This window comes from Balearica regulorum, chromosome 1 (genome assembly GCF_011004875.1).
Source record: "Balearica regulorum gibbericeps isolate bBalReg1 chromosome 1, bBalReg1.pri, whole genome shotgun sequence".
NCBI lineage: Eukaryota > Metazoa > Chordata > Aves > Gruiformes > Gruidae > Balearica > Balearica regulorum.
Window position 1 is genome coordinate 117,269,300 of NC_046184.1, and position 72,089 is coordinate 117,341,388.

Here is a 72,089-nt window from a genome sequence, read left to right on the forward strand (position 1 = left end):
ACGTTACAAGTTGCAGCAGTGAGCAAAGGTGACAAACGGCTCCTAAAAGTGAAAATCTGTTTTGCTAATGCTAACCTGCCCAAAACTCTCAGCCCACTTCCCCACATAAAGGAAGGGCATTGTAGCAGATACGATACCTGTAATGGCTTGTTGCCATAGGAAATAGGTAATGACCATATTCAATTGGCTCGGTCCAGGAAGACTTGCTTGGCGCTACCAAGCCCAGGTATTGCAAGTGAACGTCGACTTTCTGACTTAAGCTCCTCACTGTGTGAGGCAAGCAGCTTTGCCACCTTTTCACTCGAATGCTTTCTTAGCTTCAGCATTAAAATGCCTCACATGAAAGGATGTTCACCTTTTCTTTCTCCACAGTGTAAGCCACAACTTCTAGAAGCCAAAGGCTTCAAACCTGATACAGAACCAGACTGCTATAGCTCTTGTCGGCTGAGGTTTAAAAAAAAAACACAAATGCACGAAACCCAAAACCTCCAAAAAACCCCATACACAGTCTGCAGAGCAAAGGTTGAACTGCACTGTCCTCACAGTGGGGAGGAGAGGGAACTTCTTCTACCACTGCAGTTTTTGCAGTTATTGCCAGGATTTAAAGAATAAAAATACATTGGGCAGGCTCTGAGACCTGTTGCTGGCTGCATGATTTCTATGGCTGGCACTTGGATTTCTTAGCACATCACCTGCCCAGGTAGAGCTTGTCTCAGAGCTAATCATCCTCCTCTGGGGTCCCAAGGAAGGGTGATATTAGATCCTGCAAAATATTGTGTATTGTTCTCCTATATTTTGTATTAAATTGATATACAAGCTCTGGTCATTGGCCTAAGCCATCCTAAGTACTTGAAGGCCTTCATTTAACTTTTCCACTTCTGCATTTATGTTTCATAGCACTGCAGATTTGGAGCAGCTTTATCCTATGCCAATGTGCAATTAAGTCTTCTGTGTTACTAGTCATTGAGTGAGCTTCTAGTTTTCCATTTTTTTGTGAGAAGCTGCTCTTAGTCAACGCATCAGCATGTTACCATGTAAGTCAATGAATTCATTCCCTGGTCTCACAGTAGTAAAGAAACACACATGTCACTCTGATTTGTGATTTTTGTTTTAACTAGCCATTCAGCACATTTTTTTTTTAATATCAAAGCAAATATTTGTAATGAGAATTTGGAACTGATCAGCCTACCCTTCTCTGTACCTCTAGTTTCTTCTGCAGCATGCAGGATGGTTTTTTTTGTATTACTGAGGTATCGCACTGGCCTCCCGTACCTGCTCACATCTTACAAGAACTGAAACCAAAGGCTGTTTCCTGACACGGCAGCAACTGAGCCTGAAGAAAAGAAACTATCAGATGTTTCTGTGTAACAGCTGCATGTCAAAAATAGTAGACTAGCCAACAGATTCACTGTGCTACAAGCATAGGAAGCATACCGCCTCTAAGAAACATGTTTCTCATTTATTGGAAGTGGGCAAGTGAGTCCTTTTTCCATAATCACTTACAAGTGGGAACTGAAACCTTTCGATATGGAGATCTGCATTTGACATTATAGCTGTCATCTTGTTAATCAGCCACTGTGGCAACAGATACAACCTGATCATTGGGTATTTCTTTCCTGGCTGAATGAGAATTTGCCATTGTATTTGTTACTGTGCCACAACAGGATTAAAGACACATGCATAGACGCATCCTCAGGTCTGCATAAATAAGGCTGTTCTTAACCACATCCAACTTTGGGAGAACCAGGTTATGTCTACTCCAGGCATATCAAGCTTTTGGATCTTGCCCAGAAAGGGACAAAATATGAACTGGGAATTAGGACAGAGCAGTCAGAGTCATCAGGAATTTCCCTGTCTGTGGTTTGAGGAGGGTGACTTTGCTATCATTAGCTGCACTTCCAACCCTCCACTTCTTAGAAGACTGTTTTACAGGTACCGTGACAAGCCCTTAAGACGAAGGCAACAGGCGGTGTGTAAAGCCATGTAATTACAAGGCTCTGAGCTGCTTGAAGGGATTGTGGTACCCCAAGAGCCCCAAGGCAGTGTCCCAGTACCAGGCTGTTCATACAGTTATTATCTGCTGCCGTTTCCTAACACAGCAAAGTTCAGATGTCTGCACGACTTGTTTGCAGCACGGTGCTGACTGTCTCATGCTTTCAGCTGCTCGAGGGAAATTTTCAGGGATGTTGTCTGACTGAATTTAGACACACACACATGCATGCACACAAAGAATGTCCAAGCAGCTCACTCAGTAAAATGGCACTCTTCCCCTTGGGGAAGGGTGTCTGAGTTTGCCTTACTTCCCCCCCTTCTCCCCCCCTAAACTAAAGAAGGGAATTTTTCTGTAAGAAATCACTCCTATGTCACAGAATTTGGACAGTTGTGTGGCACAGTGAATGCTTTTTTTCCTCCCCCAGATGGTGGGAAATTGTTATTTTACAGCCTCCCACTTGATCAGTACACGGGTTGTTCATTGCCAATGAAAACCCAGGTGCTGCTGAATTCTTGTTAGTGATTCAAGCAGCAGTCTTCCCTCTGAGTCAAGAGAAAACCAATACCCCCAGAATGGTTTTAATAGGGGCTCTGTTGCAAATTGCTCAGACAAGACATAAAATTGAGGTCCTGACCACGTCTAGTCGTTAAAGATCCCATAGTGTTGTTTGCAGAGGTAAGAGCATGAGTCCACAGCAACTTTCCATTGCCTTCTGCCTATATTTCCATCCTCCTTCACTCCCTAACGTTGATGCAATGGTGTGCTGTCTCAAATGATTTGGGACATATCTGCTTAGTGGTGGATAAAGCCTTTTAGGGGTATTTATTGTTCATCATTCATTACCTTCCTATTCCAGGAAGTCAGGACAGTCCTTCACACATGCATGTATACACAACTCAACATACAGAGAGATAAAGCAAGTCCTTTCTTAAATTGCATGGGCAGTGGGGAGGGAAGTCAAGTGCAGGATGTCTCAGCCCTAAGCACCCTCTCCAGCACGAGGCACAAGAGCCTCTTAATTTTCTGTGCCCCTGCGCGCCAGCTAGTCCCCTGCCTGTTCAACCAAGCATACACTGAATGTCTTGCTGAGCTTTCACCCAACATGCTGACCTTGAAAAGTGCCTGGGCGTGTCTCTCCAGGGGAAGCTGGACTGTCCTAGGAGAAGAGAGCACACCCAGCTGTCATCTCGACACGTGTCAGGATCCGTCTGCCACCACTCAGTACCTCCTTCCTTGCAGAGGAGACTTCTGGCCTTTCTCTGCTGGGATTTCCTGCAGCCACCCCCTCTAGCCAGATCCAAAACAGCTGCTCCAGCCCAAGGCTGTTTAATGACATGGTCCAGGCAGAGGAGATGCCACCCACAGATGTGGGCTCAGGACCCTCAGGTTATGGCCCCATGGGGTCGCGGTGGCACCAGCTACAGACCAAGCACCTTGCCCTGCTCCACTGTGCTGTGCAGGTAAACACTGAGGCAGAGGCAACACCGCCTGCCCTCTGTACAGCAGCGAGACTTGTTTCCTCTGTCACACTGTGCAAGTTTCCCCCGCCTTAGAGATACGGCTTGCTGAAGGGTGCCTTTCCCCCTCCCCTCGTGTGGCTTCCTGCAGGGACGGGGGGAAGGATTCGGCTGTAGGAGAGATCCCATGTTGTTTAAGCCAAGAGGCACGCACGTGTGGTAGTAAAGAGCAGTGTCTTGCTATGCTCAGTAGGTGAAGCTGAAGTAGGTCTTCTGTGATCAGCCAAGAGGGACATGAAATTACAACAGAGGTTGACCTAGGGTAAACCTCATCCCATTTCCCCACTCATAGTGCCTCTTGACCCTGTTCTGGCATGTCAGTATGGTGGTATCTGCTCTTAGCCCTCACACTATTCTTGGCCTGGATATGGAAACTGAACTCAAATGTAAAAGGGGCTTTTTTTGATTTCCTCTGCACCAAAAAAAAAAAAAAAAAAAAAAAAGATGCCTTTATATAGATGTTCTCTGCATCTGGCTACCTCACCGCAAGTTACAGGAAATTGGTTGGCTGCCACTTAACACAGCTGTTAACACTTTGGACTAGCAGTAGCCATTGTGCTGATACTGGTTTAAATGAAAAGGATGAGGTATGCAATGGTTAGAATAACAACTGTCTCATGTTCCACAAAGACCATAGACGGCATTGGGATACAAGCCCCGCGTGCCTTACCCCACCGCTGCAAACATTGCTGGGGATGTGTAATTCTGCTTCACAGTTCTTCTGAACATCAAAGAGATTCCAACACATTAATAAAATGTGTCATAACAACCTGATGATACAGGATCGCTATATAAACATGACTAATAACTATGACGGTGTCCGGGGACCAAACAAAATCAAGACTGCACTCTGTACAAGGCAGCAGAGTCACTCCCAGAGAGTTTTGAATGTAAACAGAAAAGATGGATGAAGGCTAGGCGGGAAGGGAGTTACAGTCCTGATTGACTTGCTGAGGGAAAAAAAAGTAGGGAGGGATGTAAAACCCACTTTTGATATGGATTGAAATCTCTGCAGAGTTCTTAGAAGCATGTAATGACATAAATTGTTCTTACGGGAAAGTTCAGCTTCTCAGAGGTAGACTAATCACAGCAGGATCCATGTATTCTTGGGTATGATTGCCGACAGATTTCTTTATAAGTGATTGTTGACTTGATTTTGTCAATACTGATGACATTTTGGAAGATCTGATTGTAGAAAATTACTTTCAGTCAAATGATTAGGAATTAATTCAGTTCTCTTAATTATGTTCTTGATTTAAAAAAAGAAAGGTTTGACAAAGTTAGGGAACTAGTGATTGAAGCCATCTGGACTGAGCAGCTCCTACTCCAACATGCAAAGTCTGAAATTTGCTTAAGTCATAGATGCAAGCAAAAGGGACGGGGGGACTGTGCAGCAAAGGGCAATACTCCTTATAGTGCAAATAAATGGGTCAAATACAGAAAATTAGGAATAATTAAAGAGCCTACATGGAATAAAAAATGGGACCCATCAGCAACGAAAGGTACATCTTAGAGGTCAGACGTATACACAAAGAACAAAAAGTACCAAAAATCAACCTGATTTAGATCTTGCAAAGGAAATAAAAACAGTAACCTAACGTTCTTCAGTTATATAAATAAAAAGAGAACAAAAAAAGAAGAAGTGGGGGACACTCTTCGATGAGGGCAGCTTAGAAATCATAACTGCAGTAAGCACTCTGCCTCAAAACTCAGTGAATATTTTCCCTCACATTTCAGTGACGATGCAAAATGCGGTGGCAAAAGCAGTATGACTAATGGGAGTGGAAGGAAGGTGAATTGTAAATGATCACACCTGAGGTGGAAGCACAGCTCAGAGAGCTCACTGCCTTCAAACTGGGTGAACCGGACACTCTTCATCTTCACCTCTGAAAAGATTTGCATATGAAATTGCAGATCTGCAGCACAGGCCTTTAATGACTTTTTTTGTGCTTGGCTTATTTTGGGGCAATATGATTGGGGAACAGCAAGTGTAGTTCCTGTATTTGAGAAAGGCAAAAAAGCAGTCCAGGTAACCACAGGTCTGTTAATCTGATCTCAGCGTCTGAACTGAAGATTTATGTCTTATTGGCAAGTCAAAGATAGGATTAAATGGAAAATGAAATGAAAAAGTCAATAAGAATTTACCAAAGTTACATCATTTCAAGCTCATATCTTTCTCCCATGACAATAACTGATTTTTCAGACTAGTAGATCTTATGTACCCGGACTTCAGGAAGGCACCCGCTAGCATGTTTTATTGTGAATATAGTTAAAATAGATAAAATAGGGAGCAGTGTAAAACTGTCAAGTCATGTAGGGATCAGACATAATTGGACAGACTGCAGCCAGACTGGGAAGCACAGGGTTAGAGTTGGGATACTAATGTGAATTCCTCCAGGATCTGCAGGACCTGATCTGATTGAGGACCCAGGCAGTCCACGCAGACTTTTGCCACCCACATCAACTGGAATATGGCGCAGCCTGCCCTGCCTACCCACCTTTGGCACTGGCATGGCGTGCAATGGTGGTCTGCCTCAGGCGTGTGTCAGGCAGGTTCTGGCGTCCCACGGAGAGGGAGTCGCAGTGGGATCCACGGGAACAGGAGTGCTGGATGTCAAGGGACGGTTGGAAGCAGAAATGACATGAGGCTGGTGCTGCTCTCTTCTGAAGCAGGAGAACAAGATCAATTTGGTGGAATCTCACATTTCTTGAACCTGTGGAGGGGAAAAGGTAGCTCAGCCTTCTGCAAGGGGAAGCAAACCTTTGTGGGGAAGCTTAGAGCAAGTATTATTTTGGTAATACCACACATGGCCAAGAGAGACTATACCAACTCAGACAGGATTTTATACCTAGAAATGCAATAACCCAAACTTCTACGTGTTCATCGCTAATTGGTTTGATGCTGGTAAAGGATCTGTTTGCATCCTTGCTTTTAAGTGTAGCTGTTCAACGTGTTGTATGGCGTGTTGGCCCTGCAAGCACCTCCTGTGAGCATGTGGCTGATCAATCTCAAAGCTAATCTGTGATACTAAATTTGTTTGTCACCATAGCAAAAATGCTGATGCTCAGTTTATTCCCCCCAAGATCACCACCCAGGCATCTCATGTGATTTCCTAGCCAGATAACTGCATACTGGAAGGATGGTTTTGGTTAGCAGGGGCTGGCTGAAGCTGGTAATTACTAAAGGGAGCAGACAGACAAGTAAATAATAGGGAGAGAATAATAAACCAGCTTCGGGGGAGAAGAGGGTAGGGTGAAAGGCACTGGAGCAAGGACTTGTGGAAATGCCACTGAGGGAAAGCTCATGTGTGAACACTGCATGCTACCTCTATGCTGCAACCTTACTGCGAGCAGCTGGATGGAGCAGTGAGTAGCATCACACAGGGTATGGTAGCTACCCCGGGACTGAGCACTGACAAAAATATCAGCCCAAGCTCATGACGACCTGCAATGCAGCCATTCCCTGAAAAAGTTTGTCTGCCCACTAGTTATTCAGAGTGAGCCTTGTTTGGTTTCTTGCAGCAAAGCCTGCAAGCTGTGGCTCCACTGTGGCCATGGATGCACATCTGCACGTGCTGGGGAGGACAAAAAGGGGAACAGCCATGGAGTCCCTTGGGGGGAAATGTGCCAGGAGTGAGCAACACAAATGACAGAAAAGGGATGTGACTGCTCTCCGAGAATACCTGGAGAGGTAAACACCACGGAAGAAAAGAACGTAATTTTAGCTAAGAATAATATTGATATAAGGAGACATGGAAATATATTGGCCACAGGTAGATTTAGCTTGGAAACCACAGAAGATTTCCAGCCCTCAGAGGCCTGAGGTTGTGGTGCAGCCTTTCAGGAGGAGTGGGCTTCACATGGAGGGTGATCAGGCGTTGAAAGATTTTATGTGAAGGAGACTGGAAAGGGTACTGTCTGCTTCAGGAACACCGCTCCAGCACCACGTCTCTGTTATTTTTCAGAGTGGCCCCTGAACCTTTGAACAACCCTCTGAATTTAATTGCAGGCTTCCAAACAGCAGGCCAAAGTTGAGCAAAGTATTATTTGAATATTCGGGGAGGAAGTCTGGGCAATTCCCACATACTGATGCACCATACCACCTTCACACTGGTTTGAATCCCTGGACCAGGGATCCAGGCTTGTGATGTGCCAGGAACACTTCCTAGTCTTATACAGTAGATAGTATTTTTGGGCTCCGTTCTGGACTCAGGTAGACTGAGAGCAATTTCCATTGCTGTTGCAATCAGTACTGCACTGTCTCTGAGGAGGTGAGAAGAGGCAGTGGCAGAGAACCCCATGGTATTTAAACAATAGCCACCTTGTACCTTCAGTCACTGAGTATTACCTTGAAATATTTAGAGAACCCTAATTGCATATAGAAATTCTGCCTCCTTAATCCAGTCTTAACTCAATAGACAAGGAAATTAGCATGAAAGCCTAATAATTGTGTCTAGGATCAAGAGAGACAGACAGGTATTGTTTTATATTCACATTCTAGCAGCATTAGTAAGCAAGCACAAGGGAAAAACAGTTCTCTGTTGCAGTGTGTAAGAATTTTGGCAGGAGGAATAAATAGTGAAATCTCTGCTTGTAATTAACTAAGCTGTATCTGCAGCTTGTAGTATTGTCCAGAAGAATTCCCATTGCTCCAATTGAAGGTGCTTCAAAGTCCATTGCAAAGAACACACCATTGAAAAGTTTTGCTAGTAAGGTCTTTAATTATGGCTTTGTTATACATTTAATTTATAGATGAAAGAACAGCTATTGTAAGTTTGGCTGTTAAAAAGTCATATACGTTGCAAGTTGTTAAATAGGCTTCTTGCTTTTTGTTAATTCCCAAATATGTCAAGAAAGTCATTTAGTATAATGTATGTGGACCTTTTTTTTTCTTTCTTTCTTTTTAAGTTAGATTTAATTGGATGGGTACTGCAGTGAAGCAGAAATGGTGGCATGCATTTAAAATTAAATAATACAGGGCAGGATTTTAGATTTAAATTCTAAGACATCTAAAAGAGGCACAATCAACTTAAAAACAATGAGCGTGCTTAGCTCTTTGGACCTCCTTCAGTTAGCAGTAGCCTCTGCAATTGCCCTAACTAAAAGAGAAGAGCAGATTTTTTTTTTCCAGCCAAAAATGTGCCCTAATGTTGTACCTAATCACTGTTACTGCTTCCCTGATAAAGCCAAAAGGAGCCTCATCACAAGGCTGGACGCTTGCAGAAGGCCATTCTTTCCATGCAGAGCCCCCATGATAAAAATGCCTCCCTCCAAAAAGATCCGTATGTCACATAGAGGTGAAAAATTCTTTTCTGGGTAGTAAACAGGATAAACTAATGAATTTCCACCCTGGTCTTTCTTTAGGGAGTGCTGCCCTCTTGTAAAACAGTCCTATCAAAAAAATCAGCCTCTGTGAGAACCTGGATTGCAAAGCATTTAGTAGGTCCCACTAATTTTCTCCTCAAACTGTTTAAGAACACAGCCGTGTGATCAGAAATCTATGCCTATATTATTTTTCCCCTTTGGCTGCATGTGTTGACACCTAAAATTCCCAACAGACCCTGTGACATGCCAGGCACTGCTCAGGCAAATGAGGGTGCAGCCCTGGTGCAAGCCAGCTCATCCCAACAGGGAGCCCTGAGCAGATCTCGGAGCATCTCACTGAGAAATGGATTTAACACCAGCATGCGCTTCTGAACCTCTGATGGAGCAATGCCATGAAATGCCTTCTGATGATGAGATATACCATCTGTACAGAGAGTAAGCCTGCCAGCAGCAAGCCCAAGGGTGGCCTGGACAATATTTCAAGCATGGAGAACCCCGAGTGCCCAAAGGGGCCGTACTAGTGGCCAGGCTCGGTCATTAACTCAAGTGCTTACACAGAATTAAGAATGATGCTCATCAGGAAAGAAAGGAGAAAAACCAAAATAAGTTACTTGCTTTGTTAACCAAAGCCAGAGCAGATTAAAGATTGCTGCTTCCAAAGAATACATGTGAACAAACTGCACCAAACATTATTCATAAACAGCTGGCAAATGCATGTCAATTAATTCATAACTTGCTTGCAGACTTTTTCTGAGCAGTAAATGAAGCCACATTCACAAAATAAATTATTCACTGCAAATGATTCACCAGCCTTATAAATTACCTAATCCTTGATCTCTTTTTCCAAACAGAGCGGATGAATTTCTCTGGATTGTTTTTAGTGTCTGTCCCAGAAACTTAATTCTTTTCCAGTTTTTTATCCCTCATTTGGTTTCTATTACATTTTTCTTGCCTGTTATCTAATCCTAATGAGAATGGTTTCCTTCCTGACTTATTCCTTTCCAGCAAAGTCCTTGTTAATTGTTGTCTTCTGTTTGCTAAAGTGACTTTCTGCATCCTGGGTACTACATACTCTTTGCTGGTTCACCTCAACCCTCTTCATTTGCATTCTCAGTCCTCAGGGTCTCAGCAGAAACTGTCTATGCGACCCAGCAGTATGCTTTCAGCCACTTGTCACTACGCACTCGCACACTCATCTATACCTTGTAGCTTGTTTTCCCCCTTCTCAAATGCCACAAAGCCACCCTTTTACCATTTCCCATTCACTTAGTGTGTAAACAATTGTCCTTTGGGACATATTTACTGTCATTGAACTGCTGTCCGTGGCTGCTGCCATGCATGAAGTGTTGGATGATGGATCAGAGCATTACTGTTAGGTGCCCACAGGTGAGCCTACCTGGCTTCACAGCATCCACAGGGATGAGCACAGAGCCAAGCACATGCCTTTTCCATGCCCAAGCTTGCTGATGTGGCCGTGCAGGGGAGAGGGGAAAGGACTGAGTGGGGAGGGGGAACGGAGACGGCAGGACCAGGAGGTGGGTTGTGTCTGCACCTCCTGTGCTGGCATGGCATGGGCCAGGGCAAGGTGAGGAACACCTCCCAGAAGAAATGCCATTAACTGTCCTGCTCCCTGAGCTCCAGGAGTGCAAGGGAAGGTGTGGGTCTGTCGGCCCCGGATCCTACTGTCCGCTCCTCCCACGGTGGAGAGCCACGCACACTCCCACAGCCAGCAAGGTGGCTGAGGGCTTAGTCCCACCTTTTGTTTGCAGGGACTGATCTTATCTTCAGCTTCCCAGGGACTTTGCCCTGTGGCTGTAAGGCTGGGTCTTGAAAACCCCTTTCTGTAGGCACCAGATCCAGGGTAAAGTCCAGAGCTATTTGGAGACTATTCCCTCCTTTCCCTCTTCAGCTTGGGAGGTTTGCCTTTTCCAACTCTGTTTACTAATGGACACTCTGAGGCAATGAGGTATCTTGAATGAATTACAGTCACTGGTAAGTGACATCAGGTGCTGCTCACTTGTCAAGCTACTGGCAAAGCTGTTGTGATAAAGGCTTTTCCAATGATACAGAAGCACTACATTAAAATCTGTGCATGCTCCAAAATGTTTTGAGGTATAAGTGGTAATGTTTTTTTAGCTGCGTCCTTTCACAGAAGACAGGATTTCACATGTTAGTCTCTTACTCCTCAGAAAAATGAGTGTAGAGTTCTGCCAGGTCAGAGTGGCTCGGTTTTGTGTTCACTGTTCACAAGAGTAAATGACAGAGCACTGAATAGAGCAACCACAGGCAAAATTTTCAAAATGGCCAAGCTATAGAGAGCAGGAAAAGTCCACAGCCCAACTTCTGAGGCAGCAACTGTATTTAAAAATATATACACAAGACCTGGTACTACTTCTGGTTTGTGGTTAAAATCTTCTATGCTCAGAGCATGCACAGCAGCTAAGTCGAGCTTAACTGTCAGGCCAAGGAGTGACAATCCTGCTTATTTCCCATGGCCACCCTTTCTACAGCCATTTGTTTCTTAGTGGCTGCCAAGACAGGAGGCTAGTGCTTGTGATGATATCTTAAAAAGCCCCCTTTACCTGTTTTGATTTTTTTAAGGAATAGTCTTCTTATATTCAGTTCATAGACTGAGTGCGAAAGATCTGACAAACTGGTATGTTGAAGTTGCATTGACTTCCTCTCAAATTATCAATTATCTATGGTCCTGGAACAGAAACATTCTGTTGTTGCCCTAATAGGGTTTATACAAATGTAAAAGACAAAATTGCAAGCAGTAGAAGTGAGTGACGGTTAGCTTAACCACATCTTCTCTAAATTGGTGACACAAGCCAGGGTCCTAAAAATAAACATTGTAATTGCGGTTTTGGTTTCAGAGTTGCACAGTCAATAGCTTTGGTGCATGGAAAGGAGAAAAGAAAAAATAAATCTCTTTTTTAAAAAAAAAGAGAAAAAACTCTCAAACTGTCACAGTTTAAGCTATTCCAGCCTAGATACAGCCGCAATGTTACCTGCTGCCATTGAAACACTTGTTGAAACACTTGTTGAAGACCAGAGAAAAATTGCTCCAGAAGGGCTGTGAGGACCAAATTGATTTGCTCGTCCCTCCTCAGCCAAGCACTGAACTTGAACCACCATGAGGCATGCTTCCGAAGGATTTTGTTCAGCCAGGGTTTGAGTGACTGGCTTGCCAACGCTTGTTCTGTGTGACATGCACTTGCCAGCCCATCACTAACGAGGCTCTGAGGTTCCTTCCATACAAGACCAGAGCAGAGGAGCCACCGGAAGTAAACTCTGGTGCAGTGTGCAGACACATATACTACACCTTTCTGATTACATGTATCTGTACTAGTTGCTGCTGATTAGTCTGTATGTATTAACAACTGGCTCATAATTGCATTATCTTCTGCACAGTGAACTGATATCATCCTCTGCTGAGGTATCCTGGGAAGTGATGTAGATACCCGAGTCCAGTACCGATGCTGGAGTCCCCAGCACTGCAAGATGTTTGGGGTACGATGACAGGCTGAGAGAGTTGGGGTTGTTCAGCCTGGAGAAGAGAAGCTCTATGGAGACCTTATAGCAGCCTTCCAGTACCTGAAGGGGGTCTACAGGAAAGCTGGAGAGGGACTGTTTACGAGGGCATGGAGTGACAGGACAAGGGGTAATGGCCGTAAGCTGAAGGAGGGTAGGTTTAGATTAGATATTAGGAAGAAATTCTTTACTGTGAGGGTGGTGAGACACTGGCACAGGTTGCCCAGAGAAGCTGTGGATGCTCCATCCCTGGAAGTGCTCAAGGCCAGGTTGGATGGGGCTTTGGGCAACGTGCTCTAGTGGAGGGTGTCCCTGCCCATTGCAGGGGGGTTGGAACTAGATGATGTTTAACATCCCTTCCAACCCAAACCGTTCTATGATTCTATGATACAGACCCACCCTGCAAAGGGATTTTCCATGCACACTGTTTTGTGTGCATCTCAGCTTTGCTTTGTTACAGGAGAGGAAGGAGGAAGACAGGCCTAGTTAACCACAGCCAACTCTTAATTAAGTTGAGCTATTCTGTTTTGATGGAGAATTTACATGTTTTCGAATGAGGGGGACACTTCCACTCTCCTCACTTTTCTGCATCTAGAGCAGACAGGGTGAGAAAACAGCAAGAAAGAACATAAACTTATGGTTGCCTCCGAACCAGGTGTCTTCAATTATGAAATGTCATTACATTCTTTCAACCTGCTCACTACATTCATTTCATTTCTGGTTTTTGCCAAGAAAGAGGAAAAGTTGGAAATTTTCCAGCCAGGCCAGCTCTAGATGGACTAACAAGTTTGAATGCTATTTTTTTATCAAATGTGTTATTAAACAGCAAGGCAGCACTGAAAAATTGGTGCTGCTTTACCCCAGTAATGGTATGAAGTAGGGAACTTGCAGTATTGAGGAAGACTAGGCAGCTGATTCGAACAAAACGATGGTATGTGGTGACCTTAGCTGTCCACATACACACTGGGCTAATATTAGGGGAAATTTTCTGCATAGAAAAACTGTTTCTATGGCACAACTAGCTTTGACTTCATAAGCAGTTCCAGTTAAATCAAAAACAACAGAAGCCACAATACAGTTCAATTCTACCTCAGCAAGGGAAGAATCATACCCCAAAACTACATTGGTAACAGTGAACTTCAGACAGGGGAAATTCTAAAAATGGAGGAAGCGGTTGAGAAAGACCCTAATGTCAAAAACAGGGAAATTAAAATCCTTAGACTCAGCAGGGGGACTGAGTGCATGCCCTGCACAACCCATAAGAAGAGCTACAGAAGGTATGTGGCTAAATTGGAAAGGAAGCAATGGACAAAAAATAAAACAACGCACATGGGATTAAATGGCAGAGTTCAAGAGGTTATTCAAACCGTGCTGGTATGCACCAGAAAATGGAAATCTGAATCTAGTGCAGCTGAAAGAAACAGCATAAACAAATACAGGTAAGTTCTAAAGATAGAAATGAGAGGAATGAAATGAGGAGCTGAAGAGAGCAAGCAAACAGACAAAGTCTTAAAAAATATGTACGACATAAAAATGTCTTTCCATGTGTTAAAAAGCTGAAGCCCAAGAACAAAACGATGGGTCTGACTGTTCCCTGGGAAGTCAACTCAATTCAGGTTAATAAAGACACTAAAGGGAAGATTTCTCTACCATATTTTCTTGACTCTGTCTTCACCAGTGAATTCAGTGGTGAGATATCTGCCCCAGGGCTACTCTTTCCAGGTGCTGAAGATGATGCTCTGTCAGTTTGTCCACAAAGGAAATAATGGGACCGAGAGAATAGATATATTACAGAATGAGTGACACAGTAGGCGAGGTACTTCTCTATCTCCTGCTATGAAGTTAGTATCTATCTCCAAGAGCTAATCAACAAACACTGAAAATCAAAACCAAAGTATGACAAATCATTTCCATTCCTCCATTAGACAGAGGTACCACTGGAGCTATCATGATCATGAGGTATCATGAAACTTAACAGGTCTCATCTTGAAAAGCATTGAGCTCTTACACTGAATTAAAGATAATTAATCTTAAAGAGAATGTGTATATTGGGAGGGGAACTTTATTAACTTCATATCCATCAGAGCATGCACCGATGACTAATTGGCATGAGTGGAAAGGAAGTTCCTATATATGCAGATAATGTTATAAATAATCACTACACAGATTTGGTGAAGTACCTACAACTTAGTGCTGTTTGATACAGGATAGCACTGGAGGAACACTGCTACTCTAATGCAGCTTTGTAAAATGCCTGTTGTCCTACTCTCCTGAGAGAAAACTTGAGATCTGCATCCAGATTGTTGGTATCTAAGCAATAGTTCTGCTTCTCTCTCGCCATCAAGCATGAATTTTGTGCAGGTATGCAGAACAAATAAAGTATCCTGGGGTCTGACTGAGACACATCTAAGTATTTTCTGAAAAAACCTCTATCTGTACCTGCTGGAGGTCACAGATGAGGTTTTAGAGCTGCCTGGTGCAAATTGCTCTGTTATATACTACAAATAGATTAGCTGAATTCTCCAGTAATCTCTTTATGTGCTTAATGAAAATAAAACTTGACTAGACAAGACATGGTAAAACTTGCTGGTAAAAAGTGCTAAGAAAGAAGAGATTTTGAATTCCTCCATACCCACGTTTACCCATTACAGACATACTGCTTGCTGACCCCTAACATGTGATAAGACCTCTCCTGCCGTTCTCGTTTAATTAGTGCTACGCGGCGGAGCTCTTTGCAGTACATCAGTAAGCTTTCCTATCTGCCACGGGCATTACTTTACCTTTCGCGGTGGGTGCGCTGCATGGCCTCACTCCCCGCTCGCTGTTTCGCAGCACTGAGCAGGCAGGCGTCCAGCGAGAGACCGTGCAGTGAGTGGTCCTCGTGCGGTAACGGGCCCTGAAAATACCTAGAGAAAGACAGGATTCAAAATTTCATCCGAGAGAAGCCTTTGAGAGTTGGATGCCCAAATGCCACTGACCTGAACTTCAACTCCCTGAGGCTCCTTTTAAAATTTCAGTCTAAATTTCAGCCAGCCAATACCTGCTAAACACCATGGGATTTCTTTCGACACGCAGGACTAAGTAATAACAGACCGCAGGGGTAAAAGAAATACGTGGCCATGGTGGTCTTCATTTTTCCAGACCCTGTGATGAGGGGTGCATGAAGTTTGCAGTTGTTTGGGCTGCAGGATCCTCGGTTCGTTCTCTGAGTGCCACGCACTGCATCAGGCCCATTATCATAAGAAGAATTCAAAATGCTTTTGTAGTTTCCCCTGGGTTTTGTCTCTGAAATTTTCCCAGTTGATCCACTTTAAATTAGACAGCAGTTTCTGTGCCACTGCTCTTGTTAAGGAAGTAATATTTTTCTGTATATACAATGAAATATTTTAAATACTTCCAGGGTGTCTCTGAGAGCTGTTGAGCTGTTTCTAGCACTTATTTTTAATTCTGCATGAAAGGGAATTCCCAGCTGAGTTACAGTTTTACCACCTAAATTAGACCTTCAAGCAGATTCCTCAGCCGCAGGCGGAGGCTTCACCTCCCAGCAGCCTGACACGAACCAGTACGCTCAGAACCGGGCACTCGTTTTTCACCGAGCAGTGTTTACCTAATTAAGAGCTCCTCAGTAGTCCCTGGTTAGTTAATTGTGTCATTAGCAGCAGTTTTGACATGAGGAACAACTTCTGTCTGGAGGATCAGGCTGGCTCCTGCTCGCAAAGCCCGGCGGAGCATCTCCCCGGAGAGCCGGAGGCCGCCTGCCGCAGTTTGTACAGCGCACGTCTGAGTAATTGGTCCCCCGAGGGGCTGCCTCTTCAGCTGCCAGTGGGGATTGTTTTGCCTTGTGAATAAAAAGCCGAGCTGCCACGGCTCCTCTGCCGCATGTTAAGTCGTGGCTCCCGTGCACGGTGGCTCGTGTGAGGGATTAGATGGCGCAGGGAGAGCGAGCGCTACAGCTGTCCTCTTTGCCGTTTGGCAGCTCGCAGCAGCGTGAAGTTGCCAGGCCCCAATCGAAGGAGCAGCTCTGCCACCCTGCAGAATGGCAGGACGCTCGCAGGTGCCGAGGGGCTGACCTGCCGCGAGGTGACAAGGGGTGGTTCAGCTGGACCAGAGTGCGAGTGGTCTGGGATCCCTGCACCGATGGCAGGGATGCTGCTGCTGCTGCTGTTGCATGTCCCGAGTCGGCGGGGAAGAGAGTTGCTCTGCTGTGGCGGTCAGTGTCGTGGTGTGTCTCTCCTGGGGATCTGGCTGGCACAAAGGATCCTCTCCTCGGAGGCACAAAGCCACCCACTCTGCCATCACTTTCCACTTACACACACACTTCATTCAGGCGGCTGTGTGTACACACAACCCTGTGCTTACAGCCTACAGTGCCTAGGAGGCTCTGAAGGAGGGAAAAAACAGTGCAAGCACACTTCATAAGACAAAGATCAAGAACAGCCTCACCCTAAAATTAACAGAGAAAAAGTTTCAAAATCATATGCATAGAGTAAAAAAAAAAAAAAAAAGGAGAGCACAGTAGATTTTTGGAACAAATGTTCTTATTTTGTCTACCTTCTTTCCCCTGCCAGGATCATTACCATTGCCAAAATAGAGATGTTCCATTCTGCCTGCATATTTTATCCCATTTAATACAGCAGAAAGTTTCAGCCTGGACCAGCATCCCCTTCCCCTAGAGAGCAGGTCTAAACCACTGCCCCATTCCCTGTCTGTAGCGCTCTGCCTCCCTCTCTGAGCCACTAAAGCTTGAATCAGTACTTTTTGTGGTTTGAGATTTGGCACGAGAGAAAAGATAAGAGCATTACATCCTACCTCAGGGAGGCATGTAAGAGTTAAGGAAGATACAGATGTGAGTATTTTCAAATTAGGACTGGCATGAATACAAGGTCTTCAAAGCCTCACCAGGGTAGAAGCGCACACTGAGCAATGCGGAGGAAAAGATCGTGCCTGGGGTCCAGGCAAGTGTAGCACCAGCCCTTGCTGAAAGCGTAAGACCAGCAATGTCTAGTCATACAAAAGTTAGTTTCTGTGCATACAGTGGCGTGATTTATAGGCATATTAAACCACAATGTGTTTTAATGATTATTTGGGAACATGAAGGAAGGGAAAAATGAAGAAGGAAGGGGTTTGGCTTTTTAAAATCAATATATCTATTAGAAGATAAATGCATGTTTGAAAGGGAATGTTCATTTACCATCATTAACAGACCAATAGGTTGATAATCCCTCCCATCATACAAATTGTGGTGTAACAATGTCTTCATGGCATTACATAGAAAATAATATTTTTCATGACTACTAAAGTCTAAAAAAAAAGTCAAACCACTACATTTACTTGTAACAAATATCCTATATATTAATATAAAAATTACTCTCATCTCTTGATACATAAGCCAGAAGGCAGAAAAAAGTTAGCAAGTATTTTCCAAAAATCAAGGGCTGCACATAAACAGACTAACATAAGGATTAATAACCTTTTCCTTCAAAATGGTAAAAACAAGTGGAATAGTTGGCTTTCTGAGTGCAAAGCAATTCTAAGCAAAACAGGCATTTGACAAAGCAGGCAAAGCTGTCCAGTTTGAAGATGTACCACGATTTCTATGGCTGGAAAGCTGGGAAAACCTTCAGAGCAGTTCTAGCATTAAGTAATTTACAACAAAAGAGAAATGAGTGGAAAGACCCATAAGGTTCAGTTAAGTGCAGGATTTAAATGCATTTCATGAAAATCTTGCATAGTTTCCATGGAAGACAGTCTAGCAGGAACAAAGCATTTTTTTATATAAATTGATGAGAAATTGTACAGATTTAAGAAAGCAAACAGCTTTTACTGTGATAATGTTGGAGTCTATAGGAAAACAATTGGAAAGCCCTGCACAAATTTAAATATGAAATATTAAATTCACAAAACATTCACAACACAGATTGTTTTAATTTTTACTCTTAGTTTAATGTTAACTTCCTATTTTCCACAAATATAAACAGAGATCTGAAAATCTTGAAAACAAGAGAAGAAACAGAATGCTGAAAGCAGACAAATTAGGCAGGGGACAAATTGGTGTTCGGTCTTAGAACATCAGTAAAAAACCCTGTAAGAATGCCTCTTGGAGTGACTGCACTTCGTTAAATATTTGAGGGGCTACAGCAATGGCTCAGCAATGTTTCCCAACTCAAACATAATGGATTGCTGCTTCTCCCAGTACGAGGAAAAAAGTCCCCACAGGAAGATAAACTTGAGTCCCCTGGGCAGGATATGTTGAAAATCCTTGTTCTGTTGAAACAGTGTGTTTAGTAATCTTAAAATCCCAAGGAAGAGTTTAATATAAATGCGGGAGCTGTGGGGAACGAGGTCGGCTGCCTGCACGCTCCGGCACCGAATGTGTAAGGAAGACTTCCCGTTGACTCAAAGGGGCTTTGCTTTGGGCAGGGACGTGCAGCGGAGGGGCCGATCTAGGCAATCGCTCTGCCACAGAGACCCTCCTTGCACAATACTGGAGCCTGGGAAAAGGACGACCACTGACATTTCACTGCCCTTGTTTGCAAGTTTCTTGTTTGCAGGGGGGAAACCAGTGCTGGATATTTGCTTCTCAGGCAGCGGTGAGTAAACTCCTTCATCTCTACCATGACTGACTCTGTGCCAGCATGGCCAGAGCCAGGCAGCCGAGCCCAGGGTTTGGATTATCTCAGCACAGGGAGGACAGGCTTGTTGAATAACTTCCTGGCTTCTTCCCTGCAAACTGGAGACAGGACTCAAATCCAGAGCTCCCCTTGCCTAATCATGCAATCTCCTCTCTGCTGGCCAGGCTTTAGGAGAAAGCCTCTCTATTAGAAAGACACTACGTGCTTTTGGAGTGGAAGGAGAAGGGAGAGAGCAGTTGGAGCAGGGAGAAAGGGGAGAGAAATAGTAAAAATAAAAAAGAAACCAGGGACCAACAGTACCCACTTGGCCACGGAGAGCCCATGCTCTAGCTCCTGGTCTGACTCGAGATGAATCAAGCTATCACTCCACAACCCAAAGGAGGGGGTGCACCACATTCCCAGGAAGTCAACCCTGTGTAACAACCTTGCATCTGAGTGTCTCCTCTGGCTCTGGGAGGTCTTCTCCCAGGTAAAGCTGGCACATTCCTCCCACAAGACGAGGTTTCTACAAACATCCTATCCCCCAAAGTCTAAGAGCTTCCAGTCAGCAGGATATTCCCATTTGTTCCCCAGCTAGGAACCTGCTGTGCTGGAGCATGTTCACTGGTAGCAAGGAGAGCTGCCTTGCACAGGCAGGCATCCTTGTGTGCGCCTCGTGCCTTGCTGGGGTCCTCTTTCTTGCTGTCAGTGGAGTGAAAAGGCCATACCACTGTGTACTGGAGATAAAAGCTGGTAGCATAAGGAAGAAAACTCTAGGCCCAAGGCACTCCTTCGTACATCAGGGATGGCACCTCACTTCTGGCTGACCTGTTCCAGCACCTGGGGAAGGTGTTTCAGATGTTCCCCTCACTGCAGCACTTGTGAGGTTTTTACACAGCTACACTGCAAATGTCTGGTTACTTACTGCCAGCACAGAAGCTTTTGTACGTTACACCAAAGTCAAACTGTACTTACAGCAGTAATGGGTCACTTCAAAGACATAAGTTGATGTGTGACATCCAAAGTGTTCTCCAGCTCAGTCCAATTACTTTTAGAGAAGGCTGCCTAAGATCCACACACATGTGGATCTTTTCTTCCATCAGACATCAGTATGTAAGAGGGAAAAAGGCTCATCTCAGTTACAGTCTGTGCTTTAGACACCTCTTACATCTTCACCCAAGTGCTCCATTAGGCATTAAAGACATCTTAATCTCTTCTTGCCATTTTATCGTATTTTCTTATTTTTAGAACTATTTCACTATTTCTTTTCTGACATATTAAAAACTCCCACAAAAAGCCTAAAGGAAGCTGACTAATTATTCCTGGGAAACAGTGAAAGTGATTACAGAGACCATAACGTTTTTCCTCTCGTCTCTTTCATTTGTAATCACCTTACGTCATTACTAACAAAACCGGCAATGTATAAAAATTAGTCATGCCCTTTCTTTAATGAATGGGATTCACCACTAATAACCAATTCAAAAATCCCAAATAACGAGGCAGGCTCAACAAGAGATTTTTCTTGTTTGGCACCTGGTCCCCAGCCAGCATGAATCAGCGGAGCCGGCCTGATACAGCTGGAGCCCAAATGTCCCCAAGCAGTGGGAGCATCTGCACGGCACCCGCCGGCGTTCACAGGATGCTGGTGTCGTGGCAGTGGAGCCATGCAGGGTTATGGCAGGGAAGACTCGTGCTCGGGCACTGTAGACCTTCTGAGTGGCGGGAAAAGGCAGCTGGTGTCCCAAAATCTGCCATGGGGAGCAGGGCAGTTCGTGTGTTTCATGTTTCTCTTCCAGAGGGGAGACACTTCCTCTTTCCCCTCCGGCCAGGACTGCAGCATCACTTCAGGCACCACGGAGCAGCAACTGTGAGGGAGCAGCAGTTGTACAACTGTGGCTGTCCTGGCCAGCCTGCGTGGGGAGGAGGAGAAGAAACCACCTTTTCAGGAACTGGGCAGACTCTGAAGTGATCATATGAGTCACCTCACCTCCACTGAACTTCACTTACTGGCATGGGTGATCAGCTTCCTGCGTCTGACGGATAATTTTACACTTTAAGCCGGAGCTCAAAACTTTCAAGACCAACTTGTGTTGACTTGAACATCTCAAGATCCCAGTGCCTCCGCTATTATTTCAAGCAGTCAGCAGCTGTTCCTGCTTGCACTTCTCATCAATGGAAAAAAACCCAACCCTCCTCTTACAAATCCCACTGCAAGCTGAGACCACGCAGCCATGGGTGCCAGCGAGCAGGCCTTTTGTGGTGGGTTGACCCTGGCTGGAGGCCAAATGCCCCCCAAAGCCGCTCTGTGACTGCCCTCCCCAGCTGGGCAGGGGAGAGAAAATATAACGAAAGGCTCCTGGGTTGAGATAAGGACAGGGAGAGATCACCCACCAATTACCGTCACGGGCAAAACAGACTCAACTTGGGGAAGTTAATTTAGTTTATTACCAATCAAATCAGAGTAGGATAATGAGAAATAAAACCAAATTGTAAAAACACCTTCCTCCCACCACTCCCTTCTTCCCAGGCTCAATTTTAATCCTGATTTCTCTACCTCAGCGGCTCAGGGGGACGGGGAATAGGGGTTGTGGTCAGTTCATCACTCGTTGTCTCTGCCGCTCCTTCCTCCTCAGGGGGAGGACTCCTCACTCTCCAGCGTGGGTCCCTTCCACGGGGTGCAGACCTTCAGGACCAGACTGCTCCAGCATGGGTCCCCCACGGGGTCAGAGCCTCCTTTGGGTGCCTCCACCTGCTCCAGCATGGGGTCCTCCACAGGCTGCAGGTGGAATCTCTGCTCCACCATCATCCTCCATGGGCTGCAGGGGGACAGCCTGCCTCACCATGGTCTTCTCCACGGGCTGCAGGGGGATCTCTGTCCTGGTGCCTGAAGCACCTCCTGCCCCTCCTTCTGCACTGACCTGGGTGTCTGCAGAGTTGTTCCTCTCACATCTTCTCACTCCTTTTTCTGGTTACAATAGCTCCTGGTGTTTATTTTTCCCTTCTTAAATATGTTATCACCGTCACTGATTGGCTTGGCCTTGGCCAGCGGTGGGTCCGTCTTGGAGCCGGCTGGCATTGGCTCTGTCAGACACAGGGGGAAGCTTCTAGCAGCTTCTCACAGAAGCCACCCCTGTAGCCCCCTGGTACCAAAACCTTGCCACGCAAACCCAATACACATTTCAACGCAGACACATACTAACCCAGCTGGCAGCCCCCCAGCCCAGCCTGTCGAAGCTGCGAGTCTCTGCAGGACAGGCTGAGTTTCAGTTTCAAGGATGGGAATTTGCTGCAGTGCCACTGCCAGTGAGCGAAGAGGCAAAAGCAAAGCACCAGGGGTCAGCTCCAGGTTCCCTACAGAGCCTTAATAAAATGTGTGGTGAGCAGCACACTGAAAACCCACCCTGGCTGCAGTTCTTAGTCATTCACCTTCTCCGTTTTTCCTCCCTCTCTCTCTCAGAAACTCAGATGCACTGAAGTTGCCCACACATTATGGAAAAATGTTGGGTTTTTTTAAGCAAAGGAGGGTTAGGGGGAACAGGTGCAAGGTGGAGGAGGAGAAGATAAACATGTCACTCTGACTCTGTTTTTCCCTTCTTTTTCTTTTTACTAAAATACTATAATTTAGCATTGAATGCTCAACATTGCAGCATTACTCTTGCCTCTTTGTTGTTTTGCAATTATTGCCTATGTTAGTAATGACCACAACATCCAAACAGACCCACGATGAGCTAAAAAGAAAAAAGAGAGAAAGTAAGAAAAACAGTGAGGGTACAGAGTTTTATCATCATCAGACCTCAACACTGATATATAGAAATAGAGCAAATCTTTCTTTTTTAATATGTGGGAATGAAGCCAAGCCTTACAGGAAAGTGAAGTCTCCGTCATGCATTGTGAACTGGACCAGTAGCTGGGAGCACTTTGGAGGAGTGCTGCCAATGTGGGAAATGGGAGGTGGGCATGGACAAGCATTCAGCCTGGCTCTGAAAGAGACCAAACAGGATAAGGGAGGCAGAACTTCCCCTCCTGCTGGACACCTGCCTATGGAGAAAGTGATTTTTTAACTATGCTCTGGCACCAAGTCTGTTGCTGTGTACTATAGGAGGCAAATGGACAATTCCACCAACTGAATTAATCAACTTTACCCTTCTCAGTGAAGCACAGCCTAAAACCAGAAAGATTGATGCTATAGGTAAGGTGATGGTTTCTTCCTAACTAATGATAAGACATTTGGAAAATAAGCATTGCCTTCACAATCTCCATCTGCACCGACCCAAGAATACTCCATTGCCATCCCATAACAAGCACAATGCAATGGCTTTGACAGTAGCTGAAGAGCACGAGCAGAAGCACATGTAGAATGGCACTGAATGATGTAGAAAGCAACTAGTGCTTTCAGATACATAATGTCTGACTTTTCATAGGATGAATCATAGAATCATAGAATCGTAGAATTGTTTTGGCTGGAAAAGATCTTTAAGATCATCAGTTCCCACCGTTAACCTAGCGCTGCCAAGTCCACCACTAAACCATGTCCCTAAACACCACATGTACACGTTTTAAACACCTCCAGGGATGGTCACTCAGCCCACTTCCCTGGGCAGCCTGTTCCAGTGCTTGACAACGCTTTCAAGTGAAGAAATTTTTCCTAATATCCAATCTGAACCTCCCCTGGCACAACTTGAGGTCATTTCCTCTCGTCCTATCACTTGTTACATGGGAGAAGAGACCAACACCCACCTGGCTACAACCTCCTTTCAGGTAGCTGTAGAGAATGATAAGGTCTCCCCTCAGCCTCCTATTCTCCAGGCTAAACAACCCCAGTTCCCTCAGCCGCTCCTTATAAGACTTGTGCTCTAGACCCTTCACCAGCTTTGTTGCTCTTCTTTAGACGTGCTCCAGCAGCTCAATATCTTTCTTGTAGTGAGAGGTCCAAAACTGAACACAGTACTCAAGGTGCGGCCTCACCAGAGCTGAGTACAGGGGCACAATCACATCCCTACTCCTGGCCACACTGTTTCTGATACAAGCCAGGACGCTTTTGGCCTTCTTGGCTACCTGGGCACACTGCTGGCTCATGTTCAGCTGGCTGTTGGCCAACAGCCCTGGGTCCTTTTCCACCAGGCAGCTTTCCAGCCACTCTTCCCCAAGCCTGTAGCGTTGCCTGGGGTTGTTGTGACCCAAGTGCAGGACCCGGCACTTGGCCTTGTTAAACCTCATACAGTTGTCCTTGGCCCATGGATCCAGCCTGTCCAGATCCCTCTGCAGAGCCTTCTTACCCTCCAGTAGATCAACACTCCCGCTCACCTTGGTGTCATCTGTGAACTTACTGAGGGTGCACTTGATTCCCTCATCCAGATCATTGATAAAGGTATTGAACAGAATTGGCCCCAGTACTGAGCCCTGGGGAACAACGGAAGGAGCTGTGATGAGGGAGGTAAAGGTTAAATAACCTCACTGAAATAAATCTGGGTGAGAAAGTTACCTAATGGGAATATAAAGACCATTAGAAAAGAGTTGTTCATTCTCTTAATAAAATGCATATCAGAGAGTCATACTGGGTCAGGCTTTTCAACTACTTTCTCCTTTCAGGTCAATGAGGAATCCAGCTGAAGAACCAGGTGGTAAAACAAAGTAGTGAGTGCAGATAGTGCCTGAATGGGGAAGTAAATACAAGTAAATACAGCAGCACCCGGTTGCTGCACCAGTACTTGTCCCTGGAATTACCAACCAAATTGTCACTTAGCAACCCTGGGAAAGTTACAGTCAACTACATCAACCTATTTCTCAGCTCCCCATTTCTTGCTGCAACTCTTACCACCAGCTCTTCCCACAAAGCCAGAGATGCCTTGCATTTATTTATCTTACTCCACTCACGGGAAAGGAGTGTCACTTCTCTGTCTACCTTTAGCAGGGAAGTACTGAACTGCAATGAGAGCAGCAACTCTACGGAAAGAAATCCATTTCTTTGAAATAGCTGTGATAATGTTAAAGAATGGTTTTGGTTGTATATATAAGTCTAAAGAGCTCGCAATTAGACAAAGGAGTGTGAGTTGTCTGTCAAAATAGTAACAATTAGGTTTTGTGACATTTGTGGTGACCCATGTGTCTGCAAAAAGAAAATATAAGACACTGATAAGACACACATTTAATGAGGACTATAGCACAGCTGAAATACGGCTGTCAATTTCGCCCAGGGTCACATTTGCTGTATGCCAGCCTCATGCTGAGCAATGTTGATTCTAATCTCTTTTTTTTTTTTAGAGGTTCAGTTAGGTATGGCTTGAGGCATGTGTCAACCAGTCTGAAGGTATCACACTGCTTCAAAATGGAATAAAACCTGGCAGATTGGGGCACCATTATTTGCAAAAGACATGCTATAGAAATATTTGCTACCCTCTGTTCAGTTAAAAGAGCATAAGCTATGTGTGGGACCCTTAGTACAAAAAGGGGTCCATTCAGCACTCCTTCCCGAGCATGAGTAACTGGCTCTTCAACCGGGTCATGACTGGGCTGAGGCAGAGGCACAGTGGCTTGCACGGATAAAACCACTGATAGCATGCATGACCTGAGGCAGGACACTCGCCTTGTAGGGGTCTCACTATTCTCCTGCTCTTTATCGTACCTACCCAGGCTGTGAACTTGCTGGGCAGCTACTGTACACACACGTAGCATAACCAGGTCTGAGCTCCACTGCCTGCATACACATTAACTTTTTGGTTCAGGACAGCAGTGTGTTTTTAAGCAAAATTCTCAGTCACCCCTTATTGTAAATTGTTTTAATTCACAGGACTGTTTTAACACATGCAAACTGGACTCCTTTCAGAGGAAACTAACCTGGCAGCTGTGCCTCAGGTGTGCACCAAATGTGCCCTAATTCCTGATGGGTCATGAGAGGCTGAACACCGGACGAGTCCTGCAGACAGCTTTGAGCCACATGCGCAATGGGGGTTCTTGGTCCTGAAAACCAGACTCAATTTAGTTCAAAGTAAACCCCCCAAACTGCACATTGTGGATATGTGACTCAGCACCAAATGCTCTATCTACTGATACGCTCCTACTGTACCAAATTACTTGTTAGTATAAACATAGCAACAGATGTCTCCAGACACTACTGTATCTTGCCAACACAGCAAAAGCAGATCCAGTGTTAAAAGGAGAGAGACATTTTTTGAAGCATGTGAGATTTAAGTCCTTCAGTAAGTGGTCCTGTATTTTTCACCCCAAGTCCCAGCTTTTGAATGCTGAAGCAGAGAGTAACAATAAGCAGCTACATCTGTTATATTAAATTGAAAGGCCATTGCTGTGAGTACAAGCGCTTTATAACAAAGAAGAGGGCAATCAACTATATTTCCTTTATGTATATGTACCTATTTGTATACGTAGTATACAATAGTATACAAATAGTCTTCTGTGTAAAAATAGATGCAATTCACTCTGGTCATAGCTAAAGCCAGAGTCCAGCAATTGTGCTGGGGTAAGAAGAGCTTTTGTGTTGTCTTTTACTTCAAAGATTCCCATCCTGGGTGCTTGCTGACCTCCGACAAAGCCAAAGACTGCATTAGCACTCGCTTTCATTACCTCCCAGCCCCACTTGCAAACACAAACATCCAGAGTCTCGCGTCTGGCTTCCAGAAAGTGGCACCAGCCTTGAACAGCGAGCAGCAGCTGCAGCAGGGAGAGGCAGCGGGGTCTCTGGGGCCGACCCTTCGCCGCGTGCGTCCCCGTGCAGTCATTTGCACCTGCGTGAAAAGGGTGTCCAGTTTCAGCGGTGGGGTCTGACACTCGGCTTACATCCACTTGCGCAGATGTATGTGACTCAGCAAAGCCATGGACACACTTGGAAAGATGAATTCTCCCCTTTCCTTGGGAAAATAAAGACCAGCAGATGTGAGTTTGGGTGCTTATGCTTACGTTGATTTGACTCCGAACTTATTTTGAGCACTTTGGCCAAGAAATCAGGCTGCAAGGTCTGAGAGGGTTTGGGGGGTTTTTTGTTATTTTTACCAGAATTCATGATCCCAGATGGGTCAGATACTGGATAAAGCACTGCCTTGGAATATTTGGAGACTCTTTTCTCATTGAAATTAATAAGAATCTTTCTTATTTTTTCTGTTTCAAGTTAGAAAAAGTCTGACAGAGAAGTTAGGATCAGAGGCTTTCTGGGCACACGGAACTGAAAAGAAACTTGTGGGTCATTGTAGCCAGTCCTGCCAGTCTGCATTAATCCCATGCCAGGCACCCAGAGCATCTTCTCTGAGTGTCCTCCCCTGACAGCATTTCAGCAGCCACGAAACAGCCCTCAGGAGCTGTGCGGAGAGGTGATCCCTGGGGCTGTGGAGGGTTTGCTAAGTGAGAGCACTGCAGTGGCCTTGAGGAGTCATGTCCCACAAGATAGAGACAGGGTCTTGGAGACCCAGTTGACCCCACTGATCTGACTGTAGGACATTCCTGATGGAGTGAGGTGGCAGCTTGCTTTGAGGGCATGTGACCTGATATTTGCTCTAAAATATTTCTTTGGACTGTCTTCATGCTTAAAATGGGGTCTCTCTCTTCAACTCAGGACAGCTAGAGCAGGTCGCCCAAATGAAGGACTCCTCCAGGAGATAAATTAGTTTCACAATAATGATGTATTGTTCTTTTCTGCACTCATCAGTCTATGAGAGTTTCATATCAGATGGTATGGAGACCAGGTTTACTTTCATGATGAGAACAGCAACCTTCTGTCTTTGCTCCAAGGTGCTGCAGACTAAAGTCAGCCCTGAGCACAGAGCTGGTTGCTCACCATATGGCTACCGGATGACTAGTGCCAGCTCCTCTCTGCGGTAAACTCACTACTCCCTAAAACACACAGAGAGGACTTCCTCTTGAGGTACATATTTTGCAAACTCTTTGCTCCGGAACTTTCTCAGTAGGTAAAAGTGCCCAAAAGATTTTGAGCAATCACATCCAGCTACTTGGAATTTATGGTCATTGAGGAGAAACATAGAATTGAATCATAAAATGCATTTTCTCTGCTACAGTCCTCAGGATTCACCTATATGCAACTAGAGGCAAATGCTCCTTTAGAAGAAGACTACCCTTGTGAAAGGGGTCCTAAGCTCCTAAACCCACTGAAGGTCTATCCCTGTGAGCTTAAACTTGTTGTTCAGCCCCAGGAACAGCCATGTATTTATTTGGGACTGAATGGGCCATGTGCATGTGTGAGAAAGGAGGGGGAAGGTGCTGCAGCACCCCATCCATTCCTCTCATTTGCATTGGCCAGCACAACACAGATCCCCATGTTACATGATGCATGTTGAGGTATATAAGTGTCTCCACCCACCTCATTCAGATCTGTGCTGCCTGCGCCCCTGAGGAAGGTTTGGTTTTAATTTGGATCTCCCACCATGATGACCTTTTCTTCAAAGCATCTGAAGACATATTTTTGTTCTATCCCATTTCCAGTTCTCATTAATAGTTCTTAACTTACAAAGCATCTTTCATCCTTTTTAAACACTTCTGGCAGCAGGTCACAGAAACTGAGGCGAAGGACTATGAGAGAGGGGAAACATACATTATTGATTTGTTATATGGAACATGGTTGGTTTAGAATAGGTAAAGACAGTTAGCTTGAATTGTTTGGTACACTCTTCATCAAATGTATAAATACCTCTCAGGCTGTTCTGAAGTTGTAGTTGCTCAAACTTTGATGTAAAATTTCAAATCTGGTGGATGGGATTATTTGACAACAATTATTTCTCAGCTTTTTTCCTGCAGGGTATTTAGGGATCCTGTCTACTGCCTTGATACAGAGGAGAAAAAAACATGCAGAGAAAGAAAAGAAAAATGAAAGCCCAAAGCTATAGCTGGCATTTTTGGTATCAGAGGAACAGAGTAAGTAATGTTTTCTTTTAACTTAAGAAACTGATCTTGTTTGGTTAAGAAAAGGTTATGAGAGTCCCAAATCTCTTTAACAAGAGTTCCAGAAATCCATTATGAACAATGATGATCTGTAAGAAGATACGGTGAGTTTAAATAGGTGGAAACTGTGTCCTTTTATTGCTAGAGCTAGCCTTATATTCCAACTTACAATATCATCATGTTCTAATATAAACCACATGAGATCTGCAGCTGGAAGTTTTAGGACAGTGCTTTGAAGACTATGAAAAGCTTCCCATTACTGTTTAAAATATTTACACTGACTGCACTGAGCACAACAGACCTTGTGTTCCCGAGGAACATAAGTTTGCATAGAGCTGTGTAGCCAGAAACTGCAGCGCAAAACCAGCATGGGTAGGGGCTGGAGCGATCTGCCCTGAAGCTGGGAGCAGAGCTGCGTGCCGCTGAGCTGCTTTTGGCCAAGGATGCAGCAAGAGCAAAGGTGTATGTACAGATGGACAAGGGGACCCTGTGGGCTGAATTCACAATCCTAAACCTGAAGCATGAGTGGGACCCATTCATGGCCCACTTGCACTGGAGTCTCCAACAGGGACTATAAAAAGCTGGAGGGCAGGTCTGCACATTTGAGGCTTTGTTTCTCACCAGCTGGCTACCCCGAGCACGTGCATTCCCCAATGGGCTCAGCGTTCGCCTTTCAGAGCAAACCCTGAGGCAAGGCACACATTGCTCCCGCTGCAGTGCTGCAAGCATGCAGCCCAGCACTGCAGGGTTCGCTCCCTTCCATCAGCATCACAGAAGCAGAAATTTATCTGCTACAGCTTTTGCTGAGAAAGAAGATAGTTCCACAGCACATGTGGTGTTGAGGCACTGCTCTGAACGGATGTTTTCAAACCTCAAAAACGAATGTTCCTGAAATTGTTTTCCAGTGTTCAAACTGTTCTCTGTAGATCCTTGTGTTGAATATTGGTCATATCATCTGATTACTGTGGTTAAAGATTCTGTATTTTGTGGTTATAATTGGGGTAGGCTCAGTAGCTATGTACTGTGGATTCTGTGGTTACACTACACTATCTTTCTTGCTATCTTCATTGGTAGTAATTTTTGCTTTAGCACTTGCTCCTTTCCTGCCACCCACCTACTCTTTTACCCACCCCAAACGGTACTGACATGCCTCTGGAGATGTAACTCTGATGGAGGCTTTATTTCCTTTCTCCTTTCTGCTAATGCAGTGAGGGAGCCATTGCCAGGGCAGGGATGCCCTTTGCAGGGCTGGGGTGCCCTTAGGAGGGTTGGGTGCCATGGGGCAGCTGGGTAGAGCTGGACCTTTGCTCACCCTTGTGAGTCGGCTGCTACCCATGAACCAGAGCACCTCAGATGCTGAAGAGGTACCTCTGCAAAGCCTGTCCCACACCAGACATATTTCTAATGCACAGAGTTTGGCAATGCCTGGTGAACTAAATAAAGCAATCATCAGGTGAAATTTGGACCCAGGCTGTTCAGAGGTTAAACTGAATTGGCACAGTGATAGTCCTAGGCTTTTGTGAATGGGCACTCTGTTAGATGTTCATATGCCTTTTAAAAATAGTTGCTGACAGACCAGTCAATAATTTTATATTCCCTTTCCAGCTGGGAAAAATACAGTTCTGAACTGAATTGTTATCTTCTCATACATGGTAGTTTAAGTCTCATTATCCTGAAAGCTCTAATGTTTGTGCACAGTGTGAGTCTGCTGACGTTGGTTAAAAGCACCCTGTGATGCTCTTGGCTTCTGAAGGAACTTTCCTCCATCGAGGGTTTTCCCAGGGAAGAGACTCTCAGATCATTGTTTAACCAGCTATCCTGAGCAAGTCAGAGATGAATATTTATAGCTCACAACTGTCTTGAATTCCTTACCTCTCCAAGATACTTGTCAGAACTAAGTCTTTCTAAATCCTCTCCCATTTCAAAACCTGGTGATTGTCTTGCCATTATTAAAATGCAGGCTCACTTGCTGGTGCACAGATTAATTGCTAAGGTGTTGAAAACCCAGTCGATTTGTAAGTGCGTGCTGCATAACCAATGTAAAACTTTGATTCCAGTGCAGGGCTGAGTATTTGATCAGATACATTGCGAGCACCCAGATGGGTGTTGGCATAGCAAGCACTCATGTAATATCTCAGGTGCATGTGGCTCCATTGCAAAAGAGGCTGGAGACTCAGTGCCAGGGGTCAAGTGGAGGACTTTGGAAAACACACAACTCTTGATATGCATGTTAACACTCCCTACCACTTTGTTGCCAGGCTGTAATGCTCACAGAAATGTCAGAGGACCTTTGGCAAATGGAAAAGCTGTCATATCTTTGCCATGTCACTTGACTGTACACTTCATTTGGTCCCTTTGACTTAATTCATATTTTGGAGGTTTAATACACTGAGAAAGCAACATTAATTAACCAGAAAAGGTACTTTAAAAAGTGATTCAAAGATGTTGAGGAAAAAGGTAAGTAGACAGATTTCATTTTGCTCAAGCCTGGCTTAGAACCAGGAAGACTGTATTCATGATTTTACCACTGAATTTAAATAATTAAGAGAACCCCCACGCGGGGTTTGTACCCACTGAACTACAGCCAGTTTTCAAGAAGAAAAAAAAAAGTTTTCATTAAGAGGTGTAGCTTTGCTTACTATAGTCCAGAGACCATAAATCTTCTGGGGAAGAGTTTGGCTAGGTTTGCAGAGAGCTCAGCACAGCGAATCCTCAATTCTGATGAGGTTCTGCCACACAAACATCATAACCATCAGAGCAAGGGGTGGAAAAGTGCCTTTCTTCTTATTTTGTGGCACCCTAGGGTTGGGAAAGGGGAAGGATGAGAAGAAAGAGCTTTATTTTCATCATTGTTTTGTTTGTGCCTGGCAAATAAATTGCAAATTTTAGATAAAACACACCTGATAAGTATTTGATCTTTTGGAACCTCAGAAGTTGCTGTTACTGAGTCTCTTCATTTGGTGACAAGGTGTGTTTGGGATGGGCAACCTGGTTTTGTGTTTTGATTTTCAGCTTCACCAGGCAACAATGGAACAGAGCGCATTTAATTGCAGATTTGCATTTAAGAAAGGGATTTGCAACGTAAGGAGTATCTTCAGAAGCAGAAAGTGGATGGAGTGTAATGCTTGCTGTCTGGGCCACTGTCCTCTGCCACATCAAAGCCTTCACCTCAATACTTTTATTCTCTTATGCTGACATCTCAGTTCAGCAATTGCACTTTGTTGCTGTTCTTCACAAGTCAAACAATGCACCTATTATGTTTTTGCAAGAGATAGCATAATTATCTCAACTGCCAGGTGCGAAGAGTGAACTTTCATAGGCCCAATTGCAGTGTGGTAAAACAGCCAGAGTCATTTAAGGCTTTTGCTGTCTCACTGCCAAATGTTGGCTTCCCAGCTCTTGGCGTGGGGCTCCAGCCTGGCAAAACGCTTACGTGCATGCTTAACTTTAAAATCACGGTCAATTTGGACAGGTTGCCTCGCTGTCCTAAGCACCACCACACACAGGCTTGAATCGAAGCGGACTAAATATGACCACCTACATAGCGCCGTTCTTCTGCTGTTCTCTCCTTTTACACATAGGGAATGGAAGCACAGCGGGAGATGAGGGGTGTGCGTTGGCTGTAAGCACAGTTGCGTGGGGCAGGCACGCCCAAGGTAAATGTAAATGGGATGGTAGGACCAACTGCAGCAGCTGGGAGCGTGTCTCTGGCCACTCCAGCCTGCTTTTAGGGCTGGTTTGGCAGCCTGTAGCAGGGTCCGTGCTGCCACAACTGCAGTGCGATCAGCACGCCAGCTGCCCAGAGCCAGCCTGGTGAAGCACCTGGAAGCAGGACATCAGCTTTCATTTTGAACAGGAAACTTCCTTTTAAAGCAAAGGAGGAAGGCTGAGGCTCCAAATTTGGGATCTATCTGAACATTTTTCATGTAGTGCCTGGCCTGAGAGATTATTCTGCATCCACAAAGACAGTCCAAGACCAGCTCCAAAACACAGTTGTTCCCTGCCCAAGCATTTTCTAGTGTTGTCTGTCATCAGCATTATTCTTATCTTAACCAGAAAAGTGAAGACATGCTTTTCCAAATGAAGGACTGTACTTCTCAATCACTGTATTTATTACTAAGGCAAGGGGAAATTGTGGATCTTATTATAACTTATCTGTTATTCAGATCGCTGCATGTAGTTTTGTGGAAATATGTGCACAGTGTGATGAAGATTGAGGATCTTAAGCTAGATCACTGCCAGGCTATTGACAGTCCCTGCTAAGCAGCAGCCAGGCAAGGGAGCTGCCGTTGGCCACCAACCACAGCAGGTCTCCAGTAGACCATGAACCACCCTGAATGTCAGCCAGCACCCACTGATGGAGGCTGCCATGATCCAGCATGCATCTTCCCTGCAGCCATGTGCAGGACTCATGAACCTAGTGATGTTTTCTGAGCCCGATGCAGTTCCTGACATCTGCTCAGTTCCTGATTTGGTTCCAGCCCTGTTCCCAGCCCCTGCCTTGCACGGCAGACACCCCCCCCACCCCCACACCCCCTCCCACCCCCGGCTGTTTGATTGCTATTCTTGCTTTCCCATCTACTTCAAGCCGCAACCACATTCCTGCCTCTCCTCCGGTCCTCCCTCTGTCCTCGGCTGCCTCCTCCACCCTGCTTGGGACCCCCCTGGTACCTCATAGGCTTCCAGGAAATCCAGAAGCAAACATGACCCATCACTGCTGCCTATAAATCTTCTATATGAAACTATCACAAAGATCAACAAAGCCTAGCAAGCAGCACTCGGTGACTGAGCACAAGCAGACCCTGCCAGGGCACAGCACTGGGCACGTTTGCTGGTGAACAAGGTGGTTCTTCAGCCATTTCTGCTGGTGCTGCCTGCCACATCCTCAGGATGCTGTTGCTTCCAAAAGATGCCATATAATTTAAGAAGGGTCATGGTGCTGAATTACTGAAAACCTTGTTTAAATACCTCAGGAGATGCCTGTGAAACAGCAACAAACTGCAGCAGCTGGTGGCTTGTCAGGCCAACAAAAACAAGTTGAATGACAGCGTACCAATATTTTTAAACTCTAATCTCTTCTGTCTCTGTAACTCTGGAAGAAGTGATGATAGACAGGATGGTGCAAGGACTAACTTTTGTCCCAGTTCTCAAGCATTTACTATTGCATTCAAAAAGAAAAACACAAAGAAAAAGCTGTTTTACCACCAAACTATTTTTGAAATATGATACTGAACTCTGAGGCCAGATTGTCTGTATTTATTTTAGAGCATTGAAAATAGTGTTAAAAGTTACAGACAATAGTCTAGAAAAAAGTTTTGTCCTTACTGAATTTACTGAAAAGGGATCATTTTTTCAGGCTTCGAGTTAGAAAGAATTCAAGTATACACCTAAAATCACCTCTATTCAGGACAACGCTGAACCTCACAATTAGCGGGACAGGAGTGAAATTTAAACACATGCTAAATACTTCCCTGAACATCCAGTGATTTTCATTTTCTGCTTTTGCCTGATCCATGAACAATTTCACTACTGACAAAATAACCCAAATATTTGAGACAAGTCCCTAGAAGCAAAATTCAATATGGGGCTTCCTTTAATTCATGATCCCTCTTCACACTGGAGCAAGACACACTCGTGCCTTGTTTTATTTCTTCTCCCTGTCCCTCTTTGGGATCAACATTTACACATGAAGCACCTGATAATTACACAGCCACGCAACTGCTTACAAATGCCTCTCTGGTCTGGAACTGATTGAAAATTACTCTGGCAACCTATTCAACATCAAAAGCACAAGTCATATATGATGGGGCTGCGGGATCAACAAGGTGTGTGCTAGCAAAATCATAAGTCTTTGAACAGATATACAAGTGTTCTCCATCTCGTCAAAGTGGGTTTCGGGGAGAGGGGAGCATTTTTTTTTAATACACTTTCACTGTGGTTCTCCTCTGGCTACATGAAAGCTTGAGAAATTTATTTAAGGTGAGAAAACATTTCCACAATTCTCCAAGTGTTGTTTTTTTTTCAAAAGGAAATTTCTCCTCCTCATCACCTATACAAACATGAAACAAGAAAACATAAGCACTATTTTAACAAGCTCCTGGGAAATCTTTAAGTAAAGCTGAGATGAGGCCAGGTGGACCAAAAGAAAGTGCTTATGCTGGATGCTCAGCTGAGAGCCAGAAGAAAACAAAGTTATTTCCTTCATGAGCTGATGACTCAGAGGACTGGCTATGACATGGAGGACATCACGTACAGAAGTGCTGTTGCTACAGACGAAATGGTGAATAATAGCCTTAAAGCAAAACTTTCACAGAAAAATCCATTGGTTGGCATTTCCCCAAGCGTCACCAGAGGATGTGACGGGCCGGTGTGTGGCTTGCTTCCCAGCTGGCCGCCTCTCTGCTCCCCCAAAGTGCCTGCACAGCACCTGGTGAACGGCCAGTGATGATGGGTGAAGCGCTAGCAGCGTGCTGGTAGGGGGCCACCTAGAAGCTCGTGTGGGTGTTCTCAGTGTTATCCTTCCTGAATAAACACAGGATTTTAGCGGCTAATGCTAATCCAGCCCCTAGGTATCACTAAGTGTGGGCTGATCTATACACCCAAGGGAGCTAAAGTCTATTCTTCGGTGTGCTCTGAGCACCATCTACCCTCTCTTACGGTGCTACAAATGCTTCACAGAGATGTCATTTCTCATGTAGCTGGAATCTTCCTTCAACTAAAACACACAAGTCAAGGTGAGTGGGGTGTTTTTTCCACTCGTACTAATACACCTGCAATGTCTGTAAGACCACAGCAGCCATCCTGGGTTAGTACAGGGTCCAGTCTGCTCATCTCCAGGATGTGCTACCAGCAGATGTTTTGCAAACGCATGTAAGAAACAGCACCAATCTAGAGCAACTGTTTGCCTGGTATTACCTTCTCAGTTTCTGCCATGTAGAGACTTGTTGCCCTAAAGATTATGCTTGGCTCACTGCATTCAATAACAGCTGAAGGACCTTAAAACTCTTATTTAAGAGTTTAATTATTTATTTTTATTTTTTAAAAGGCTATACCCACTATATCCACTTTGGTCTCTACAGCATTTGGTAGCAATGGTTTCCACAGCTAATTTTTCAAGAAGGGAAACATCCTCATTACATTTATTCTTAATCCACATTCATTAGTCACTGGGCATCCCCCTTCTTCTTGAGCTGTTACAAGGAATAATCTCTCCTCCGTAACCATCTTCACACAACACATGATTTGATACGATATCTTGACTTCTACCTGCTCTGAGGTGACAATGTTTCAGCGTGTAATACCTGCTGTAATAAGCAGCAAGCTGGACTCACTGGAAAACAAGCTGCACACTCCTGAGTTATAGCAAAGGTTATATTGCCTCAGTTGTTGAAATTAGGCAAGAAAAGCTGCAGAAAGATGGATTTATTTTTCAAGAGGCTAGGAAATATTACTTTCCAGCATGCATTAGATCTCTGATTCAATGTTTGCTAATTTCAGCTGCAGTGATAGTCCCTGATAACATGCAATCCTGGGCATTTTAATACAGAGGATAACACAAGCAGGCCTGAGTTCTCCAACTCAGAAGCAAACCCAACCATCAGTGGGCAGCAGGCCCCACAGCACATTTCTTGCCTGTGTTATCCACCTGTGCGGGAAGTCCAAGATGTCAGAAGTGCCACCTACATGGCCATGCTGGGCTGGCTGTGCTGAAATGTCGCCATGGTCTGCGGCAGAGATACCCCCCAGGAGTATCCATTCCATCTGGGGGCTGGAATGGCACCTCTGCAAATCACCTTTCACAGGGAAATACTTTCCCTTATTGCCACCATGCATGACTAGAAATGTGTAAGAAAGACTTAAAAGAGGATTTTGGTTTACTTAGATGATGAAGGAAAAATATACTGTCATTTTCTCTCTGGAAAAAAAAGAAATGCAAGAGGTTTTCTCCATTACTAAAACACATGAAGGGTTTTCTTGCTAATCATGACAGCTAATCCTTGCAGGACCAGACCAGGAACCAGGAAACCATACCTATTCTGTGGCATCTGTGCCCAAGCAACACTCCAGTTTCTACATCTGGATGAGCACCAGCCATGTACAGCTCTTTGCTTGGTTGCAAAACGACACAGGGGTGCAGAGTTCGAGGGATGCTCAGCCCAGAGATGCCTTGCTCTGGACCATCACGGGTCAGCACAACTTCCCTCTGGGCTAAGCATAGCCAGGGTAAGTTTCCATTTCATGAGGATAGTGGCTCATCGAGCCCAATGCAGATTCCTCCCACTGCAGCACGTGGTAAGGGGGTTCCCAGGTGGCTATGGTTAGACATCTGCAACCTTGACACATCAGCTAGTGACACATATTGAGGACAAAAATATAAACAAAAAGGTCTCCAGTCATCCTGACATCCATGTCCCAGTTCCCTTTTCTTCAGAATTTCTCTCTACGCTCTCTCTTATAACTATTTTGACTTCTTGGTGACATTTCTACAATCCAGATCATGCCTCCCCAGCCTGCCCTGCAGGACACTCTCCTTCCCCTGGTATTCAGGGAACCACATTTGTCAAGATCCCACACCCAGGCTCCCACAAGCAAACCCACAGCATCTGATCTGAGCCTGCTACTTTCTTCTGTTACAGAGGCTAGGATACATTTTGGGGCTGAGTATTTTTTTATTCACTGAATATTGGCAATTTCAATTAGCCAAACTGTAAACTTGTTCTGAATCAAATCACTTTGATGAATGACTATAAAACAAAAAGCATACTTTCCACATGTTTCTGAAATTGAACAGATATAGTTTAGAAAAGCTTCAATTGTTTTTCAATTTATGTAAATGTAATAAAAATTAGTAAGTGTAACACCCCAAAAAAAAACTATGAAAAAAATGCTTTGTTTTTCACAATGATTTTTTCCAGCATTTGGCTAGCAAGTGCACAAATCAGTTATTTCACAGCTTTGAGAGTGAACAAAGACAAGACAGTCAAGTAGAAGAAAATACAAGGAATGCAGAGAAAGATAAGACGACACTTGTCTAGATATTTACCTTGAATAGAAAACGTATTGAAACCTAGTAAGTCACTCTTCTTTCCCTGTCTCACTGCTACTCAAACCACAGGCAATACAGGTGGGAAGAGATAGAAAGGAAACAAAAAGTAAAATAACATGGGGAATTCCCTGCTGCAGTTAAGTCAGATTTTATTTCTACATTTTTAGAAATTCTTACCATGGGATACTAAGAAAATCAGCTACCTCAAATCAACACCTCTGGAGATCACTGTGAAGCAAGAAAGTGAATTTCCCTTGAAGAAGCAGCACCGCAGCAGCAGACAGCTGCTTTTTGGGGCAGAGAGGAACAGACAGGTATTCATCACCCTATTTCTAGAGACAGTGGGCTGGGGGAGTCAGGAGTGTCATCCTGCCTGGAAAATTTCCTGATCCAGATCCTTCAGTTGTTTATAGAAAAAGTATCCACAGGATGACACCGATCCACATCATTTCTGCAAGCTCCAGGGTTTCAGTTTGGATCTGTGATTTAAATAACAGATGGGTAAAATCACATGTAACCAGGCAGCTCCCTAGTGGCTGTATAGATGTGGATGTTGGAGAGCATACGATTTTCCAAGCTAAGGTCAGCACTAACCTGAGCTCAGTTTTTCCTCCAGATCTGCTTTTTCTAGTGCTATCATGCAGCTTAATTTTTTTGGCTTGTTCCACCCCCTTCTGCTCAAATCACACCCCTGCGGAGGATCCTTCCAATGCAAACAGGGGAGTCTGCTCCAGAGCTCCACCATTTCTGGAAGATGAGAACATACCTCTGTGAGGTGTGGAAACTGCTGTCTGCCACATTAATGAAGCCAAATTGCAGAAATGTGCAGTGTAAATCTGATGGTACCATCTGGCCCTCAGCATACAGGGGATAAACACTCTGGTTTATAAAGGGTTTATTAAAGCCATTACCTTTGGAAACTACTCACCAAATAAAACTGTTTATAAATGATAAACAAAAAGCCTCTGGTACTTTTTTTTTAACTTGTGAAATCTGCTACTATATTTAACGTAGCTTTGGTATATCACATTTAACTCCTTTAATGGGTTTTATAGTTTTACTTTAGATATTTATGATTCGTGGATCTGGCTAAGGATTAGAGGCAAACCACACCACAGACACAGCACGGGGGGGCGGGGGGGGCGGGGAGGAGGAGCGAATTAATTTCTCTAGCGAGACTCATATCTTGTGAGATGGGGTTAATCCAGTGACTATGTGGGGGCTGGCTGTCAGCAGCGCCCACTGGGACCCCCCACACCCCAAAGGAGCATCCTCTGCGGGAATGTGCTGCTCCATCAAAGCACCCATCGAGCCATGGCTGCTGGGGACGTGTCAGCAAAACCCGGGGGGCCCCCGTCGAGCGCCCTGCCTGGTGTTAAGGCATTTAAGAGTCCCACGGCTTCTTGCTCCACTTTCATCCTTTGTATTTTGTATATACACAGGTATATATTTACGTCTTGAACACTGAAATGAGAACGCATAAGTATAAAATGAAAACGCCCGAATATTTTTTTATCCAAAACATACTGGGCAATGTTTCAGTGTTGTCTGAACACTGGAGCTTGGGGTTTTAAATTATTCCCTGAACTCAACAATTTTAAGGAGAATATCAACAGAGCTGTGATTTCTGTAGGGATTGATTTCTCACACACTCCTCCTGCAACACACAGGCATATCCTAATTCCCCTTCCCCTAATTTCCACCACAGAAAATGACTGTGCAGGTATTTTAAAGTGTACCCAAATCGCTCTATGACTGCAAGCCGTTCTGTGCTCCACCACAGCTTACACCCTCATGGATAACACTTAGGGACACAAGCGCTTTCCTACCGCCTCCAGTTCCCAGTGTTCTGGTTAGCATTCAGCAGGTAGACAAGAAGCAATGGGCTGATGAGCTTTGTTAATTGGTAAAAAAAAAAAAAGTGCAAACTGATTTTTGGGCATTGTACCTAGCCAGGTCTAGTAACTGTATAACAAATATGTATTATGCTAGAAAGAGTAGACTCACAGGCGCCAGGAGTGAAACATTATCCTTTTCAGACAAAGTCTCAGACAAAGATCTTTATCTCAGAATGATATATGGGATATATTTTTGAGATGACTCCACATAATACCTTTATTATTGTTGAAGTTTAACAACTTAAAAGGGAAAAAGAAAAGATCATATTTGTCCTTTGTTACTTACCAAATATGGGCAGGAAACTTCCGATGGGCCAGGCTTATAAAGAAAAACACCATTAGCCTAAAATAGCACCAATATTTATAGCATTGGGGGGGATATATGAAGCAACTGTAGAATGGGTATGAAGAGCCAAAACCTGCTGTCGGTTGCAGACTGCTAAGGCAACTCCATTGAAATCAGAACAATTGCTCTGTGTGTACTCGCTTTTGCCAGGGAGGGAATCAGGACCACAGTTTCTGACAAAGATGAGAAATTCAGATTAAAATTAAAATAGTATAACATTATTTATCATAATTCTTCAAGATAAAGTTGGTGAAGATCAATTTTCGGGAAACTCAGAACTGTCCCAGAGCATTAACACTTTGTGGTCTACTGCTGGGAAGGGAAACCAGTTTTAAGCCAAGACATCGGTAGCGTCCCTGGCAGGGAAATGAGCTATCCAGGCTGTGCCTTGGAGATTTTTCAGTTCTTTAGGAGAATCTCCTTGAGGATGGGCAAACTTTCAGGGGAATATGCTACTTAATGATCCTAATCTGGAGGATCAGCGAGAAGGAGAAGTAGCGTACCAGTGGTCTTTCCTTGCGCGGGATGGGGCGGGCAGGCTGGTTGCCTTCCCACAGCCCTCGGCAGCGGGCCGGCTGCAGCCAGACGTCACGCTGAGGGGAATGCACCTTATCACAGCTCTGCCACGCAACCCTTGGCTTCTATGCATCTACTGAGTATTGCACCGTTCTTGTGGCAGCCATGGGATGTGCCCTTGCTGCTGGTCAAAACCTGCAGTGCTGTTCTGCAAGATCCCGTCCCACTGAGTGTTGCACGTCAGACAAGGCAGTGTGGATGCTCATTCAGCACGGACTCATTTGTGTCAAGTAAACAACTAACAGGATTCCTGTATCTGTGTGTCATCTATGTTCCCTGACTTGCCCTGCTATGCCATGCCGTGCCATTTGGAAGGGCTGACATTTTTCCATTTTGTGGAAATGGAAATTTCTCCAGCATCTCACTGCAGGAGCACCTATGATATACATTGTCTGCCCCTGCCTGGGGTTTTCCAACAACAGCAGGATGTATTTGCTTTCCCTCAGATGACAGCCACATCATCCACAAGCAAAATCTGAAAAAAAAAATCAGAAAAAAAATCCACATGAGCAAAATGTGATGAGGCTACATCTGGTCATACAATAATAGCCAGGCTTTTTAAGCCACTTGCACTTTTTCAATGGTGGCTTGAATGTTGCTGAGGTACAAAGCACATCCATGCATGGGAGGATCCTGCAGGATGAACTGAATGCTTTTGCCCACCACTGCCAAATGTATCTTGGAGCCCACTGTACTTCACACCGTGCCTGCAGGGAGTGTGGATCACCATTGCCTGCTGAACTTCGCAGGACTTGCTCTTTCAGGTCTTCTGCACCCGGTGTGAGACTGCTCCCCCCAGACACTGGCGGCTGCAATGGTAGCCAGCACAAGGACCACACCAGCACCTCCTGATGAGAGCACCTGGTTCTCTGTGGACAAAACTTGAACTATCCGTGCCCTCATGGAGGTCTTAAAGACCTCTCCTCCTCTGCGTGACGGTGCCTAACCTTTTGTTGACCTAATGACTCTGTTGTAGAAAAACCCACAAAGATGTACGAAAAAGGGTTCTTCGGCTTTAAGATAACATGTAGGCTTCTGTAGGCTAAATAAAACAGAGGGAGGCAGGACTGCATAGGTGGCCTGGCCAGGTCCAAACCACTGGCTGTCAAATTGCCAGCGTGGCAGGTCCAGGCGGGGCTCCTCAGGAGCAGCAGAGCCTGGAGCCCGGGGTCAAGGGCCTCTGCTGCCGGCTGCTTGTGGGATGGGGCTCTTCACACGTTTTCAGACTGGTAAAGCATAAAAGGACCCTGCTAGTTAGAAAAGGCACCATGACCCCCCATGCATGTGAATGGTGCATGGCAGAGACAAGTGAGACAGGATGGTTCCAAAAGCTGCTTCTTACCTCGTGATGCCTTTCTCGCACCTCACACTGATGTTTTGCAGGGCTCAAAATTTGTGTGCAGGCACCTGGCTTGACGATGCACGTGGCTGTGTGGGCCACTTCATGTCAGAGGCAGTACTGGGTCAAGGGAGCCCAGTCTTGCACAGACCCTATCTCTGTTGCCTGTGGGATTAGTGAAGTATAATTACAGCCATGCCTGGCTTTCCTTGCCAAAGACACTAAAATGTTTAACCCCAGATTTGATGGGTCAAGAAGCTGAGCATGAAACAGGGAGCACACTAATCTAACAGTATAGACTTCAGCCTAAAGTGTCTCTGCAGGCACTGGAAACTGGATAGCCAGTGCTTCCAAAAACACATCATTCACTCATCTTCTGCAGCAAACCCCCTATGCCCTTTATCGCACAATTCTGAAAAATGTCTGCATTTGAGAAGTGGTAGTAACTGATGTGAACCTTACCTGAGAGGGAATGCAAGGAGGGGTGGGTAGGTGAATGTATGTGTCTCAGTTGCCTTTGTCCCAGTGTCATAAAAATGTGTCCAGAGAAGGAAAGAAGTGATCCTGTGCTCTGGCAAGCTAATGGCAAAGCCATAATAAGGCAAGCCAAGAGAGATCCTGAGAAGAAACTTCTGAAAGACATAAAATCTGAAAGGAAAAATTCCTCAAACCCATCAATAGCAGAGAGTCTGCCAGAGCATCACGGGGGTTGATAGATGCCTGCGGTGTGCACTGCTGCTCAGAGGAGGTGAGAACACAGCTGGAAAGCTTTGTGTCCGCTTTCCCTCACTGGAGCTTCCAGTCTGGAGCCTTTTTTTTGTGGGGGGATGAGGCCAAGAGACGTTCTCAAAATGAGGTGTCAGTAAGAATGAGCTGAAGGTGCTCAAGAGTGGAGCTGCTGAAACACTCACTGTCATCCATAATCTACCAGTTAAACCTGACACAGCTTTGCCCCAGGCATCGCACTAGCAGCAGGACAAGGCAGTGGCCTGGCCTTTTATGTTCAAGATGAGAAACTGTTTTTCATGGAGGAGAAATGCAGCATGGGCAAGCACCACAGTTCTCAGCAGCAAAAGTGGCCTGTCCGCACCTCTATTGAATAAGAGCACCCTAAACTTCTTCAGTCAAGCTCACTTCCCTTCCTTTTTTAGGGGACTGAAGGGTTGGGGGGGGGTCTCACCCATCCCCAGTCGCTTGTGAGGTGCATGGCGTGCCTACAAGGTGGTAGCAGCCTCTGTTCATATGCAGTGACTACTGCACAAATATTGCATTTATAATGATGGAAGCAAAACAAAGAGGCTGGAGCTGGCCTTGATGAAACATGTCTTCCTTGCTTGCCATTCCACGTGAAAAACACTTTGATCATTTTCCTGATAATCAGTTGGGTCTTGCTTGTGTTTTTGTAAGCCCAGTTCCACAGAACTTAATGGGAAGAGTGGAAGCATGCAAGCTTTAATTACACAGTATTACATTGCATCTCCACCACCAAACTGTTCACCCTAGACACAAGAAACTGTTCTTTCTTTAATAATTCTGCAACTGATACCCTTACACTGCTGGAAAAATAGCTTTTGCCTTGGTGAGGATGAATGTGCAGGAAACTGGTGCATCATCGTCAGCTCCTCCTCCACACAAACTGCCCCACATGTTTTGACACACCTCTTTGCTCCATGCTGTCTCAAAGCCGTGGCTAGTGTGTGCCTCCTGGTGCAGGTCTGAGCAGAGCAGTGAGGTAATTACCACACAGCGAATAACCAGGGGAAATCTCATGCCATGGAGATAATCCTTAGAGGTGTAGGTTCTCCTTATCTGCCTTCGTCCTCTGGCTACATCTGAAATATGGTTAGGAAGCTTGACTGCAGCTCAGCAGATGCACCCAAGCAAGCCTGATGCTAAACAGTTCATGCACTGGTAGCAAAGAAGCTATAGCATTATGGTATATACTGGGAAAAGCCTCCAGGAACACTGAACACCTGATGCTGAAACCTCTGCTACAAAGCTGCGTAATGCTGCAATATCCTCACTAGCTGAATCAGAGTTGTAGTGTAGTCATACCTCTGACTGCTATATTCCCTATTTCACTATCCATCCCATACCTCTCAAACTACACTGGCCAGTCAGTATGGAGATGAGGGACAAAAATATCTCTCTGTTCACTCCCAGCTGATTTATTCAGTGCACGAGTATCCAAAGAGCTGGGGAACAGACAGGGACAGCTGTGCTGCATGATCAGCTCAGTTTTCTGCTTAATTATACAAGTCTAGAAGCGGGTGTTCATTTGCAAGTAGCACAGCTGTGTGAAGATGGTGCCACTGGTGGCTGCTCATCGCTAGTCCTGCAGTGAAGGTCATGGCTCCCCTGGGACTGTCACTGCAAGGGGCCGTGAACATGAGAAGGTGGGCACGAGCTCTGCCCACGCAGACTACCAGTGGCACAAACAAGCCTTTCTCAGAGGTTAGGAGCAAAGAGCTTCCACTCGAGTAGAGAAAAACAAGCTGTGCAATAAAAAACAATACTAACATTACATAAGTTCAGATGATCAAGTGATGTCAGACTTCACAGCTTTCAGACCCTGACCTGACAAAGCTATTATAATTCCCTGAATACCTGCGGAGTGCTTTCAGAGTCAAGTTCTGACACGTTATCCAATGGCGCCTGGTAGTTTGCTTAATACAGTTCAGCAAAAGAAAAGGGCTGTACAGAAGTTCTGCGTCGTACTGTGCAGCCCCATCGCGTGACGTGCTGCAAGGTGGCAGACTCGGACGATGTCTTCATGGCCCATGGGCCAGGCAGTCATACCAGAGCAAAGCCACTGCTGTGTCTGTGCATCCTGGGGAGCATTTCAGGCTCACAAAACCCAGAGACAACCCAGAAACAAAGTGAGGTCTGTGAGAAGCGTTGGGGGAAAACTCGACGAAGCCACATGGTTTGATGAGATGACACATCCCAGCTCACCAGTTAATTAGCAGGCAGAGATCTGGTTGTGTGGGTGCACTCATCCTGTGCATGTCAGCACCCTGCAGACAGACCGTTGAGTCTCTCTGATTCATGGGGGTGTGCTTTTGGACTCGGCTCCACATTTGTCTGCCATCATAGGTGAGAGGAACCGTACAGAAAAACTTGCAGTAAGCCCTCAGTGAGGGCCCAGTGCATGGTCCTTCAAGCATCTGCAAAGACAGCTGGGGTGAGTTATTCCTGGGATACCTCAGGCGTAAGCCTGCAGACCTAGACTGGTTTCTTTTCTCATGTCTAGCTGTAGTGGGCACAGACAATAGAAAGGGCCTTCCATTTTGAATGTTTTTGGTCTTTTGAAGAACCGTTCCCATACTTAAAACACTGCAGGGGTTTCCAGTACAGCTTCACATGGAAGAAATTTTAAAGCACAAGCATTGTACAAGGGTCCTGGGAGGCCAGAGGGAGCAGCAATGCTGGGCATCCTGGAGACAAAGTTTCTCAACTCTTCCCATAAACGATGCAAAGAAGAGAAGTTAAGAGGAGAGGTAGTCCCTCCCCAGTCCCAACGCACATCCTGCCCCCATGTCCTAACCCCTGTGGTGGCTCCGCGCTGGCTCCTTGGCCTTCCTAGGAACTCAGCAATAGGTTTTAAACATGGCTATTGCATCGTGTCCTCTGGGACTGTGCTGGAACTGCCAATTTGAATCACTTTAAGCTCTCACAGTTATTTTACAAGTCCCAGGGTGAATTGTTTTACTACATTAGGAACCAATCAACTAGGATTTTTCTTCTTACAGTTGGTGTGTATTTCTTCCCATGTTATATCCACGTCCCTGTCTTTCATCAGTTGCCCAAGGTTTTTGCTTTTACATCTAGTAACCACTGGGGCTATCAATATTTGCTTTTAGTTTCTTTAATATGTGCACAAAGGACTCAAATTTAGTGTAATGATGATTACATATAGCAAATTTAACTTCACTCTACTTGGCTCAGAGCAGGAAAATCAGAGTAACGTGTAGGTTGTTAAGTCATTGGGTCTGCCTTTATATTCGATACATAGGCTTCACAAAAGAATTTATATGCCAAAGGCCAAAAATTAAATCCTTAAACCTCCCACTGAGCTGCCACCCTAAAGGTAGAACTGCCTAAACTAGCTACCCCACTTTCATCCAGTAATTTTCTACATACCTAAGCCATATACCATAGAGGCACGGACTCACACATTACTCTTTATGTCTTGGCCGTAACGAGCAGTCCAACAAATAAAAAAGCACTGTAGGCATTCACAAACTGAGTGATCTCAACTGGTCTCAAAGTCTTGGCCCTATCCAACCGGTATTTTACGAGTGCATCTGTGAGAGCAGGCCTCACACAAAACATGGTCAGAGGGGGAGAAATGTGGCCCTTTTCCCCACTGTCTAGTCCCCAGAGCACATACAGGAATGTGGAAAATGCAGACTCAAATCACTTTTCTTCCAGAAGATCATGAACTCTCCCTTCCATCTCCTACCTCCTAGCATATTGCCTTAACTCTACCATTTTAAGATCCCTGTACTTGCTTTCTCCTTGAGACTCTGCTGCTGGAGTTGTTTTTACCTTGTGTAAAATGTTTGCATTCTTATTGTACCTGTTTTTCAAGGTCAAGTCTCATCTGCTCCAACATAAGCAACTTGATTACCATCTCCCCCTCTTTTTAGACCTATCAATGTTAAATTAATTTCTGGGGATTCACATAGCTATGTATCTTGCTAATAAATAACCTGTCTGGCTGTTTATCCGGCAGACTGGAAACCCAAATATACACTCCCATCTGAAGCACTTTCACTTGTAGGACCTCTGGCTTAGGTGATTACCTGGAGTACCTAAGTTAAAAAAATGAGCTGAGCTGAGCTAGATTTTCAATAAAATCATAAAAGATGGCAAAAATCCTCACAGGAGAATTCATACGTTTGATGGACCAACACGCGTGAGGGATGCATATCTAGAGAGGGACTCAGAGCTTCCAAGTCAGGTGCCTCTGGGTGGTGCCTGAATGGGGGCCAGGTCTCAGCCTTGGCAAGCGATGTATGTACACACAGTATGTCTGGGGAAGTCATTACCTCTTTCCAGGATCGTGGGCTCTAGCTCCCTCCCCTAGGTGCCCAATGGAAATGTAGAGAAGCCATTGCATGGCTGTGCTCCCTCTGATTTACCAGCCACCACACAGCAAACAGCACCTTCCCTCATCACTTGGTTTTGCCAGCGACATCTATCACCACCACTTCAGCTTTCTTTAAAAGACAATCTCACCTTTGCCTTGCTCCTCTGCAGGGTTCTCTCTTGCAACATTTTCTTTGAGTCTGTATCTCCTCATGTGCTGAAGTCTTCATGGCAGAGAAAGACCATCCATGACCCTTAACCAGGGTGTCTGAAAATGAGATCCTTGGACAGAGCGAGAGATCCTGTCCTTCTTGGGGCCTCCTTGGGGTCCCTCACCTATCAGAGTTTAAATGCACCAGTGCTAATGGCAGAAAACATGTGGGTCGATGGCATACGCCAAGGAAGCTCTCTGGAGCAGTACTTTTCCCTTTTTACCAACAGTGGGAGTAAGAGCTCTTTCCCCCCTGCAGGGACCAACAGGCAATGCCACGGTCACACTTTATGCCAGCATTGTAGTCTGCACTCCAGTATCTCCGCAATGGTTGGTAATACAAAAATTACATCACTACAGATACAAAAAAGCCCAATTTTTTTGTTGTTGTTGGAGTTTTTCTTCCTCCTATTACACAGCTTGAGCAACTGCTATTTTTATCCCTTAGGATGTAGCTGCTGGTGTGAAGCTATTAGAACAGGGTATAAAAAACTGACTGTTTTTAACAATTAAGCATTAACAATTCATGGCTGAGGGATGCTAGGGTGAAAAATTTAGCTTTTGGGGTGTCTTGGTTTAACCCCAGCTGGCAGCTAAGCCCCACGCAGCTGCTCACTGACTCCCCCTATGGCAGGTTAGGGAAGAGGATTGGAAGACTAAAAGTGAGAAAACTCATGGGTTGAGATAACTAGTTTAATAGGTAAAGCAAAAGCCGCACACACAAGCAAAGCAAGACAAGGAATTCATTCACCACTTCCCATGGGCAGGCAGGTGTTCAGCCATCCCCAGGAAAGCAGGGCTCCATCACGTGTAACGGTTACTTGGGAAGACAGACACCATTGCTCCAAACGTGCCCCCCCTTCCTCTTTCTTCCCCTAGCTTTATATGCAAAGCATGACATCATATGGTATGGAATACCCCTTTGGTCAGTTGGGGTCAGCTGTCCCGGCTGTGTCCCCTCCCAACTCCTTGTGCACCCCCAGCCTCCTCGCTGGCGGGGTGGGGTGAGGAGCAGCAAAGGCCTTGGCTCTGTGTAAGCACTGCTCAGCAACAACGAAAACATCCCTGTGTTATCAACACTCTTTTCAGCACAAATCCAAAACACAGCCCCGTACCAGCTACTATGAATAAAATTAACTCTACGCCAGCCAAAACCAGCACATGGGAGAACTCCACCCAGCCAGCTGGGATCATTCTGATTAGACATCCACATGGATGTAGCACCCAGAAGTTGCAAGCAAGCCAAAAAAAAGAAAGGTCCTGACCTGAGATAGTTCAGTCTACCTGTGAGGTACACAGCAGGTGGATACAGAGACATGGGGAAAACAATAGCAAAGTGTGCAGATCAGGATCATAAATCATGGGATTGGTCTAATCTGTGCCAAATTTTCTGTAGGCATCACAGTGAAGGGGAGTTTTGATACTACAAAGAAAAATAATGAGGTAACATTCAGGGTGTTTACAAAGAGCTTCTCCTATGTGTGAGGGGCAGCACTGGAAAAAATACGAAGTCAGCTTCCCAGAGAATGATGTGACTTTGCTTAGGGAGAAAAGTTGGGGTTTTTTTTCAGAGAAAGATGACCTCACTTAAAATGAATCCTGGCTCATAACTGCCAGGCAGATTAGTTGGATGAAGGGGTGTCTGTACCCTCATCTCTGAGGCAATGGAGGATGGTCTTTACTGCAACAGTCTCAGTGAAATACGGATTTGCTTTTTGAATATACAAAGAGTTAGTTTTCTTTCCTGTTAACTCCACTGAGAGTGCTTGAAATTTCAGCTGCCAAGAAATGTCAGCTCAGAGGTGTGGAGAAAAATTGTTTTGTTTTAAATCCATTTCTGCAGTGTTTCTAATGAATCTTTTTTAAAAGGAATTTTATGTGGAAATTTCAAGCAGTTATTAAGAATAACATTCATATTGTTAGTGGGAAGCTGGATTTTTTTTGGTAGAATAGCAAAGTGGACGTTGTTCCCAGGTTCTCACAATTTGTTTCTGCTTAATCAATTTATAGTATAATTTGGTAACATTTTTCTAGAATACAGAACCAAGTATGACACGGCTGCTAATAAAGGTGTGCAACATGTACTGTGGCTGAGTTTGCTTTAAAACAAAAAAGGAAGGAACTTAAGCTTTCTACTTTGTTCTCATGAAGCCAGTGCAGAGAAGGCACAGTTGCACAGTTGTAGCAGTCCTCAACAGACCCACCAGGTTGTGAAATTCTTGAGCTCATCTGTAGTCCGACAATCCCATGCAGCTTGCAAATCTGCTTGGTCTCGGCCGTAGACTATCCACTTCCCATTAACTCACATGAGAAAAAGAACCAGAGCTGGCCACCACCTTGTCTCTTCCAATCTGCGATGCAGCTCTGGTGGGTAGGCATCACCAGAGCCTGCTCGTGGCCACAGAAGAAACCACCAGGGACTTCTTTGCCAGAGGCTGCACTTAATTCTGGTTGATACAATTGACAAGAGCCAACAACACACCTCCACACCACCACAAAGTAGGAAATAGGCAGAAGATATTTGTTTGCTTTATCAGTCTCAAGGCAAAACCAGTCTAAGAACAATTCATAATTCAATAAACCCCATCTTCCTAAGACTTATTTGCTGTTGGGATAGAGGTTCAAATAAAGCTTGGGAGTCTGGACATCTATAAAGAAATGAGAAACTTTCTTATTATAGTTATGTTAAAATTTTCCTCTTCCATTGTTCCCCCCCACCCCCGCAGAGGGATGGAAGAGATGTGTTTATTCACTCTTTCTTATAGACACTTTTTCTTTAAAAGTGCTGGATTGTGTTCCTTCCATTCTGACCTTCTACCTCCTCTGCATATTTTTATTTTGTCACTGCTTTGCAAGGTATTTAAGTACGTGCTTAACTCCAGGCCTGTCAGTGCACTACTCATGTGCATAAATATGTGTTTAACATTTATCTTGCTGCATCAGACCTGGGACTCCCTCTGCCTCACTTCCTCTTTCTTTCTTTTTCCACCCCCACAAAAAAATATAGTTCTTTACTCTGTCTCTGGGTTCTGCTTTTCTCCTGTATTTTCTTCTTTCTTTTTTTTTCTTTTTTTTTCTTTTTTTTCCCCCTAATGTTATCTGCCTGTGTTCCTCTCTTCCCTCGTATTTCTCCCTGCTGATTTTCTTTCTTACTTTTCTGTACTTTCTTCTTTTCTGCCATAGTCCATTGGCTCTCCTCTTCTGGTCTTTTGGTGCTTTTTCTGCTCAGTTCTTTCCATTTGCCTCTCTTATTTTTTCCCATTAAACAGCTAAATTTGAAGGATTACAGGGATATCTTGTTTTCTATAATATTCTATTTCACTAGAGCCTGCTACTATTGAAATCAACAGCAAGCTTCCCATACACTCCCGGGAGAGCTGGAATGGATCCGAAATATTTGCTATTTGCCAAATGGTGGGAGTCTCTGAGTCCAAAGCTGGTCTGTTTACATCAGGATCAAATGCAGACTTCAGTTTGAATCAGAACCATATGCTCTTCCCAAATTATGAATTTTTATAGTAAAATAATCTGCATAACGCATACTGAAGGACAATATTGCCCCTGTCAAGCGCTGACTCAGCACCAGGGGAAGGGGAAGGGGAGGGTTACCCTCCTCTGGAGTGAAGGCTGCAGGACGCAACTCAGATGTGATGGACTGGGGCAGAGCAAAGGGGAGCCACACATAGACAGAAAGATGTTGGTCATGTTTAACAACAAAATGCAGTTAGAAAATATTTCACAATGTCTGCCACCAGTTACTGAGTGAAACTCTAGCTCCACTGACGTCAATAGCAAGCCTCCCATTGACTTCAGGCATCTGGAAGTTCACCTACCAAATATGACATTTGCTGTTGAAGTGTGTACACGAGTAAGAGGGCATCCCTCAGGGACGAGGCATTCTTTTAAGGACATCGCAATGATGCTGCATTTTGCCACTGTGACACTCACTTTCTTGATGTGTTTTATTACCATCGAAGACTCTCAAAATATTCTGATAAACATCAGCTTGGTTAAAAATAAAAAAAAAACAACAACCTGATTACTTTGCTTTTACACTTTTTTTTACAAATACTCAGAAAACTCAGAGATTTGGAACCTGATTTTCTTCTTTGTTCACGGGGGTTTTTTTATACCAGCTCTGTCCCCTCGCTGGCTGAGGTAAAACTCAACTCGGGAGATGACTCCTCCTCCTGGGGATGGCTGTGATTGTTCGGCTATTTGCAGAGAAATCGCGTGCGATAAACCTGGTGGTGGTGGTGGCTGCCAGCCCTGGAGAGGTCCGGCAGTGGCAGCAAGAGCATGGAGGTCCCTGCTGCTAAGTCTGGCTTCCCCACAGCCAGCAGGGCAAGCTTGAGTTTGTGAACACTTTTATTGCCTGTCATTGCAATCCATGTTTTTAAAACTGTTATTCAATTTAAAGAGAAAGGAATCTGTTTTCTTAGCTGAAAGGAAGCCTGCTGTATGAATTACGGACGAAGCGCTCCCTCCGTGCAGCCCGTACCCAGGACACAGTATAGGCACTATATTTAATTTCTTATTAAATCCTTTTTTCCTCTTTAGTCTCCCTCTTTTCTAAAGCTGTCTTTGTGTTGATTTTTCCCCTGCTCTACTTGTCACCCTGTAATTGCACTGGATTTCTTTCTTTCCCTCCCGCTGGCCTTTTTTTCCTTTCCACTGTCTCTCCTGGGCAGAAAGCAAGCCCATTAACATTCCCGCTTCCCCACGAACAAGCAAGCCCGCACAGTGCCAGCACGCTTCAAGCGAGGCGAGATGAGCTGGCCTCCCTCTGCTCCCCCTGAAATCACGGGCGAGCGCAGCCCTTGTGGGAGCTGCTCCCCATGCAGGATGCACCAGGGGAGAGTATGCCCCCACATCCCTGCCCTGGGGGGATGACACCCCCCAGGATAACAGGGAAATCAGGGGGGCAGCCGATGGGGTGCACAGGAGGTTGTTTGCATGCCTGCCTCAAGCTGGGGATGGGCTTGAGGCAGGCATGCCTCAAGGGTGGGCTGGGAGAGGGGGTACGCCGCAGCAAGCAAGGGCTGGGGTGCCGCGTGCCAAACCTCCTCCCTGCAGCCTGCCACAGCGGCCGCAGCGTGCCCGACTGCGGCTTGTTGGTGTTTCTCATTTCCCACTGGGAAGGCAGGCAGGCTCTCCGCCCAGCCCTCTCCTGACACCACGCCAGGCAGCATGTCTGCGCTGAGGACATCTTCCCCGGGGAACCTGCGGTACGGCAGCTCCAGTGCTGTGGTCCTTTAGAGCAGGGTCAGTTCCTCCAGCAGTGATAACATCTGCGTGTTCCTCCTCTTGCCCTGAAATCTGGGTCTTCCTGTGGTGGTTCTTGTATCGCAGATCGCCAGAGCCCCGTTTCTGGTGCCACAGGAGTGAGCTGGTCTGTATACGTGTGTGCCACAGCAAGCGCTTCCACGTGCTAGTCATTTTTGAACCGCAAATGTCACCGACGTGAGTGGAAAGGGAGGAGGAGCAGAGGCCTTTATGTTGTGGTAGATAACAGGAAAGGGAGGTGGAGAAAAAGGCTGTCTTCTCTCAGCCACTCTTAAAATGACTCTATCTGCCGTGAAGTCGTACTGCCAATGCCTGTGCGCAGCCACAAAGCCACCCCCCATCAGAGGGAGAGCCTGCAGGTAACCCCACTGGGTGCAGAATACCTTAACTCTTCACGTCCCAGTCTTCAGACACTTCACTTGCACCAAACCCAGCTTTCTGAAAAGTCATGAAGTATCTCTGTGTCTGACAAACCACATTTTTAGTCACTAAATGAATTTACATTGACCAACCCGTGGCTGATAATGGCACATGTTCAAAAAGTGACCTAGAGATGAAAAATCATCTGCAGGTCCCCCAAACTACTTTCTCCAATTAAACATGTATGCACAGAGCTTTCAGAAAGAGGAATTTTGGCAATGCTGGGTTGCTCACTGCTGATTTACAAATTACTGCTGCTTCATCACTCACTGAATTTTAACCCTCAGTCCCTCAGTTTCAAAGCACATATCAACCCTATGCTAAAGGAGTCAAGAAGATAGGCTTCAATTATTTCATTTTATGGAGGTTAAAAAGGTTCTTGTAAATGACTGATACAAATAACTGGAAACCCAGTTAAAACAACTGGATAACAGATGGCAAAGGAAAGTGGTTTACTGTAAAGTGTTGCAGAGTAGAAGATCATTTACAAGAAGCAATTACACAAACATCCCTAAGCATCCAAGATCCCATAAAAGGGTTGCTGAGGTGGAAGCACATTTTCAATTGTGGATTTTTGTGCTTGAATGAAAATCAAATCTTTAAAAATTTTTTCCATTCTTACTTTTTTAATCCCTTCCCTCTCCATGTTCCTCCATTACCAAAGGAGCATTAGCATTTCTCATCCTGCACAAGTAATGAAACTGGCCAGACAAGCACTCCCTCCAACAAAATCTTTTACAAAAAAGATTTTTATATTTTTTTAATTCTTCATTAATTTAATTCTTATTTCCTCTGGGGCTAAGGATCACTTAAAGACCAAGGAAGACAATGCCTGTCTTGTGGACATAAATAGTTTTAACAAATTAAACCACTAGAGTAACAACACATTTTTCTTCAGTATCATGACAGAAGACAGAAGCTACCTCATTCTGACATTTAGGAAACTAAACGTATATCTGACTTTACCTTTTCAAGCCCTTTTCATCCCCCCATCTAATCCATTTTGTATAGATAATGGGAACATGACTTTCTTGTAGGATCTTGACATAGTGATGAGCTAATAAACCAAAGCCTTTGCATGTCTGATGTCTGCAGACCAAAGTACTTTCCCTCGGCTGGAGGAAAAGCACTGCTAAAGTTAGCAAAGGCAATTCTGGCCTGTGTCTGCTGTTCTTCTAAGGATGGAGATTTAGCAGCTCCTGCAGTTCCTAACGTTCCTCTGGGAGGGAAAAGGAGGGAGAGGCAGGCAACAGAAAATAAAAACCCTTATTTTTTTCACTACTTGTCACAGCATCCATGGATTTTATTAACAAACTTTGGCAGCCTGACCACTGGTGGGAATACTGGATACTTTCTGCACTCACAAAATTATCTGCAGTCCTCTGATATGATCTTAGGAGAATCACGTTCATGTCCAAGAGTCAGTATGAGTATATAAGAAATTCAGCCTATTGACTAATATGTCCCACAGTCTGCCTGTATCTCCCTAGCAGTCCCCAAATCCAAGTGCAGGGCACGGGTATCCCCTCTAGAGTATCAGCAGGGTGAATCTTCCCCTGTGCTGTAATCTGCAGGCTCATTCTTGAATACATATATATATGTGTCAAGAATATATGTATTCTTATATATGTCCACATATGTCAGGTTGCCCTCCTGCCAGTTATTTTCATTTGACACTGAACTCACGGGTGCTGGATTAGGAGAGTGACAACTTGTGTGCTTCCTTACATATACACTCATAATGCAAGGTTTCCTATACATATCTAATATGCAGGTTGCATTTGGCTCCTGCAGGCCAGAATTTTACCAAGACTGCTGGGAAAAGTGGTCCAAAAGATGTCTCCAGGAGCGGGTGGGAGTTTTTCCTGTGTGAAGACGTGCGCAGGCTCAGCCTGGGTACTTGCTGAGAGGTCCTTGCCTGATGGCACACACCCGGGCTCAGAAAATATTGGTAGCAACCCCGGGTGCTGGAATACTTCTCTAAGGTCAGAAGCATACGAGTAAACTAGATCAGCCCCAAGGCTGAGATTCAGAAGGCAGGGAGGGGTAAGTGTAACACAGAGCCATTATTCCTCCAGTCCCCGAGGTGAACTAAGCGCAGCTCAAACACAGCTGAGGATCCACGATCTGCAGACCCCAAGCCAAACTGCTGCACTCAGGCACAGCATATACCACAGAGATGTGGCCACTGGTCTAACTTGCACTGCTGTAGGTCCTGATGACCTGCTCCTATCTCACTGGGGATTTTTTTGTGTGTGTTGCAGGGTTTTTATCAACCCCGGCATCAGCATGGCACAAACCTACCAGCGTCAGAGGAGTTACTTCCTGATGCACATTGGTGTTGATGAGATCAGAAGCAGGTTGGCTATCAGGTTGATGCTGTCACCACATTGGCCGATAAGTCGGTACAAGTCTGAGAGTTTTGCAGTATGAGCATTTTCTAAGTAAGTACTATGTGGTAATTTTAAAACACTGAACAATGCTTGAATTTTCTTCTTGTCCTGTCCTTCACATACACACACACATTTCCTACCCTGCCACAAGTGACTAATAGACGTGAAACCCTAACCAAAATGTCACTGTTCTCATGGAGATACTGCAAGATTCATTGCCTCCTGCTCCGGGACCAGAGGTGCAGGCAGCTTCCTGGCCAGGACTATCAGCCCGAGGCAGGAGCTGTGGCAGCCCCAGCCACCCCCCTCGCCAGCTGGAGTAACTGGGTCACGGCCAGGCTGTCCCAGCAGGAAGGTCTCTATGCCCTGCTGAGCTGCCGCTATCTGCAGCGTGCATCAGTACACAGCGCTTTTTAGCCAACATCCGACCTAATGTTCAAAGCTACACACAGTCCAGGTCCCCTCCTGGCAACAGGGGGAGAAAGAATCCGCTGAGCCAGGTGTTCTGGACAGGTGAGATGAATCATCCATGCTTCTTCCTCTTTGTTGACATCAGAGGGAGTCTGGATGACAAGTTCAGAGGGGGGACATCTCCCTTCCAGATACCTAGGTAGGAGAGGTCGATTCGTGCCCACTCCACTTTACTCCAGAGACAGCACAAATGGCATCTCCAGAAAGAAAGAATAAAGTTAAATGGGGAAAACAGTGTTTTACAGTGTTAAACTCTATTTAGGATGTTAGCTACCAGTTATTAGCCAAGAGTGCTATGCACTTTGGAAGAACAGTTCCAGATTTCATCCAAGAGATGTGCCAACGACAGGGCATTCCCCGAGCAGCATTACGGAGGGGTGAGAGATGCTCAAGGGGTCCTGCAAATATTCCTGCAATCCCAAGTATCTGAATAATGTGTTGGTGCTCCCTGAATGGGCACCTTCTGTGGCTATCCTAGAAAGACAGTTTACTGACAGGATTTTTTTACTGAAGCCATGAGCTTTATATGAAAGACTGATCAAAGCTTGCAGAAAGATCTTTTCTGCCCTCTGACATGATAGTGCTCCCAGCCTGAATTTCATCTTCATTAGGTACCTGACACATTAAAGCCACAATTTTCCTGGTACTTAATAGACAGCTTATGTGGTCCTAATAACATATCAGCAAGTGCTCAGTATTAAACATACATCATCTGCACAAAGAGAGAAGGGAGGACTGAATGACCTCATTTTAATTAAGGGGCCTTAACTAAGCCACTAATCCTGCACATTCCAGATGTTGGTTATGTGCCTAACTATCACTGTTTGGCCTACTCATTAAATTACATCTACAGTTAATTGAGAACAAAGCACTTCATCCAGAAAATTTCAGGCTACATTAAAAAAAACAACAACGAAAACAGGCTAAAGATGCAGTCCATAAGCAAAAGCAGCTATTGTGTCTCAGTAGCAAAGTATGATTTTTTTAAAAAAGGGAAAAAGTTATGTTTCTCTGTGAACCCAGCAATCCCTTAGTACTGGTAGTGCTGCACAGTGGCACGAAGGCGATTCCCAGTGAAATATGAGGACGCAGTGTGCCGGGCACTGTGTGAGTAGCCCCATACCAGACCATCTCTGCCGTAGTGAGCTCACAGCCAGCTACAGCAGAAGGGCACTGCTTTACAAACCAGAGGGCACTGAGCAGCAGTGAAATGGAAGTGCTCTGTGTAATGAATAGGAGGGTAGCTTAGAATCATAGAATCATAGAATCACAGAATGGTTTGGGTTGGAAGGGACCTTCAGACATCACCTAGTTCCAACCCCCCTGCCATGGGCAGGGACACCCTCCACTAGACCACGTTGCCCAAAGCCCCATCCAACCTGGCCTTGAACACTTCCAGGGATGGGGCCTCCACAACCTCTCTGGGCAACCTGTGCCAGTGTCTCACCACCGTCACAGTAAAGAATTTCTTTCTAATCTGAATCTACCTTCTTTTAGTTTAAACCCATTACCCCTTGTCCTATCACTCCATGCCCTTGTAACCAGTCCCTCACCGTCTTTCCTGTAGGCCCCTTCAGGTACTGGAAGGCTGCAATTAGATCTCCCCGGAACCTTCTCTTCTCCAGGCTGAACAACCCCAATTCTCTCAGCCTGTCCTCACAGGAGAGGTGCTCCAGCCCTCCGATCAGCTTCGTGACCCTCCTCTGGACTCAGTCCAACAGCTCCATGTCTCTCCTGTACTGGGGCCCCCAGAGCTGGACGCAGTACTCCAGGTGGGGTCTCACAAGAGCAGAGTAGAGGGGCAGGATCACCTCCCTCGACCTGCTGGCCATGCTTGCCACCGTCCAGTGTGGTTAAGGGACAAGTGTCCTCCTCCATTCTCATGCAGGCACTAGACCTCGAGCTCATCCCAAAGGGGTGCCTTTGGGCATGCTTGATCCATCGCACAAGAACATGAGGACCGGGATGGGGGGTCTCTGCATTCGCCTGGCAGTGGGAGCTCTACTGGGTGAGATGGCAGCCCCCCATCTCTCCTGGGGCTCCAGTCTCAGGGGGGACAGAGCGCCTCAGCCCTGCACCTCTCCTTGCTGGGCATCAGGGCTGGTCCCCCTCAGGCTCAGCTCTCCCGCAGGGCTGTCATCGGAGCCTCCCCCAGCACCAAATGAGTTGCTTCCTCCTCATTTGTCAAAAACACTGCAAACCCTTGATTGCGTAGCAAGCATTGCCATTCCCCAGGTTCCTGATGACAGCTTGTGGAATCATCTGTCTTTGATAGAAAGGGGTTTGGGTTTGTGCTTTACGTATCTAATAGGATAAGAGCAAGAAGAGAGCCTGACTACTGAGTAATATAAAGCAGGTAACCAAATTTAGAACAATTGTTCACAGTACAAGTATTTTTGGCAGCTCGTTCCTCCAGTGGAGATTCGTGAGCGCAGCTGTTAACATTTTCTCACCCACCTACACAGTCAGGACAGCCAGTGTTTTTTTTTTTTTTTTTAATAGAATGAATTGTATCCATTGGTGAAAGAAGTTCTGCTGGAATCTGCTGCCTTCAGCAACCAAGCTCACAAGGGATTTGATAGGAAACCCCTCTTAAAGGAACATGACTCAGTTGTGAGCTCTTTTTTTTTCTTTTCTTTTTTTTTTTTTTTTTTTTTTTTGCAAGCTGAGCTGAAAGAATTGGTAAGGAGTTTTCCTTGCTTTACTTACATGGACAAGCTAAGTTTCAAATAGCTCTCTAATGAGGAGTTTTTCAAGGACGTCTTTGTGCTTTGATTGTTTGAAAACTTCATCTGGGAGCTGCTTCACTGATCCCCTCCCTTCTCTCGACCTGATCTCCCAGAGAAGCAGCCGATGATGAATTAAACCGTGTACTGCATTCCCCAAAGACTGTGAAAGCAACAGCTGGTTGCACATCACCCAGGGGTGGGAAAGAGGCTAAAACCAAGTGTCTCCTTCCTTCTTTTCTTCGGACTAGTAGCTTGTCTGGAATAGAGCCACTGTTTTCACTCTGATTTGGGAAGTGGTGTCCCTCTCTGCCTCCCTGCCCTCCTTTGGCCTCCTCTACATGCTTCTGCATTGTCCAAAGTGTTCCCCAAATGGTCTAGGGGAAAAGACTGAAGGTATGCAGAGATGAAATAATGTCCTACGTGGTGATGTTCTGATTTCACAAATATGTCTGTGAAGCAGTATAATAATTTTCCAGACTAGAGCATTTCCCTTAAAAAGACTTCAGATCAGTGGCCAAGACACATGCTTCTCCTGACATCGGGGAAAGCATTCCGGGGCTGCTCTGACATCCAAAAGGCAGCACTAGCACAGAGGGCTTTTCTTACCTGCTGCCCCAGTTAGACACACAGATAGCCTCACTGCTTTTTGCTTCCACTTTCACACTGACTAAAACCTAGAATGGGACAATTGCACTTGGAATTCACTGTTCTTTTCCTCACATATCACAAAGCATCTCAGAGCCACCACAGAAACTGGACTCCTAAGTCCTATCACTTCCTTGAGGTGAGGGATTATCTTGTTCCATGAGAAACTCAGGTTCAGATACATGAAGTTCATCAGGTTCATCAGGAGCCCAGGTTGCCTTCTTCCTAATACTTGACCAGTAGTGCCTTCATTTCCAGAGCGACACTGAACACGGCGATGGTCAAGTGCCTCACAGAGTTTGCTTCAGGAGTGAGTACTAAGCTGATTTGTTGAAGAGCACCCAGCTGTGCCACACAAGGAGGCTTTTGAAGGAACCCAAGGAAGGAATGCTCCGGCAGCACTGGGTCCCTGACGTTCACCATCCCACCAGCCTGGTGAGCAAAATGCGATGCAGGACACCACCAGCCTAATCAAAAGGGAAAAGGAGCTTTTGTAAGACAGTAGCTGCTCTCTGTACAATTACTGTATTACATTTTGCAGGCTGACGTTTCTGACTTTAAATGAGGAACAGAGAAAACAACGTATTGTCAGAACTGATGTACATATTAAAGCCTAAGCAAACCACAATGAAAATGAAACTCAGAAAAAATGTTTCTCATTCTATGTGCATTTCCACAAAGAAAACTGTCTCTCTTAAGACATGGAAAAGTGTTGTGACAGAAATTTCTTACAGCATACCAGAGGACACCCTCTGAAAAAAATACTGTAGCTGAGCAAACAACAAGGTACTTGATCTGGAAAAGGCAACTTAGAGTGGAGACATGTGAGGAGCAGCCACCTGTCATGACAGCAATAATCCCCTCTCACTCTCCTCCCACGGAACTGCTCACCAAATGTGAAAGCAGGAAGGGTGGGTGACTCTCAGCGGGGGTAATACCACTCTTCATAGCAGCCGCCTGCTGGGATTCCCCAAGATAAGCACACATTTGTATTGTTATGACAGTTTTGGACTCCTTTTCCATGGCCTGACCTGCTCCCTTAAGGGAAATGAGTACACCTAAATGCAGGTCAGAGTCACCAGGAGATGAGCCAGGAGGGCAGGGGAGTGAAAAGCATTGCTGAAACTCAGTGCAAGCACCACAAGCCTCCCTAGATGCCTTGCAGTTGCTGGGTCTCTCCAGGGAACCATGGATGCTTGTTAGTATGGTCTGTAACTGCACTGTAAGTGAGGTACCTGCAGAAATATACAGTGCATGGCAATGAGGACATCCTGATTGTTTGGGGGAACTGAAGATTTTGGGGTTTGTTTTCTCATTTGCAGAGAAATTAATCAGCAGTTGGCTGACCATAGGTGGTCAGGACGTTTTCCCCACAGACATGCGTGCACGCATGTGCGCACACACGCGCACACACACACATACTTACCTCACTGGATATCCAAGCCTGTCATTGATCCTAAGAGGGCTGAAATACAGGGGTGGGGTAGTGGTAGGGGGTGGAGGGATGTGTGTGTGGGGGGTGTCAGTGAGTAGCCTTTTACTGCACTATATTCAGTTGTTCAAATCTAAACTTGGCTTCAGGCTGGAGCACAGCAAGTGCTGGTGAGTCTCATCCCCTCCCAAGTCTGAACCTTTGAAATATTGACCATGGGTTTTTTTCTTTACCACTGGGTGTGGAAAGACATTTCAACAAAATGCTCATGTCATCTGCAGAACTCGGGGTGGGAGTTTCACTCGCATGTTTTTTCTCCTAGTCATAAACAAACCTTAGACATACTTAGCTCAACTATTGACCCTCCTGATTTCATGAGTATAGCATTTCCATGGATGTTGCAGTCAGGCTGAGCTGCCCAAGGAAAAGACACATATTTTTTAAGTCCTGTCTACCTTGGAGACATCGACAGTATTAAGAACAAAGAGCTTATGCTAACAGACTTGAAAAATGTGGCACATGGTTTCTCCCACTTCCAAAAACTGCAGAGCCAACTACCCGTTTAGTCTGAAACACTTCACCCTGCTCCTATTTTATGTCAGTGTGGGAAGTACTGAACAGAAATGTCTTTCTGTTACTACCCTGTCATGTTCTGATGACCTTTCTACATCTTTGGGTTATTGCTCATATTGCTCATATTGCTCACTGGGAAAAGGAGCTGTGGAACCATCAGATGCACTCAGAGCAGCAGCAGAGTATGATTCACGGTTTGAGCACTCATGGCTTTGGGGCTGGTCCTCAAAGCAAGGAAGAATTAAAAGCCAACTCCACAATTGGCTTTCAACCCACCAAGGGGCTAAAGACACCTTGGGGCTCGGTTTCCCAACATAGTTCAGCTTATGTGGGATGGAAAGGTAGTGATGACTTAAATCATTCCTGTTTGTCTTGGCGTTTGACCACTGAAGAAAAACATATCTTAGCCATCATCGCCACCAGTTGCTGCAATGAAGGTGCTGCTGATGTCATGAACAATCGCACACACACACATTCAGTGCTCTCAATGTGAAACAGGGACTCCTCACTGCATTCCTAGGCGGCATGAGTTTTTCCACACAGCAGCTGTGGTGCCTAGCCCTAACACCCCCAGAGGGGCTCATGGTGCCCCCAAACAGAACCAGGTCCCATTCACAAAGGCTGCCCAAATGCTGCAACTTACATGGCCCATAAGTAGGAAGAGATAAGCCTTGCCTTCAGTTGGAATAACCGGGCATTTTGCAGTTTTCTGCCTCCTTCTTTATGTCAGTCCTCTGGATAAGAAGGATCTAATGTAATTTCTGCCTGCACCCTTCTGGGACAAAGTCTGCAGCACAGGCAATAAAACTCCTGTGTCAATAAAATCTGAGGGCATCATTCTGCCTTTGCCTTGGGATTATCCCTATGTAATAGGGCTGTCTTTAGTGGACAGACAAAAATCAGGAACTGAGACCAGACTTGGGCCTGTGCATTAGAGATGAGTCAAGTCTTGGGATAGGGCTCGTAAAGATATCTCACTGGAAGTCTAGGCCTTGTGCAGAAAGTCTTTATTTTTCCCGAGTTTTCCCCAGTATTGGTACAGTTTTGAAGATAACATTTTTCAAAGTAAATAAAAAAGGAGAAGCAGCCAAGGAAGTGCATGGGAATTACCATATCAGAGTTTTGCTTAGCAACTGCTATACACAGAGACTATTAAAACAGATGTTTGAACAGGAAGATCTTCATCAGTCGTACTTTTTGCAAACATGCACTCAGCAGTGGCCTTGAGAAAAGCAGCTCATCTTAGAAAGCAACCTTTTAAATGAAATTGAACTTAAATGTGTATGTGCAAGGTAGCAGAGAGAGCTGTGGCTTTCTTCCCCATGGAGGCATATTTTTTATTGTTGGAGACTTCTTAAAGAAGGCTTCGGTATGTCTGGATGCTAATTGTTGAGTTGTCTAGACGGTGATGATATTATTACCAAGTTATGCACAGATACTCACTTTGTCACTGTTTCCAGTGCTGCCTACACATATTGCTTCACTGAGTACTGTTGACATGTGCAAAAGCTCCCTAGATATTTATTTTTCTCATTTAGACAGAGATACAGCATGTTTTTGAAAACCATTATGCACTGAACCATTTCTAATGTTTGAAATGTCTTGTGGGTTAGAACTGAGGAATAATAAAGGGGATAAAAGGCACTGTGGGCAGAATTTGATGGGCTTGCTCCTGATACAGACCAAAGTACTTGGGAACAGAATGGAGAGATCTGAACATCTGCCGAATGTGTAGGACAATGGTATCTGCTCCTATCTGCTCCAAATGTAATATGATGCACTACATGTCCCCATGGCTTATATTCACCAGGGCCTGTATGCATCTGGGGAAGAAAGGAAAGAAAAAACAAAACACCTTCCGAGATCTTAAGGAGGACTTTGAACATATGGCACTCAGGTAGCCATCTAGAATGGTTTTCAAAGGTAAAAATGATGACTTGCTGGAATCATACCATCATGCAGATATGTGACCCTGGGCAGGCTGATCAGGGTGAAGTCACCAAGGAACTAGGGCACCTCAGACAGGACTAAGAAATAGTCAAGGCTCCCCATGTCAAGTCTGTGATCCTGAGTGCCACCTCCCATGCTGTGCTTGTCCATCACATTTTAAAGCACATGACATAGCCTGCTTCTATCTCCACAAGGCTTGTTGCCTCTCTCACATGCCTCAGATCAAAACAGATCTCAGACCTGGCTTTCCTGAGACATCCTCTGGCATCCTCAGCATAGCTGACACCCAACAAAAGGAATGAGTGCCCCGAAAAAAACAGCAGACACTGTAGCTTTCCTTCAAAAAGACAGAAGTTGCCCTGCTTCTCTGCAGCTAAAGCACTCGCCCAGAGAGAGGGAGATCTGGGCTTAATGCCCACCTCAACCTGGGAGGGTTCAAATGTACATCTCTGCTTCCCAGAAAGATTCCAAACCAAAATTACAGGCTTTTGAGAAAAAAAGATCTGCCTGCACCCTTCTCACTGGAGCTGAGCCACTTGGCCATACAGAGTTGTAGCCAAAGGAGGGCAAAAAGAGCCAACAACCCAGCAATACAGACACCTAAGAAAGGGTTGCTTCAGTTCTAGTCACTGTTCCCAGACCATTTCTGCATCGTGCATCCTTACTGCAAGAACCCAAACTCAGGGCTCTCCCTCACCGAAGGAGCATCCTAACCACCAGGAGCCATGACCCTTCTTGCTAGATCAGTGAATCTCAACTAGGTCAGACTCAGTGAATCTCAACACTTCTTTTTGCTTTGCAGTGGATCAGTTTGCAGAAGATATCTCTCCAGCCAGAGAGCCAGGACATGTGTGCAAGGTGGGACTGTGGGAATGTCAATACACTGACTGTTGTGCATCCCAGCCTGAGCTATCCTGCTCTCCGAGGCCTCACGTTGGTATTGTAGGGGCCAAATCTAGAATTTTAGTTCACTCCTGTACATTGGACACCACGGTATTTGTATACTTTATTTTAGTGTCTGTGTCAACATTATGGAGTAGGTATGGTTTCACCGAGTCACAGAATCACTGAGGTTGGACGGGAGACTGTCTAGTCCAATCCCCCTGATCAAGCAGGTTGCTCAGGACCATGTCCAGCTCAGTTTTAAACATCTCCAGGGATGGACACCCCAAAGCCTCTCTGAGTACCCTGTTTCAGTGTTTGATTAACTTTACAGAAAAAAAAAAATGTTATGCTTAAACAGAATTTCCTGTGTTTCAGTTTGTACACGTTGGCTCTTGTGCTGTCATGGGGCACCACTGGCAAGAGACTGGCTTCATCTTCTTTAGACCCTCCCTTCAGGTGTGTTTACACGTAGATAAGATCCCCCTGAGCCTTCTCTTCTCCAGGCTGAACAAACCCAGCTCTCTTAGCCTGCCCTTTGTATGGCAGATGCTTCAGCCTCTTAACCATCTTGGTGGCCTTCGCTGGACTTGCTCCACTATGTCTCTGTTTCTCATATACTGGAAAACCCAGACTGGACACAGAGCTCTAGATGTGACCTCCACCAGTGCTGAGTTGAGAGGAAAGGTCACTTTCCTCAACCTGCTGGCAGCGCTCTGCCTGAGGCAGCCCACGATGTTTTTGCCATAAGGGTGCACACACTTACTTGCTCATGTTCAACTTGTTGCCCACCAGAACCTGCAGGTCCTTCTCCACAAAGCTGCTTTCCAGCTGGCTGGCCCTCAGCCTGTACTGGTGCTTGGGAGTGCTCCTCTTCAAGCGCAGGAATTGGTATTTCCCGTTGTTGAAATTCATGAGGTTCATTTCTTGATGCCCAGCCTGTCTCAGTCCCTCTGAATGGCGGCACAACCATCTGGAGCATCAACTACACCTTCCAGTTTTGCATTGTCTGCAGACTTGCTAAGGGTTCACTCTGCTCCATCGTCCAGGTCATTAATGGAGAGGTTCAATAGTATTGGCCCCAGCAGGGGCCCCTGGGGTATGCCGTTAGTGACTGCTCTGCTGCTGGACTTCATGTCACTGATCACAATCGCTTAAGCCCAGTTGTTGAGCCGTCTCACTGAGGTAGTGAGTTGTTCAAAATATCTCACCGACCATCACCTAGTTCATATTCACCAGTTTTCCTGTGAGCATTTTATTTGACACAGTGCCAAAAGCCTCGCTAAAGTCAATTTAAATTACATCCACTGCTGTCCACCCATCCAATATGCTATTCCTTTCATCATAGAAGGATGCCATGTTGGTCAAGCATATTTCGCCTTTGTAAATCTATGGTGATTACTAAATGAAAAGCGAGCATGTTATCATCAGTGATGGGAGGATCCATGTTTTGAAGACTAGGAGGAATGTCGATGTGAGGAGTACAGTGCTCCAATGGCACTGTTGCAGTAAGAGTATAGGCAGCTTTAATAACACAGTGGCAAGTTCAACAGCTTTGATCGTAAAGATTTATCTTGAACTTTCCTATTTTAAGTCACGCTGCAAGTGTAGCAGGACTTCTTCTATACTTATTTTAAAAGGTGCCCTATGCCCTGGCTTACTTTTTAGATAACTCTATGCAACCAATAAAGAAAAGTAGTTATAAAGCAACAGATTTGATCCATCCACTGCTGGACTGTAAAAGTTGGCCAGGAAAAAAGAGCTTATGCATGCTATACAGCACTTCATATTTGTGGCACTGACTGGAGAAAGCTTAGGGGTCCACACAGCAGTAATTGTTAAAAAATAATACAATGAATTACTTCTTATTTAGATATGTTACATATACATACATCACAGGAGGAACCAGAAAAGACAGCTTCCATGTATATGATGGTGTTTCAAAGACTAGTGGATGCTTGTCTGCTTTGATTACTTTGTCTGTCAAACATTCATTGACTTGGGTATGCGGATGTCTCGCAGACAAAAATCCTATGAAAAAAGGTATGAAAAAAGGTAGAAAGAGAAGTATTTATGCTCTTCTGTATGTTTTTTTTTTTTTTTGATACAGATTTTGCCTGAGCTTTAGCAGATTTTAGTATAGCTTAGTCAAATATCTGTCAGGAATCGTTTATGCACAATGTTGAGGCAGAAGAGGTCCAAGCTCTTCAATCCCAAAGACTTCCTGAGATCCCAGCTCTACTGTCTCCTGCATAACTGGGTCAGAATCCAGTCTGACCGAGGCCGTCACCAACGAGTCACTGCCCACAGTAATTCTGCAAATCTTCCCATGCAAATATCCCTCTTAAGTGCCATTCCTGTTAATTTTCACATGCAGTTCTTGAGCTTCACAGTCCTTTGGGCTTTTGAGGTACCAAGCAGGCAGTGACAAACTTACTCAAAATGAGCTTATGGATTCCTTTTAAGGGGAGGCTTTAGTAATTGCCTATCACACAGAAAAGCCGCCACAAGTTTTGAACCAATGACCTGCCAAATAAACACACATAGGCAGCATTTCCAGAAATATTTCTCAATTTACCCTTACTCTACTCTTTCAAGCTGTTCTGCAAAGGACGGTCCTGGGACATGGATGCAGGGCTGTGGCACTTGCCCTTGGCTGGTCAGATCATCATTCTTGAGCACCTTCAGCCTGAGGAAGGTGTTACAGGAGAAAGTCTACTCTCAAGTACACAGCAGCTTCATGACCTCTTGCAGTCCAGCTCTCCACCACTTTGCTCGTTGGGCACTCATTATGCACATGCAAGAGAAGGGCTAGATGCTGCAGAGAGGGCAGTGTGTAGCAACAAACTTGATGCTCAAAGCAGCACCTGCATAACGGAGTGCATGATCAGGACTGCAAAGGTGGGGTCGTGCAGCACTTCAGCTCTTTGCTTTCACTCGCCATCATTTGATCTTTTGCAATTTGCAATGGTTAACAGTTGCATTGGTAAAGCGAAGGAGCCCAGCTTCCCTGCTGAGTCTGCAACCTGACAGAAACGGGATAACAATACAGGACATGATACATATTTTTGTCCTGAGAATTAGCTGTAACTCTAAATATACCAATGGAAAGGATGTGCTGAGCGCGCATGGGAATTTTTACTTTTCAAAACAGAATTAATCTTGAAGGGTTCAGAACGATGCACTCACCCAAGGAGAGATAACAGAAGTTTGGCTTTCATGATTGCTCTGTTTGTTGATCTAAATACACAGAAAATGACCATATGCCTCTTTTCCATAAAAAGCAGAAATCGATACTTTTCTCTGTGAGTGGAAAAGAAATGATTTCTTTTTTTTTTTTTTTTTTGGGGGGGGGGGGGGTGTAGATGGTCCCCACGAGAGCATTAGGTCACATCCTGTTCAGAAATTGGGACCTTGAAGCTGCGGTTAGAAAACTGAATCATAAGCTCCACTTTACTAACATTCTCCCTATTTTTATGTGGGATTTTTTCTCTACTTATTTTCATTTCCCCTTTTCCCTTGCTATTTCCTTCCCTACACCAAGCATGCAACGTTGTTACTCGATACCAGAGAAGCACAGCCATATACCCATGCTATTCGAAAAACTGCACTCGGCAGGCGAGCGTGTGACACGTATTTGATGGGAGCAAGAGACAGAGACGGTGATGCCCTCATTCCCCCCTCCCCAGCCCTGATGAAAGCCACGTTTGATGCTGAACAAAGCTGATATAGCATGACTGGTGTGAGTTGAAACAAGCCGCTTAGTCATTAATTTTTGTCCATTCTGGACAAGTTATAAATTACATCATCATTTGAGGAAAGTGCATGAAATTTAGACTAGTCTCTGTGTGGCCCGGTGGCTCAGGGCCGGGGATCTGGTTTCTGGCTGGGCTGTTGATGCTGGAGAAGGCGCTTCGCTGCTCGGCTCCCCCTTGCACCCTTTCCCTCTCTGGGACCTCGCCTGGCAAACCCCCCGTCCCGCCGGCTTACGGGGGGACGGGGCTCCCAGGAAGGGGCTCAGCCAATGGGTTGTAATACTTAAGGAGCTCAGGTTTCTCTCCACGCCGACGAGGCAGGGAAATAATGAGTGTTGCCCCATCTGCCTGGGGTAAAAGGGTGCTGGGCCCCCAAAAGGAGCCTTTGCATCTCTCTACACCTGCAACTCTGTATACCCTTTTGAGTGATCCAGGTATCAACTCTAGCAAACATATGGCCCTCTTTTTACCTAAAATAAGTAGACACAATGTATTTTTTTTTTCATGTCAGGTCTTTGTATTTAATATCTTTGTTATGCATTACTGAGCAAAGAGGTAGGGTGTTCCGTGGTGAGTAAACCCCAGTGAGAGGAGTCAGAGCGAGAAGGAGGTCCCTTTGCCCACTGGCCTCCTAATTGTGGGAAGTGTCTGACCCGAGCGTTTCCTCTCTTTATAGGAACCACAGAAAAACAGAAGTGAAAGAAATGCCGTTTGTACTCAAGGCATCAAAACATCAAATGTTGCAGTACCCTATTACCTCACTGACGGACCCCTCACCTCCTCTCGTTTGCAGCAGCCTGAAGCAGAAGTGACCCCCGAGCTTTGGAAGAGGGACACCGGAGTGACGGGAGGGGAGTCAGCCCCACGAGAGATGGCTTCACCATCACCCCGTTCAGCCGCCTGGATCAGAGGCACGACAAATGTTACTGCCCATCCCGACAAGATTCCGCAGTCAAATTCAGCAAATTATAGGAGAGGCAGTCAGACAGCACAGAGTGGGAACTGCAAACTCATAGTCCCATTTTATATTTCATATTTGCATTTTTCCTTCATTTTTATAGCTATATGGATGAATGTTCTATAGTGTTTAATTTCCTGCAGTTAGATCCAGAACAACAGGAAAACACCAGAATACTATGGAAAGAAAAGTAGGAATATTCATTTTTAAGCATCCCATCTTCTAATAAAGTATGGAATCTACCTAAGAAAGTCAGAACTAATTTTAACTTCAAAATAAGCATAGCTGTAAAATTGTATAAATACAAGTAGGAGAATTAGTCCTGTGCAAGGTTAGTGTATTTCTTGATTTCAACATGGTAGCCTCAAGGAAAAAAAGGCAAGCATTTCTTTGCTGTGAAGCACATAAACAAAATCAAATCTTCTATTGTAATACCAATTTAATACATTAAGAATATTTTGAGTTACGGATATATTACTGTTATTCTTTGTTAGTTTGGAAGCCACACAAGCTTGAAGTCAATGAGAATTCTGTTCCTAAATTAAGTCAGGCTACGACTGACTCTCTTACCAGTGCCTGGTTTTTTGCATTAGGGATTTCAGGTTAGGAAAGCGAGTGTTTTAATATTAAGAATATTTTCCAAATGTGTTAAGAATAGTTGTATCAACAGCACTGCCGGCTAGTGTTAAAATCTTGTGGTTAGAAGCAATTGGATGGTTTGTGACTAGTTTGTTCCTCCCATGTGTCATGTATGCAAAGGTATTCTCATCTCATCATTCATTTTTTACAGTGGTTTATTTTGTGGTTGAGCTTACTCAGTTTCAAAGAGCAGAGCAGACTTTTTCTAAGGTTGACCCCTCTCTGGCCTTTTTTTTTTTTTTTTTCCCCGCATTAAAATACTGGGAAAAATGAGCAGGATGCAGGATTGAACAAAATCAGCAAAATATGGATATGGATGTTTTAGAGTAAATGTAAATGATACTAAAATGAATGTAATGGTAAGTTCACAAAATAAGGGTTCCAAAATTAGGAAATGCCAGAAGTTGCTCTGGTAAGATTAAGTTAACCTGGATTGCATATCAGCAATGAGATGCAGTATGATACTGATTAAAAAGGACCAGAGAGTAACATGCATATATTTCCGTTTAACAAGGAAGGAAAAAAAGGATTTTGCAAATGAAACATGTCCATAACAATTTTGCCATTAGAGATGAGATTTATGGGGGGGAATTTCCTGAGTTTGTGTTGCTTGATTTCAGACCACTGAAGTTGCATTCATCATGAGGCCACTGGTGTTTCTCTGTATACAGTTTCTTATATGTCCTAAGCCTTCTGTAAAAAAAAAAAAAATCTATGGTTTGAGTTTTAGAGACTGAAAGCCTGTGATTGTTTTAATGCTTCCTAACTGCAAAATTGAAGGAATGTTTTCCAAGGTCTTCAGAAATGATACATCTTCAGACCAAAAAAAAAAAAGTATATAAAATTTCAGTCAAAAGAGCAGAGATTTTTGGTGTGTGAAAAAAAGGTAATTACAATGGAATTTATTTTACTTCTTAATTAAACTAATGGCTACAATACCAGTAGTGGTTCTAGCACCACTTGAGTGTACAGCCCTTATTGTTGTTCTTAACAGAACCAGGTGAAAAATGTCACTGGAAAAAAAACCAATATTCAAATAGCTCCTTAACAAAAAATACTTTTCAATGGAATTTTAATAATTTTTGCAAATTTTAATGAATTCATAGAGAATTTTATATTTAAAAAGAAAATTTCTTTATTGCAAACTGTAGTATTCACATGAACAGATTTTTTCCTGTCAACCCCGTTGTCGTATTTTTCAGTCATTCTGTTATTCAGTGGTTTCTCTTTATGGCCGCTTGTGGTGAGCCAGCTAGCTAGTATAGTTCAAAATCACCTTCGTAGAACGTCTCAGTAGTGTTTATACATATGGCATTCTCAAGGAGTTTTGCTCAGAAGAAATGATGATCATCAGTAAATGTCTTCGGCTAAACTACTTCATACTACTGACTAACTCTCTTTTCAGCTTAGAAGTGAGATTTGCCTCTCTGTTACATCCCAGGGAGTATGTCTGGCTGATTCACGCTGCAGAAACTTTTCAAAGAAGTTATATATCACATATGAAACACAAGAGTAATCTAAACATTTTCACTGCTGCCAAAAGCTAAGAGGCCTGTTTGAAAAAGTGAAATGCACACCTCTCTCTCTTTGCTTTTTCCTACTGGTCCTTGTCAAAATATTCAGTGTTAACATATATCAAACTCCTAATGTTTGGCGTTTTCTACTGGTGATAATCCACCACTGCAGATACCCTAGCATTTTTTATTGCTGTTATCCCTAGAATATGGGGCTATTTGGAGAAAAAACACAAATAAGCCTACAACACCGTACAGTCCTCAAGCCTTTTCCTCCTGCTGGAAATAAAATCAGGTGAGTAAAACCTGGAGTTGCCCTGCGCGAAGTCAGCTGCTTGGTTTTGTTTAGCTTGTGAGAGAGATGCGAATATCCAGCCGGCCCTGGCAGCAGAGATGCTCATGCTGCAAACAGCACGTTTTCGTCCCAGCGTGTGGCTTCCCGTTGCCACCACAGACTGTGGCATTTTATCTGTCAGCGATGGCCTCTTGGGCTGTAATTACAGTACACGGCCGTGTTTCTCCCCCTATCACCAGCGTTATTATACTCTGTTGGTTTGTGGTTTCCCAACTGAAACTTTAGCTACCTATTGGTTAAAAGTTGCATGTTTTGATGAAGTGCAGTTACCATGTGCCACCCTAAGTTTGCAGGACTAAAGGCACTACAATATTCACAGCAAAACCAACAGCCAGGGGTTTGCACGGCATCTCTCTCTCTCGCAGCAAGGTGTTTATGTCACCAAAATGGAAAAACTACTTCTCCTGGAAAATAGTTACTGGCCGGATAAGGTTATAACTTCTAGCATACCACACGCTACTTGCACATGTCAGGAAGATGACTTTCATGCATGCAGAAGAAGGATGGTCTTGTGGTTTAAACCACGGTAACAGGACTCTGGCAATCAGGGCTCTGCGACTCCGGATGAAGTGCCACAGGGTTGCTCCGCCTCAGCTCCAGCGGTGAGGAGAGCCGTGCCGCATGTTCTCCTCCGGGTTTTGGCAACCATGGTGCCTCGCTGACCGGGATGCTTCCCCGTTCCCTCCTTCCCAGGGCC

The 72,089-nt window shown here is 44.9% G+C and overlaps 3 long non-coding RNA genes across 5 annotated transcripts; 2 read left to right on the forward strand and 1 right to left on the reverse strand.

Moving 5' to 3' along the window:
• Nucleotides 1–5,752: 5,752 nt before the first annotated feature.
• Nucleotides 5,753–38,650, reverse strand: LOC142604525 (uncharacterized). Its single transcript, XR_012838389.1, has 5 exons — nucleotides 38,521–38,650; nucleotides 38,104–38,405; nucleotides 28,303–28,511; nucleotides 15,150–15,275; nucleotides 5,753–6,224 (listed from the first exon to the last, which is right to left on the reverse strand). It is a non-coding gene; the product is annotated as an uncharacterized LOC142604525 (long non-coding RNA).
• On the forward strand, nucleotides 26,764–38,838 carry LOC142604529 (uncharacterized). 3 transcript variants are annotated; one of them, XR_012838391.1, is made up of 4 exons: nucleotides 26,764–26,867; nucleotides 28,737–28,853; nucleotides 37,796–37,950; nucleotides 38,543–38,838. It is a non-coding gene; the product is annotated as an uncharacterized LOC142604529 (long non-coding RNA). The 3 variants fall into 3 exon arrangements; XR_012838392.1 differs by lacking the exon at nucleotides 37,796–37,950; XR_012838393.1 differs by lacking the exons at nucleotides 37,796–37,950; nucleotides 38,543–38,838 and adding an exon at nucleotides 34,909–35,736.
• Nucleotides 38,839–68,043: 29,205 nt separating this feature from the next.
• LOC142600115 (uncharacterized) lies at nucleotides 68,044–70,262 on the forward strand. Its single transcript, XR_012833568.1, has 2 exons — nucleotides 68,044–68,360; nucleotides 68,603–70,262. It is a non-coding gene; the product is annotated as an uncharacterized LOC142600115 (long non-coding RNA).
• The last annotated feature ends 1,827 nt before the right edge of the window (nucleotides 70,263–72,089 follow it).